This window comes from Thamnophis sirtalis, unplaced genomic scaffold, assembly GCF_051295495.1.
Source record: "Thamnophis sirtalis isolate CommonGarterSnake01/CBP01778 unplaced genomic scaffold, rThaSir2_p1.2 scaffold_7, whole genome shotgun sequence".
NCBI lineage: Eukaryota > Metazoa > Chordata > Lepidosauria > Squamata > Natricidae > Thamnophis > Thamnophis sirtalis.
Window position 1 is genome coordinate 12,965,731 of NW_028261387.1, and position 51,804 is coordinate 13,017,534.

Genomic DNA, 51,804 nt, shown 5'->3' on the forward strand with positions numbered 1-51,804 from the left:
TTGGCTCATACATTGCTACTAAAGCAAAGTTCCTAGGTTAGGTAAACACACTATATTGCCAAAAGTATTTGCTCACCCATCCACATAATCAGACTCAGTTGTGAGCGAATACTTTTGGCAATATAGTGTATTTCTTTTCAAGCCATAATATAATTTGTTGGGTTTCAAGATAAATGATAGGTTAAGACTTTATGTGCTATATGATCCCAGCCCATTGTAGTCTATTTACTAAAACATGGTTAAGTGATGTGTGAACTCAGTCAAGAGGATCTAATATATCACCACAAAAAATACAAAAATATTTACATTGGAGCATTCAAATAATTGATACAACTAATCTAGAGACCTTATCTCTACAACTTGGCTGCAAGATTATGAGAATTGAAGTCTATCATAACTGGAAGAAAGTAGGTTGAGAAAGTTTGACTCCCACAATCGGCATTGAGGCTGACAAATCTCATGCAGCAGCACCCATCACTTACCAATTCTGCACTGAACTCGGCCTCCCCTGGATAGCTGAGTGAAACCGCGTCGCTGACATCATCAACAGGGCGACAACAGCGAGCGCGGAGAAAGAAGGGCGCTTTAAATAGCGCTTTGAAAGCAAGCCGATTCAACTTAAGGTAAAGGTTAGGTTTAGGGTTAGGTTTAGGGTTAGGGTTAGGGTTAGGTTAAGGGTTAGGGTTAGGGTTAGGTTTAGGGTTAGGTTAAGGGTTAGGATTAGGTTTAGGGTTAGGTTAAGGGTTAGGTTTAGGATTAGGTTCAGGGGGGTTAGGTTTAGGTGTTAATTTTAGGTTTAGCATTTACAGCGTGCTTCTGTCTCCGCGCTGTTGTCGCGCTGTTGATGACGTCAGCTACGCGGTTTCGTCGAGCGCGGTTTCGTTGAACGCGGTTTTGTGGTGGAACCGTTGCAAATATGTCTTGTGAAGGCATTATATTTAACCCAACTGACATGATGAATAGTAGACTTGTCTCCAATTTACCAGACAGAAACAGATCAATTTGTTTAAATTGGTCTTAAGAGTGCATATATAAAATTTCCATTATTTTAATATGTTAGATATATCACTTTGGGATGTGCCCTCAAATGGTGAGGGACTTTGATTATTCAGGTGTACTTGCCATCTTTTTTTTTTTTACTTCCTCCAATATCACCAACATGGTTGCAGAGGAAGTGAATTTACAGGAATGCAGATTGGTGTAGTGGGAAAGGCACCAGGCTAGAAACCTGGAGACTGAATTCCCTTCCCATCTTAGGAACAAAGTTAGCTTGGCGACTTTGGGGCAGGCTTTTTTTCTGGGGCCCTAAGAAGGAGGTAAGGAGGAGTTGCCAGGAATCAAAAACTGACTTGAAGTCAGAAAAGAAATTAATTAATATACAGCATTTAGTCATCAGCCGTGGTGGCGCAGTGGTTAGAATGCAGTATTGCAGGCTAATTCTGCCGACTGCCAGGAGTTCAATTCTGGCTGGCTCAAGGTTGACTCAGCCTTCCATACTTCCAAGGTCGGTAAAATGAGGACCTAGATTGTTGGGGGCATTATACTGACTCTATAAAATGCTTAGAGAAGTCTGGAAAGCACTATGAAGCAGTGTATGAATCTAAGTGCTATTGCTATAAGATTTTGCTTTGCTTTACTAAGATTTATCTTGTGACTATGCATTCACCTTAGTGCAAAATGTTCTCTCTCACCCCTTTGCCTTTGTCCACAGGAGAGGTCCTTGTTGCCCTTTTGCCTCACTGTTCATAATAATGAAGCTTTTCTAGTTGCAAAGGTGGGGTTGCAATGTTCAATAGCTGGGTAGGTACAGATCCTAGGTAAGTTTGGAAAATCTACCACTCTCCCACATTCTGAGACTCTTAATTGGGGCAGCAAGCAGGAAATGCTGGGTGATCCAGCCAGGTTCAACAAAGGCAATAAAAAAGAAACAGCTATCGTGTAACAAGCAGAGAACATCTTAAGGAAAAAGAAAACATGTGTTGGATGGACCTATGAAGTAAACTGAAGAATAAATGTTACACAGAGGAGCAATGAGGAAAAAAATCTCTTTATATAGAAGTAGCAATATAGAAGATATAATGGTTCTTGATCATGAATTACCCTGCACTTGATCTCAATCCCAGTACAACTATTGGGGAGAAAGTGGCCTCAAAGCAATTATAAGGCCGATATTGTAATATCTGTAGCACTTTCAAACAGTCCTGGAACCTTCAAATGAGTACAACATATATAGGTTTTTGCTCAATTGCTCAATGGAATTACTGTTTGCTGTCAGATGGGAGAATGATCTTGCAGTTCAGGTCAACTTTTCTAGCAAACAAAAGGTTACATGGTTTGCTGTTTATGGAAAATAAGGCAGGAAGGCAAGCCTCTGGACACAGCTGTGTGTAAAAGATTTGGATACCTGCAGCCATTGCATCTATCAAGAGTCTCCTTACCCTCTTTGCCTGAGGAGGAGATAAAAATAAAGAATTGGAAGGGAGTAACTAAGCTTACTTCTATTGTAGCATTAGGAAAAAAACAGCTATAGACTGATAAAAGGCCACATAACTGTGAAAAGCATATAAACTGAATAAACAATGTCTCCAATACTCAGAAAACTATTCATGATAGGGATTTAGTTAGTTATGTATGTATCAGAGGTGGGTTCCTGCCAGTTCGCACCAGTTTGGTAGAACCGGTTCATCAAATCTACCGAACCGGTTAGAAGAGGTTCCACCAGTAGACCCGGAAAGCAGGCCACACCTACAGAAGAGGTTCTAAAAAAATTTGAAACCTACCACTGACACACACACACACACACACACTCACACAGAGAGAGAAAGAGAAAGAAAGGAAGAAATAAATAAAGAAAAAAGAAAGAAAAAGTGAGAGAGATGAAAGAAAAAAAGGAAAAAGGGACAGAGAGATAAAAGGAAGGAAGGAGAGAGAGAGAGAGAGAGAGAGAAAGAAAGAAAGAAAGAAAGACAGACAGAAAGAAAGAAAGAAAGAAAGAAAGAAAGAAAGAAAGAAAGAAAGAAAGAAAGAAAGAAAGAAAACACATGGCTGGCAAGCCACTCCCACCATGTCACATGGCCGGCAAGCCACTCCCACAAAGGAGGCCACACCCACAGAGTAGGTTCAAAATTTTTTTGAAACCCACCACTGGTATGTATGTATGTAGCCAGCCCATGAGGGATTGGAAGTGTGGACATAAATTATCTATGAATTCTGGCTAACCTTTTGCTGTTATTAGCTACAAATTAGCACTTGACCTGGAATTGTCACTGTAAGTGGTTGGTCAGTTGTTTTATTATAATACCCTGCAAATTGGATGTGTAAATTGGCCGTTTAGAAGGTCAGGCAAATGAAACATAAATCTCTGTGCATAATAGCATGATCTTTTATTACCCCTTTGATTTACTCCCTTCTGTTGAAATTAATTATACAACTAGGATTTTTAAAACATTTGAGAAGTAGATAATTGAGCATCCCCTTAAGTCTGTAAGCAGCTTTTGCATGCCAAATGATTTTTTAAAATCATCTTAAACAGCATTTTATATTACTATAGGGCAGATTCTATTATTTGGGCCTTACAAGGTAGCAACAATGTGAAGGATGTACTTCTGATAATTCTATTAACCAGCTGAACTCACAAATTAGGTTCTCTCCCTGATTGACAGCTATTTCTTTTATCATCATTGCTTAATTAGTTGTTGAAAAAAAAATATTTTGCTTTTCTTTAAATGATTAGTTAGTTGTGTCTTTTTTAAAAAAATATTGTCAGCCTCCAAAAACTGAGAAAGACATCTTGTGATTCTTCCAAATAGATTTATTTCCTGTTCCTTACCTACAGACATACTCTTGCCAAACTAAAGCAAACTACCACTCCCATAAAGCATATTGGGAACTGTTAAGGAGGAGCCATTGTCACCCCTTTTTTTCCTCACACAAGTCTGAACTGAAATTGTCTCTTGCTTCTTTGGAATGCATCCCCTCCTTCTGTGAATCTGGATTAAATGCCATCATAATTATAAATCTAAAATCAAGAAGACAAAGAAAACAAGGATCTCACTCTTTTCACTGTAGCAACTACAGCTTCTCAAGGAAGCTGGAGGATATATAGAAGGTTTTGCTGTGACTTCATCTACTCCTGAACTACAAATGATAACTACAAAAGAAAATACTGTATGTGGAGTTGCTTATCAATTGAAAAGTCATTTTCCATTATTTACAATTGTTTAGAGTGACTGGCATTGCATATTATGCCAGTACTTATACTGCGTACTTGAGAGACCGTCTACTGCCAATTACCTCCACTAGACCAATAAGATCCCATAGATTAGGCCTCCTCCGAATTCCATCAGCCGGCCAATGTCGACTGGCAACTACCCGGAGGAGAGCCTTCTCGGTGGCTGCTCCGACCCTCTGGAACGAACTCCCCGTGGAGATTCGTACCCTCACCACCCTCCAGGCCTTCCGCGTAGCCCTTAAAACCTGGCTGTCCCGACAGGCCTGGGGCTAAAGACTTCAACCCCACTCAATTGGTATGACTGTTGTGTTTTCTTTTAACGGTGTATTGTCTTCATGTTTGTAACTTGTTTGTTCTCCCCTCCCCCTGAATTGTGAGCCGCCCTGAGTCCCCTCAGGGAAAAGGGCGGCATACAAATAAAGTAAAATCATAAATCATAAATCATGTGATCTTTGTGGAACTGAGGCAGAGACTTGATGCTCTCTCTTGGAAAATGGTGAAATTAGAAACCTTGTTCGCTGATTCACACAAGACAAGAATTATTCCGTTTGAAAATTCAGATTGACAATGTCCACCAACGCTGAAATACTGTTGAAAATAAATACAAGTGTAAAGTGAACTATTTACAGAGTCTGTTTCATGGAAATATGAACTATGATATCTAAACATCTCTTACAATGGTATATTGTAAAACTATTCCATCTAAAATTAATACCTTCCCACGGAAATCCTATGAGCTTATACATTGGAGTGCAATTTGATGTATATTTAAGTATTTTTAAATCCTTCACAGCAAGAACATGCTTTTTTTGTTCAATTCCATATTGCATATTTGAATGACCGTTCGATATTTTAATCCTTAGTTAAAAGGATAGATAGGTGTAATACAAATGCTACTGCAATATCAGATTTTGCTCCAGCACAATTAAGTCTAAAAAAAGCGGTCTTGTTTTTCTCATGAAAGGTTTCAAATCAGTGGTGGGTTTCAAAAATTGTTGGAACCTACTCTGTGGGTGTGGCCTCCTTTGTGGGAGTGGCTTGCCACCCATGTGACCGGATAGGATATTATGAATTAGTACTTAGGTCGGTCCAAGTAGCTATTCAGAAACTCTGGCATTGAAGCATGCAAGTCTTAAAGCCGTCAAGTTACAAGATCCTTGCCAGTGGTGGGTTTCAAAAATTTTTGGAACCTCTTCTGTAGGTGTGGCCTGCTTTCCAGGTCCACTGGTGGAACCTCTTCTAACCGGTTCGGTTGATTTGACGAACCGGTTCTACCGAATAGGTGCAAACTGGTAGGAACCCACCTCTGTTTCAAATACATATTTTTTAAAGATCTGCATTCTACAAAACAAATGAGAGTTGAGTTTGAACAATTTTTAATACACAGGCATTTTGCCGACATAATGTTTGTTTGGGAAGTTTTAAGGAATGATTTGTTCCCATGTTATTGTATATACTTCATCAGAAAAGAAAAACAAACAAATCTAGGCGAGACAAACTAGCAGGAAAAGTTAAAGAATTTTTGAATGGATGTGCCAGGCAGCTTAATAAATCGTTTTATGTCTGCTAAATTAGTACAGCATTCCAGCTAAGCACTTCATATAGAATATCCAATGAATTAAATAAAGCAAAGATATTGTCAGAACCTAGATAGACCTGGCAAATTATTGGACTGAAACAACAAAACAAAGTGATATTTGTATATTATTAAGGGTGCTTAGAGAAATAGTATATAATAATATATATTTTTCAAAGTCAATATTTATTTTTAATTTTTTTATAATTGGCTTTACAATATTGAGTAATATCACTGAGGAAGGAATCAATTACTTAAAAAATATATAGTTCTTCTCAAGATTTCACATGACCGAGGTGTTTATTTTTATTTTTACCTCTTCAAACAAATAATACTGTTAATGCTGTTAAAAACAATTTTAAAAAATCCTTATAATTCAGGTAATATGAAACTTATCTTGATTTATTTATATTGTTGAGGAATTATAATGTTGCTTTTTTGGATAACCATTTCCAATTGTAATTTTGAAGGTTGGTAAAGTTTTTGATTTTCACAGCTATCATCTGCCATGCAAGTTCATAAAAATATATCAGGCTTAGATAATATTAAATGACTAACTGATCTTTTAGTTAACCATTCAAAAAACACTGAAACCATAACTTTCCTCATCCACATAATGTTCGTTACAGATTAAGGGAGTTTTAACTTTCTAGGAGCGAGGGAGAGAAAATTAATGAGATGGAGAAAGATAATCATCAGGCATATTTTTGACCTTACATATTTTGACTACTGGTACATTTATTTATAGAATCCAAATGATCAATTCCAAATTCATTCCAGACACAATTAGAAAGCAATTATATGACCCCTCTTATATCATTATTCTAAATAACTCTTTTTGTAATCATAATTCTATCACATTTCCAGCATTAAAAATGGCAAAGCATTTGGAAGATGCTGGGATGGAAGTACAATCCTGAACTTTTTTCACATGGTAAATTTATACTGTGAGACAATCTCAGTTTTAAAAATGCAGAATAAATAATTATTGTTAATACTATCTCTATTTAGACCATTTTATTGCCAATCGAGTTTTCAAACTATTTCAGCTACTGCAAGAAAACTTTGGATAGGCAGTATAAAAATGCAGAATCACCACATACACAACTACAGCAACTTTTGATTTCACAATTTGATCTAGATGAATTAACTGCATCTACAACTCTTAAAATACGAGTTACTGTCATATTATTCATGTTGAAATGCGTCCTGAATGTTTTCCAATTTATAGTATTTTTTAAAAAATTGGCAAATAATATTAATGTGAGTCTTTTCTTCCTTTCTTTCTGCATAGTAAAACAATAAAAATATAAAAAGTAAAGAGCTGTGACCCAATTTGGTTTGGAAAAATTGATATCACTTGGCAAACTCAGGGATCGTACACCTTCTAAAAAGACACCCTAGATTTATTAACCAGCACATAATATAATCTTGTGTTTCCTGTTGAAATGTTTCTGTTGCTCTAGTATTTTTGAAAATCATATTGCACCAAGAAAAAGCAGGCATTTTTTTAAATAAATAATAAGTGATATAGAAAATGAACATTGACTGCAATACAGTATCTGAAATAATAGTGACCTTCCACATAAGTTTCTTTCGATAGCAACTTTGCTTCCCTTTTCTGTTTTCTTTATTTTTGGAGGAGTCTTAATGGTTCACTTTGGATTGTCTTCACTGTTGTGCACATCTTTTCCACTACTTGTTCAGTAAGAACCCCTTTGTTTGTTTGTTTTGTTTTCGCTTTATTTGTATGCCGCCCTTTTCCCTGGGGGGACTCAGGGCGGCTCACAGTTCAAAGGGGGGGGAAGGACAAACAATTTACAACATGAAAACACTACCTCATTTAAGAACACAACAGTCATACAATTCGAGTGGGGTTAGAGTCTTTAACCCCAGGCCAGCCGGGACAGCCAGATTTTAAGAGCGACGCGGAAGGTCTGGAGGGTGGTGAGGGTCCGAATCTCCACGGGGAGTTCGTTCCAGAGGGTCGGAGCAGCCACCGAGAAGGCTCTCCTCCGGGTAGTTGCCAGTCTACACTGGCTGGCTGATGGAATTCGGAGGAGGCCTAATCTATGCGATCTTATCGGTCTAGTGGAGGTAATTGGCAGTAGGCGGTCTCTCAAATACCCAGATCCAATACCATGAAGGGCTTTGTAGGTGACAAGTAGCACCTTGAAGCGCACCCGGAGATCAACAGGCAGCCAGTACAGCTCGCGGAGGATAGGAGTTACATGGGTGAAACGAGGTGCACCCACGATCGCTCGCGCGGCCGCATTCTGGACTAGCTGAAGTCGCCGAATACTCTTCAAGGGCAGCCCCATGTAGAGCATTTCCCCATTTACATGAGCTTCACATAAATGCACCTGCCATCAATCCAGATCTTTCTGTAACAAGTGGGAAGGTGACCTTCCTATTCTTAAGTCAGCACAACACTAGGTCAGCCTAACATTTCCTTATCTCCACGGCCAATTCCTCTCTGTGTCTATCGCATCAGTTCCTAGTCACTGCCAGGAGGATGGTGGCCTGATTTGGCAGAGGGCCACTCTTTTCATGCAAGGTGGTTAGTTTTCTCCTCTCCTTTTCGTGATGTCGCTAGCCAGTGAGGAAGACACCCATCAATCAGGATCCAGGACAATGTCTGGATTCAGCCAATCTTCTTCAGGCTGGTTTGTCTGTACTGCCTCCATTTGGGCATCTTCCAAATTAAAACTGTGCTAAATAAACATATGGAAAAATTACAGAGCAGAAAACCCAGGGAGGAAGGTGATGGTCTCCACCATGATTGCAAGTGCGTCCTGCAGAGCAGCAGAACTGAAACTGGCAAGATGCTGGCAAGCACTTTAAGGGGAAGAAAATGAAAACTGACAAACAAGCAACCATGACTCATGATCAGAGGGCAAAGGATGGATAAAGGCCGCCAAACATTCCCGAAACATGTATCTGATTAACCCACAACAGGTTAGCTCCATGATAAGAGAACCCATGGAATGAGTGCCACAGGTGGCACATGGAGCCATATTTGCTGGCATGCCGGCCATCAGTTCTAGTGTGCATGCGCACACCAGCCAACTGATTTTTCGCCCTTCTGGAGGGACAGGGGAGGTCATTTTTGCCCTCCCCAAGTTTCAGGAAAGCTTTCAGAGGCTGGGGAGGGTGAAAAATGGCCCCAATGAGCCAACCAGAAGTAGCATGCATGCGTGCAATTTTGGCACACCGTAGGAAAAAGGTTCGCCATCACTAGGCTAGCTGATCTCACCTGCCAGATGGAAGATGTTGGAATAAAAGGGTAAAATGCTACTTTTACATGTTCTTCTCATGGGCTGGAGATGACATAAAGGCTACCTCATGGAGAAAGTGAACATTATTCTCAGAGTATGATTGTGCCATCTTCAAGGGCAAATGGGGACAGAGCCTGCATCTAATTTACTGCCTCGTTCCAATGTTAGACACATTATAAAAATGTTTTAGGTACCTGTTCCCCCGAAAATAAGACTTCCCCGGATAATAAGCCCAAGCGAGCTTTTGAGTGCATGTGCTAAAATAAGCCCCCCCCCCAAAAAAAAACATATTGCAACACAGCAGCAGCCATGAAGTGATCATGCTTGCCACCATCTGCATCTCAAAAATAATAAGACCTCCCGGAAAATAAGGCCAAGTGCTTATTTCGGGGGTCAAAAGAAAATAAGACCCTGTCTTATTTTCAGGGAAATACAGTACTGACATGCAATCAGTCAATACTTTCAATAGGAAAAAAATGACATCAGAGAAGAAATACAGTGATAAATGCTCTAAAGCTTCACATTTAACAGAACCAATTTTATTCAGTTTTCCCTCCCTAGTCTTAATTCTGTTCTGTTCCAGATTGGCCTAATTCCATTAAAAGACAATTCTTCCGCACTATTCAATTATCAAATCTTTATAGCATTATATTATCTGGTGGAAACTACCATTCTATAACACTTTTGCTGCATTTGAACTGGATTTAGCTCTGTATTAAAAATACAGAAAGCGGAATTCAAAAGAAAATAATGGTTGCATTTGCTTAAGAATGGTCCATTGGCAATTTTCAAATAACAGCTATGACAGCGATCACCTATTAGCCACCCAAAAGCCATTCTTACATTTACCTAACATCTTTTACCTAACATCTCAATTAAGGGAACTCTTAATTATGGAGTTATTATTTTATGAAAATAAAAAAGGACCTAATTTTATAACAGATACAAATTTTGAAATCTCCAGTAGAGTAATATATTTATGAAGCACTCAAGACTGCCCAAATTGCAATCTTAATCAAAGAGCAAGTGGACAATTTTGATTTGACTCTGAAGTCACGCAGGTTGTCTGTCTGCATAATGGAAATCATAAAATAGTTAAGATGACTACAGATACTCAAATTTGATTCCACCACAACATGGCGATGGCTTCAAATTGTCAAGACTATTGAGATGAAGAAGCAAACAACAGTTGGGATTGACAAGAGCTGTAATGAAACAGGTTTGGAGGGGACTAAGTTAGGAAAGTTTTTCTCCACCTTTCAGAAGATAAGATACCAGAGGCATCATGTTACTACTCAATTACACCTTAATATCTTTGCATTATCTTTCTGTTCTATTTCAGTTAGATCTCATTATTTATTCTCATAATATGGAACTCTTGTTATAAAAATTGCAGTTATATTTAATTAGGATGAGAAAAAGTAATGAATTCCAGATTGTGTTCCTATGCATTAAAGTAAGACATAGCATAATTACTATCATGTTGAACCAATTCTAATACTGCTGAATAATAGGAAGAAAAACTGATTCAGAGTAAATGGACATAATTTGCTGTATTGTTTAAATAGTTGATTATATGCAGATATATGTAATATGATAGTGACTTCTTCATTGATATCATTTGCTGACATGGGTAGCATTTGGAAAAGTTAGCACTTTTGAGCAAGCGTGTTTTTTTTAAAGTATATTTAGATAATATGACTTTGCACAAAAATAATTCTAAACTGAAGCTCAGTAGTCAACTTCCTTAAGCTTATTTCATGAATATTACGCATCACTGTTAAAAATTATACATTTAAAATATTACAGATTTTTTTAAAAAAACAAACCTTAAAGGCACTTGCTATTTGAATTTTTTAAAAAATGCCTGCAATATGCAATACAGTTTTAGAAATGACAAAGGCTTTAAATACATCAAGAGGATTGTTTTAAACAAGCATGCGCTCCTTTGATTACTTGTTTTGAAGGAACCCTTACGGAGATTGTGAGATTTCTCCAGAGAAAACAGCCAAGATCCTGCAGCCTTTTTGAAGTATTTCTCTGAGGAAAGTAGATCTTATGGCCAATTCATGTAAAGAGATGGGTTGCTATCGGTTCTCACCGATTTGGGGGAACCGGTTGTGGAAACTGTGACTGGGTAGGGATGGCAGGCTTGCCACGCCCCCGAACCGGTTCCCTGGTTCCCCATGCCATCGCCTGCATGTTTTTTTGTCATTTTTTTAAAATGTTCTGCGCATGTGCAGAACAATTTAATACAATAGCAGAGTTGGAAGGGACCTTAAAGGTCTTATAGGCAACTGTGCACACACACACACACACACACACAGCAAACCGGCAATAACGCCGGCAACAACCTTCCACTGGTATACAGTATATTCTATATGCACAATGAATCATAAGACACAAACTTCTTCTGGCTCTCACCCTGCAAATACTGGTAGTCCTCAACTTACAACCACAAGTGAGCCCAAAATTTCTGTTGTTAAGTGAGACACTTAAGTGAGTTTTGCCCCATTTTACATCTCTCTTGCCACAGTTGTTAAGTGAATCACTGCAGGTTTTAAATTAGTAAAACGGTTGTTAAGTGAATCTGGCTTCCCCATTGACTTTGCTTGTCAGAAGGTCCCAGAAGGTGATCACATGACCCTGGGGCACTGCAGATGTCATAAATATGAGTCAGTTGCCAAGTATCTAAATGTTGATCCCTTGACCGTGGAGATGCTGCAACGGTCATAAGTGAGAAAAACAGCCACTATTTTCGGTGCCATGGTAACTTTGGTCACTAAATGAATTGTTGTAAATCAAGGACTACCTGTATAGAAAACATATCCCAGCATAAATGCCCAAAGTTTACAATCTCTGATCAGTAATATATAATATTGTAAGCATGAAAGAAATTGCAATTACGGATATGCGTAGATATACGTGTGCCCTTTCATCTTATTACTCTGGATAGGAATAGTGCATACGACATCCTTTCAGCAGATGTTACGTCTTGTGCAATTACAGAAATAGCACCCTCCACATATAGGTGATAAACCACCCCTTGTAGTATGCCCTTGCAGCAAAAGTAGACCTTCACCAGATTATAAGGTTAGGCTGTATCAGTTCTGCTCTTGAGTGTAAGACAAGACTTCAGTTCTACAATAGATCTCTACAGGAAGTCACCAGTTGTACTGACAACTTAAAATAGTTTGTTTATAAGCAACATCAGCACTTTGGTTTATAGAGTAGATTTAAGACTCTGAAAAGAACATTTCTCCTCTTCGTGTCCTGGAAAATGGACTTCTTGTAAGACTCTTTTAGCTTGGGATGTTTCACTTCAACCCTTGACTTGTTTATACTTTTAAGGAAAGAATGAAGATGAGAGACAAATCAAGAGTGTGAGATGCAGTTGGCAGGGTCTGCATTTCGGTCTGCATTTCCCATCTTAGCATAAGGATTTGCCTTAACAATAATGTAGCTTTCCATTAAGTAGAAGTTTATTGTTTAATAGCGTCAAGGCCTGGGATTCCCAGCTTCATACAAAAACACTAGGAAATACTGCATAACCTAGGCTTTAGGCTATTAATTGTAGTTCTAACATAATTGCATTTCAGAGTCTCTAGCAAACATCATTTCTCAAAGTTCATGGCAGTTAAGCCACTATAAAACTGAGAACTGCTTGTAATATAGACAAGTCTTCTGAAAGGAGGAAAAACCTCTTCAAGACTGTTGCTGAAAGATTAAGAAAGAGTTTCTGTTGGTGGAGGTTGTTTCTGTTTTACAACGATGAGATCATCTCTGAACGGAGCGATGTAACCCTAAAGCAGTGTTTTTCAACCTTGGCAACTTGAAGATGTCCGGACTTCAACTCCCAGAATTCCCCAGCCAGCGAATGCTGGCTGGGGAATTCTGGGAGTTGAAGTCCGGACATCTTCAAGTTGCCAAGGTTGAAAAACACTGCCCTAAAGAACCCCAAAGAAGGCTTGAATAATTCAGTGGTTCCGATTCCAACATAAACATGTGCAGAATTGAGCCATGCCAAACAAACATAAATACATAATCAACAAAGTTGGAATGTATCAGTGTGTATTTTTTTTAAGACAATTGATGGAACTGACAATCAAGTGGTACCAATAAGGGGAGGTCAGATAAATTAGAAAATAAATCAGCAAACGTGCCTTGAGTGCCAATTGAAGGGGAACAACGATGGAAGGGCCTTCTGTCCTCCTGCTCTGGTGGTGAGTATACTGAATATCACCCTAGGACAGAGGTCTTCAAACTTGGCAACTTTTAAGACTTGTGGACTGGATAGCTGGCTGGAGAATTCTGGGAGTTGAAGTCCACAAGTCTTAAAAGTTGCCAAGTTTGGGGACTCCTGCCCTAGGAAAAGAACATGGGTGTTGACAGGTCCGATCCTGGAGGCCTCCGCCTTTTAAGAAAAAGAGCACATGAGATTGCAACACGTATAATGTGGAAGCTGTTTTTTTTTAACTAAGTAACTAGTTTTATGAAGATTTCATTTTTTGTCTTAGACCAGATGCTTAGTTTGGTTAATCTACCAAGAAAGACAAATCTAGACACTCGGCAAACACTGAGTGTACTGTTTTCAAGTCAGATTCCTTGTGAAGGTGCTTGTTGAATAGTGGGAGCAGAAACCTTGTTATTGGCTTCACGGGATACAACAAAGCAGGTAGAATCAAGTCCACTCCACACTTAGTTTAGCTATACTTAACATTCATTTGTTCAGTAACCATTTGAAGTTACAACGGATCTGAACAATTTGTGACCTTTTCTCAAAAAGTTTCAACTGTTGTAGTTCCCTCAAGTGAACAAAATTTGGGACCTCATTTTTTATGCGCTCTACATGGGGCAGCCTTTGAAGAGTATTCGGAGACTTCAACTCGTCCAGAATGCAGCCGCGCAAGCGATTGTGGGTGCATCTCGGTACACCCACGTTACACCTATCCTCCACGAGCTGCACTGGTTACCGATCGGCCTCCGGATACGCTTCAAAGTGCTAGTCGTAACTTATAAAGCCCTTCATGGTATTGGACCTGGGTACTTGAGAGACTGCCTGCTGCCAATTACCTCCCAAAGACCCGTCAGATCTCACAGGGTGGGCCTCCTCTGGGTTCTGTCCATCAGCCAATGCCATCTGGCTACTACCCGGGGGAGGGCCTTCTCTGTAGCAGCTCCGGCCCTTTGGAATGAACTCCCCGCGGAGATCCGGACCCTCACCTCTCTCCAGGCCTTCCGGAAAGCCGTCAAAACCTGGCTGTGCCGGCAGGCCTGGGGTTGATGAGTTCCCCTCCCCTCTCGACTGGTATGGCTGTGTGATTTTCGTGTATTTTAATTATGTGTACTGTTGTTTATGTTCCCTTTCCCATTTGAGTTGTTCGCCGCCCTGAGTCCCTCCTGGAGAAGGGCGCCATACAAATAAACCAAATACTAATACTAATACTAATTTATAACCTCATCTGCTGCCACCAGCTTTTCTATCACGCAGCCCTGCCTGCTGCACCATGCCCCACTTCTACATTGGCTGAGAACTTCTTTTGTGCCAGTTCAGCTGGGGCTTCTTCACATGCCACAATCTCCATTCATCTCCTGCCCACGGCCTCTATTTGTATAACAGCCAGGGCCTAAATCTGTGCCTCACACTGGACCTCCATTCCTACCCACCCAGGATATCTATTTGTGCCCTGCCCAAAGCCTCTAGCTGGGTTTTTTTTCATGCGTCAGGCTTTTTTTTAACAACTTTTGGCTATGATGGAAAAGGAGATCAAGGTATATAAATCTGAGTCTATTCTTCTTTCCCATTACAATACACTAAAGACTCACTATGATGCTTGACTGCACACAAGCAATTAGTTGTGAACACCTTGCATACCTCGAATACTAATCCACCCAGCATTTGATGACAGATGTTCAAGTGCAAATTACATCTGTAATGACTACATTCAGGGAAGACTTCTTCCACACGTAGACATCTTTCTGGAATATTCTCTACAGTATAGAGCTCTGTTTACATTTTCTTTGTAACATACTGGAAATAAATCCTTCTGAACTGAATTATTTCTTGCAACCAAGCATGAGGTTGTTGTTTTTTTAAAACTAGAAATTCATTATTTCTTGACTGTTTACTATCATAATTGATTTGCATGCTACATTTTCATGGAAAACCAAGTCCAAAATATTTCAAAACCACACATTTGTCACTTCATAGGAATCCAAGATGCTGTACTTTCTTAACAGTGTGAGAATCAGAGGAAATAATTAATAGAATTTTTAACCCTCCCACTCATTAAATTCCTATAATTCTTTGTGGGAAACCAGGACGAAGGAGAAATCCCTTATTATTAAAACAGCATAAATTTGATCCTTCCCTCTCTTTGTAGATAATTATGAAGGTATTCATGAAAGAAAGATTCATGATAGCAACTACTTCGTGCAAAATTGTATCTGGTTGCAATTTGCAAAGACTTACTAATGTAGATTTAGGAATCAGAGGTAACATACAAAAGGAGAGATGAAAAAAAGAGATTCATAGTGTCAGAACATAATCTCCAGACTCATGTTCTGATTATAACTAAGAATACTAAAGATGGAGTCAAGAGACTCAAAAGAAATTTAAATAAAACTGAATCCTAGCTAAAGTGCGATTTTAATTCAGTCTTCTAAAGAACAAGTTGTATTGCCAGCAATAGCAGCATAAGTTTGAGGAGCACAGAACAGTCACCAGCAAAGACGTCTCTTTTATCAATGATTGGTTGCTGTTTTGATATAAAGAAGTCCTAAGGACAGGGCAATCTGACTTGCAAAAGCCATTACCCGCAACTAGGAAATAAAACAAGATAAAGAACACTTTTTTTTTCAGTTTTAAAGCATTTAGATGATTTTTGAAAAGCAGAATAGAAAGAATCCCAGTTGCTACAGCAACCATATATTATTCTACTTAAATATGTTACCTAAATTATTTATTTTTAAAGATGATTATCTTCGTTTGAGCTAGGGCATTTTTTTAAGGCAGATGTCAGCAATTTCATCTCAACAAAACAGAGTAAAAAGTAGAGACATACAATATAAGGCTGAAATTTAAAAAAGAAATGTAAACATGGAAGTGGGTGGGGTAGAAGAAGAAAGCTTATATAAATATAAATGTTTACATGTAATACATATATTCCAAAATGATCCATATATAAAATGTCAAAATACATCAAAATAAGATAAAGACTTGAAGGCATATTAGTTATGTACAAGGCATTTGGCAGAAAGTTTGCACGGAGTGCTGAGAATATTATTCAGCCTTCATCTGTTCTCTAACATCCAAAGGCAGAGTTTCGAATAAGATGTCTTCAACCACAAGTCCACCCTTTTTAAGAGCTCTGCAGTCACCAAGTTCATGGGGAAGAAACTCCAGGTGATTTCCTTTAATGTCCAAGTAGGATAGCAACACTAGATTTCCAATTTTAGGTGAAAGAATAGACAAGTTGTTTTTCCCAATCTTCAGGGTCTTGATTTTTTTGCAAAAGTATAACTCATCAGGCACACTCTCTATTTTGTTGCAAGAAATGGAGAAATACTGTAAACTTTGTAGAACCCCAATTTCAGGGGGGATGAATCGTATGTCATTGTTAGATAAGTCTAAATATCTAATTTTGTTGCATAGGAAAAGGTGGGATGGGAGAACCTCTATCTTGTTGTGACTAAAAGAAAGCCGTTCTAGACTGGTGAGCTTCTTTATGTGCTCAGGGATGTAGGTTATACTGTTGTGCCATAACTTAAGGATTGTAAGTTTTCTAAGGTGTTGAAAGCTAACAATTTCCTCTATAGATTTCAGATTGTTTTCCTTAAGATCCAGCTCCTGGAGAGCGTTAAGGCTGAAAACAGCATGAGGAATGCGTTCCATATCACAGTGCAACAACTCTAATTCGGTCAAGTTGACCATTTTTTTCAGGTTGTTGAGCATTACTAGTTTAGTGCCATCATTATGAATGCACATTTTTTGAAGGTGACTTGAAACATCAACTACTGACTGTGGGACTTTGGACAGGTTGCTTTTAATGAGCAGAACTTTAAGGTTCTTCAGCTCTCGAAAAGACTCCAAAGTTATATTTTTAGAAATGTCGTGGCATAAAGAACCAATTAAGTTTAATTCTTCTAAATTTCTGAGCCCGTACATCCAAGGTGGAAGTTCTCTGAAGTCATCAAACTTGACATTCAAGACTTTCAGGTTTTCTTTTAGAAATGCCAAGGCTGCACTGTGGATCTTTGCAGAACATTGGTATAGGGAAAGCTCTTGGAGATTGTCAAGTTGCACAATGGTAGCCGGTATCATGACATTATTAATAATTTCAAGTTTCAAGGATTGAAGCTCTGTAATTTCGAAGACTGTATCAGGAAGTCCAGACAGCATAAACAGTTGCAATTCCAAACGGTTATTGGCATTCATTTGCAATCTTTGCCGGAGTTTGTCAGCAGTCCATTCATTGTTTAAATTCAGCTGCTTCAGTTTGTTTTCACTGACCTCTGAAAGAAATACAGCAAATCTCTTCGAGTAAAGAGGATCATACTGATCTATCATGTGGAGCATAAAAGCAAAGTCATTCTTGACATCTGGGATATCATCAATTCCAGTCTCTTGCCGGACGTACTCAAACGAATATTCTTTCAGAGAGCGGTAAAAGAGCCAGTACAACGTATAAAGGCACGTCAGTCCATAAATACTTACAAAACATAAGTAGCAGAACGAGAGTTTAGAAAAAAGATGTGCCATTGTATGATTGCAAGAAAAGTGCTTATATCCTGTCATGTCTTGAATATCAACATTGCAATCCACTGTAAACTGAACTTTTGAAACAAGTGCACTGTTATATGCAATAATAATGAGAAACTTGATCACTTTCAGCACTGTTTGGCGAACATACATAGCATATAGTATGTCACCTTCCTCAACATGGAGACGGAATTTCTTCACCTTCTCAAATAACGCTTTAGCTTGTTCTCCTTCTTTTTTATCCAAAGCCCCCGGAGTTCCTTTATCCACAATGTATTTTTCAGATACGGATTTTAAGGACTGCGTCCTGACCAAATTGCCTTCTGTGGTAGGCTGGACCGTGTTTGACCGGTTGATGTTGTTCTTCCTGTTGTCTTTCTCCTCGGAGTCTTCTCCAGAAACCTCTGACAAAGCCCTTGTGGTCCAAGGAGAGTCAAAACATTTCCCCAGAATGGAAATGAAATGTTCAATTTTTGAGCTGGACCCTGGGAACTTGAACCAAAAGTTGCTACATAGCATGAAGATCAATGTGTGTATAAGGACAAGGTATGGAAAGTACTTTGCATACCAATGCAAGGCACGCTCGTAGCACATTTGATTTATAAAGCTGTACTGCTGGAGGTCTAAGTCAGTCTTTAAGCCCTTCATTTCAACAGTGGCAGGAGGTGTGGATGGCTTGGGTGGAAGGAACTGAGCTGCACTGGAATCCATATCTGACATATTAAGGTGAGATATATTCGGAGAAGGCTGGACTCTCTTGGGAAGGCATATGATCTTATCCTGCATCGCCTGAAATGCACACAAACAAAAATTGCATTTTGAAAACAACATTTTGAGGCAAGTTTCTCTTTTAGCGAAGGAAGAAAAGGTTAGGCACCTACAGACTTTGAAACATTTCTACCTATAAAATTTCTAGATTTGGAATATGAACCATGCCACCTCCCTAATCACCAGATGTTCTGCAGACCTCAGTTGTGTGTAAAAATGATAACTAACTATAGTGCTATTATATTCTTCTGGCCACCAACATTTCAACCCGACCATCTGTTTCAAAGGCTATTTATCCTTTTCACTTGGTGTTGATTGTTGGACTAAATAACTGTACGAACAAAGAAAATCACAGTATTATAGTTTTTATTGCATGTATATATTTGTTAGCCTGTTCCATTCGTGGCAGGTAATAGATGTTTTCCCTCTCTTGCAATATATATATATATATATATATATATATATATATATATATATATATGTATGTATGTATGTATGTATGTATGTATGTATGTATGTATGCATGCATGCATGCATGCATGCATGCATGCATGCATGCATGCATACATACATACATACATACATACATACATACATATATATATATATATATATATATATATATATATATATATATATATATATTCTGAGGTTTTCGCGGGTGTTAGTATGTAGGTCTCTAGTTGTTCGGGTTTTCTCCCGCGTTGAATTGGAGATGTCTTGGCGACGTTTCGACGAAGTCACATTCGTCATCTTCAGACTGCTTCCGACTACTTCAGGCTTGGTGTTTCCAGGAGTCCACTACTCCTGGAAACACCAAGCCTGAAGTAGTCGGAAGCAGCCTGAAGATGACGAATGTGACTTCGTCGAAACGTCGCCAAGACATCTCCAATTCTACGCGGGAGAAAACCTGAACAACTAGAGACATATTGTGGTTCAAATATTGAAACATACAGAAATATAGATGCACCTTTTAGTAAATTTGGCAGATAATCATAGCCTGGGGTTTTAGATTGGAAGCCTGGATGGTTTGAAAGGCATAAGATTTCAAGCCATGGGCAAAAAGTTAATACTTTTTCTCTAAACCAGGTTTTTCTGCCATGAATGATATTTTGGAGCATATTTCCAACTGTATTTCCTAAAACTAGAATCAGTTTGGGAGGGCTGACTAATAGCATAGATCAGGGCTTTTCAAATATTTTATATTCCACTATATTCATGCAGAATAAAAATCCCAAACCATGAGCCTCTGTACTTGGGTGGCATGAGTCTCTCAAAGGTCCCCTTTATAAAGTTTAGAATTTCAAAAGGCAAGCCGTGTTTACTTCCAACGGAAAAATTGGCCACAGATGATTAAATCTTTACAATGAACAGCAGCTTTTCTCCTTTCTCTTATGTAGCTGTATCACTTCCCATCTGGGCATTCCGGCAGCCTGGGAGAAAAAAACGGCATGCAAACTATGTCCTGTAGTTGCTTAGCAACAAGGAGGCAAATCACAGGGCCTTCTCTTTACCATCAAAATGGCCAGATAGGTGTTTCCAGACTTTTGTTATGGGCATCTCTTTAACCACCAACAGGGGCGTGAAAACCCTACATTTATTCAAAGGTGAGCATGAAGCTAACCCTGGCAGCAGAGGTGGGTTCCTACCAGTTCAGTAGAACCGGTTCGTCAAATCTACCGAACTGGTTAGAAGTAGTTCCACCAGAAAGCAGGCCACACCTACAGAAGAGGTTCCAAAAAATTTTGAAACCCACCACTGACACACACACACAAACACACACACACACACACAGACTCACACAGAGAGAGAAAGAGAAAGAAAGGAAGAAAGAAAAAAAGAAAAAAGAAAGAAAAAGTGAGAGAGAGATGAAAGAAAAAAGGAAAAAGTGACAGAGACAAAAGGAAGGAAAGAGAGAGAGAGAGAGAGAGAGAGAGAGAGAGAGAGAGAGAGAAAACACATGGCCAGCAAGCCACTCCCACCAGGTCACATGGCTGGCAAGCCACTCCCACAAAGGAGGCCACACCCACAGAGTAGGTTCGAAAATTTTTTGAAACCCACCACTGCCTGGCAGCTTAAGGCCACCTTAACTTCAACATCTGGAATGGACTGCCAGGCCAACCTATTAAAAGCAGCTGTAATTACACTTTGCTCTATTGCTCTATGCACTCTCAAGCCTCATAAGAGACAGGACAAATGAGGCAATCTTGGAGAGAGAAAGGACAAGGAGCTATTCTCCATCAACTTATAGGAAATATGCAAGTCAAAAGGTCCATATAGTGGCTTTAAATGTTACCAGTTCCAGTTTTAACAAAAGTTTTGTTTTAGGCCACTTGTACCCCTGCAACCCAAAACACTACTACATTTATCAAAAGAAGGATGATTGTGAATTTAAGTTGACTTCCCACCCCAAAAAGAAAGATGAAAAACCAATCTGCTTCTACTATTATATTCTCAATAAAAGATAGCTCTCATATTTTAAGGGGAAAATATTAGGGTGAGGGATGTTTTAGTTTTCTTTTTAGGTAAACAGAGAACAACAATGCCCAAACAAGTGTTTTCAAATTCTTTGTTGTGGACCACAATGCTCTGCAGAAAATAATTCTTTATATTAAACAATTAGTCCCATGCTTAGTAATAAGAATACTGCAAATGACGCATTGGTCTGAATTTCTGATATGATCTGAATAATCACAGTTTTGTGCCAGCAAAGCAGCTCTCTTTGCAGAAGAGGAAATGAGCAGCGGTATAAATTCAAACATTTTGCTTTTTTCCTTGCTATTTTCCGGTGTTTTATTCATTAGCACACTGTAGCTCAGTGGTCCCCAACCTTTCTAGCTCCACGGACTGGTGGCAGGGAAGGAAAGGGGATGGTCTTGCACAAGCATGCCGCTTGCACTAATACAACTTCAAACACACACTTGCCCACTGTTTGCATGGCCCGGTTCTTAATGGGCTCTGGCCTGGTTCCAAGTTATGACCTGGGGTTTGGAGACCCCTCTAGCTTTTCTACTTCACGAGATTGACAAAGCCATAATGGGTGGATTCACCCAAATCACAAAGTTCAAACAAAGCAAATTACACTAAGTCTTGATCTGAAGTATCATCAAGTATCTTATTACCCAATGTGACATGGTGCAATGCTGTTGATGTATTTTCCCTGATATCTTTTAATATTGTACCTGCAATTTGTATCTTGCCATGATAGCCACGTTGAAAGATTGCAGGAGGCAAAACAGTGTATTTTTAGGTAAAGGAGCATGACAGAGTGGCTGTCAGGCACAAGCAACCAATTGTGAACAATCTCAAACAGAAACTTTACTCTCAGTCCCCTATGTTACAAGAATCTTGCCAGACTAATTGCATTCCCTTGGTCAGATAAGGCTTCAGGGATTTCTGCAGTGCAAGGACTCCAAGCTCGCCCCCTCTCTTAGCACCTCCTTCCAGTTTAGCTACAGAATCCACAAGGACAGAAGGAGATATCTGGATCTCTAATTTAGGTACAGGTCATTGGCACCAGGACCTTGTGTTCAGAATTTTTATTTAATAATATTTCTACTTTGGCTGTAATATTATGCCAAACTGGATTATCAAATTCCACCTACTCTCTATATCTATGATGGCGTTCCTGTGGCACGAGTGCCACAGGTAGCACGTGGAGCCATATTTCCTGTATGGCAGCCCTCAGCTCCGGCGCATATGTGCATGCCGGCTAACTGATTTTGGCCGTCCGGAGGGCCGGAGAGGCCATTTTCGTCCTCCCCAGGCTTCAGGAAAGCCTCCGGAGCATGAGGAGGGCAAAAAATAGTCCGAACAGGTCAACCAGAATATTGTTCCCGAACTTCCCAATGGGCCGTTTTTTGTTCTCCCCAGGCTCTTTAGGCTTTCCTAAAGCCTGGGGAGGGCAAAAAACAGTCCAGTGTGCAAACTGGAAGTTTGTTCCTGTTGGGCTATTTGCGCCCTCCCCAGGCTTCAGGAAAGAGCCTGGGGAGGGCAAAAACTCCCCCTGCATGGGGGGATGCACATATGCATGGGGAGGCATACGCATGTGCAGGGTAGGGTCATGCGTGCATGTGCAGATAGGCGGGCACTTGTGCGTGCATACAATTTTGGCACACCTTTAGAAAAAGGTTAGCTACCAATGCTCTATATGCTTGCGGTTTCCACTACTTCCTGCTTCCACAAATAATTTGGTTCGCATCTCGGAAACAATTTACATGGACTCTTGTGATCATGGTAATACATACACAGACTGGGAAAAGTCAGAAGGAAGACATTTAGTTAGCACTAGGCCTCTGGCCAAGAATAATGGCCTTTAGAGTCAATAATTTCAGTCTTGCATATAACTGCTACTGACTGCCAACTGAAGAAAGACAGAATACAGTATGAGTGGAAGGAAAGAGAATAACAACAACTTAATATAGAGCATTTGAATGCTATTCTTATCACAGAAATCAAAAAATTGTTTTCAATAGGGCACTTTTCAATAGGAGAATATATATAATATATATAATCAATTTTATGATCCTCCTTTTGAAAATCTTGCTTCCTTTTAAGTAGCTGATTTCTAGCTGATAGTGTCTATGTATTAAATTTTTTTTGTTGTATTTTATAGAGACAGTGGTAAGCTTTAGTGTTAAAATTGAAGGACAGTGGTAAGCTTCCAAAGGAGTTTCTGAAAGGAAATACAGGCAAAATGATAAATTTGTGGGACAGTATTTGAAGGAATTAAAGATCAAGATTTTTCAATATGTTGTTGTTTCTGGTAGCTTTTAATGAAATGTTTCTTAAGTCGGAATGACAAGGCTTTAAGGATTTGTTTATAGCAATGAGATGATATGGGAAGGGACTTTTGTTGTTGAATTTTTATAGAAAATTATAAATCACTGGATTGATTAGGAAAGGAAATAAGTTGGTTTACTTGTTTAAGATTGTGTGTGTATGTATTAGTAACTGAATGGATTTTTGCTCATTGATTAATGAGTATTATCTGCTAATAGATAAGAGATGAGAATGGATGAAGAATTTTTTGTATAAAATGTTGAAGAAATTAAAACGCTAAACTCTTGTGCCATTATCTTCATATATGTTCCAATCTAAAGTGACTTATAAGAATAACAGTGGAATGTGTTTTTTCTTTGTAAACTCCATCACAATTGCTTATGTTGTAAATCTTTAATACAATCTTTTCTTGTCTTCAAATTTTTTTTCTCATTCTTTAAATTTAAAAGAAGTAGTTATGTTCCCATCCCCTTCCCAAATTAGCACATACCAAGAGCATGAATCTTATTAGACTTGATCTAAACATTTAGATCAAAAGGAAGCTATAGGGACAAACAAAATTGTATTTAAATCAAAACAAAAGTAAATATTTACTACCTATGTATTCATTAAGTAGATGTAATCATGTAGCAAGTTTTAGAGTGGTTGGGGTTGCATACAAAGCCTGGAGCTGCAATCAACTCTGACCTCAAGCCATACACTTGAGAATCTTTCCAATGTACTACAAAAGTGTGGGCGCAGGTTATGAGAACACTCCATTTGGAGACACATATAACTGTGCCAAAGATGCGTCATATGTAGGAGAAGAGCAGGAAAAGCGGGGGGGGGGGGGCAGAGTTACACATGACACCAGTTTAGAGTCCTTGCATCAGTACAAGAGATCCAACTCCACCTTCCTATGAATTCCATTGACCCTTATCTAGTGCCAGTTAGTGCTGACTGTTAGTTGACTAGATTCTTGTGTATAGGCTTCAATAAATTGGTTAATCTGCAATCTACACAATGGTCCTGGTTTTTTGTGCCTGACTTGGATAGGCTCAAGTTTATGGAGATCTATAATTTAAAACAGATACTAACCTGAAACTATCAGCTGTCAAGTGTAGAGTAGGACAACTAGACCTTATATTAATATGATAGCTAAATAAAAAGGATTTTTGTCCAAGCAAGGAATCAGGACCATTCATAAAGTTGCAGCATAGATTTATACAAACCTATGCACAAGAATCTAGTCAACTAATGGTCAGCACTAAATTGATCCTAGATAAGAATTAAAGATTCTAAACTGATGACATGTTTAACTCCACCCACCAGCTCTGCTTGCTTTTCTCCTATATCATATTATTTAAATCAGTGTTTTTCAACCACTGTGCCGCGGCACACTAGTGTGCTGTGACATAGTGTAAGGTGTGCCGTGGGAAAATTACTTTATATATAGTCAATATAGGCACAGAGTTAAATTTTTTTAACATTTTCTAATGGTGGTGTGCCTCGTGATTTTTTTCATGAAAAAAGTGTGCCTTTGCACAAAAAAGGTTGAAAAACACTGATTTAAATGACCACATGTTATTCTGGAGCCCACTACTCCAAAAGCTGAATGACACTATTGCAAATTGGTCTGCTATGTTACTTGAGCAGATGAACAAAAAACTCTTAATATCCATGATCTTAAAATCTTTTTTTTTTTAAAAAACAGCATTTAGAATCTGAGACAAATCACAGTTCTGCTTCTATGGTATTATTCATTTTTAACTTGGAGTCCTATTTATTTACCTGTAATGTGCAACCAAACACACCAACCATCAACATGGCAACAGAAAGGTAGTCTGTAAATACATCCCACCATGGCTTCAAAACACGGAAGGCTGGCTGCTGTTCAGAGAATTGGCGGAATTCAGTGACAGGAATCATTGTTCTGAAAAAGAACAAAAGGGAGAATGTGTGAAATGGTTACTTTTTTAATATGAAAAATGTTACTGTTTTATTCAGTGCAACCCTAACATGCATTCATGCCAGTGGTGGGTTGCAGGAGATACGCCCCGGTATGGGTGTACCGGATCCTGCCCGGAGCACCGGGTACCGTTCTGGTACGGTGCTCCGGAGGGTCCACCCACCCACCCGCCTTATCTGTGCTTTAAGCTTTTGGCACTTACACGCACGGCACATACAGCACCTGCGCGACGCTCTGCTGAGCAGCTGGAGCATTGCGGAGGCTTGTGAAAGCGTCATTTGATGCTACAACGCTTGCACGCGTGTGTGCGCGCGTGCATGTATGTAGATGCCACTGGAGCCATTCCAACCATATCAGTTGGAACGGAATCCGGAACCCACCACTGAAGCATACATGCATACATACATACATGCATACATACAGAGAGAGAGTCAGTCAGTCTAAACATTTTCTAAAACTTGGCATCTTCCAGATGTGTGAATTTCAATTCCCCTGATTCTTAGCAGTGGTGATATTGGGGGATTCTGTGCCTGGAACACTATACAAAAAGAGAGATGCCAGGGTAGGAAACAATAGTCTAGAAGTGATGATGGAATGTGGAAGTATTAATGTTTCCAAAGTTTCTTACTGATCACATGATCTCCTAGAGAATGATTGATTGTTCAAAGCCTCTTAAGGATGGAATTCATCAGACACTGCTTCAAACCTGGATGTTCTTTCCATGACAAGCTAAACAAATCAGTAACCAGAACATCTGTATTCCAATCTGTCTAAGCTTCTATCATCAACCTCTTCTACTTCTTACTTAACTTTTACAAATTAAGCTTCTACCATCAACCTCTTCTACTCCTTACTTAACTTTTACAAATTCAAAATTCTGTTTTTACTCCACTGATCTGCCTGAAGTACCTCATTTCAGAATCAAGTGCCAGCCCAACTTGAAAGACTGCTATTAGATATTTTGGTTGCAAGTCAAAAGTAGAAGTAATAAATGCTACATAGATAAGGATCAACAATAGGGCAGCAAATTTGTTTGCTAGTTGTTTTCTGCCAATTCAAAAATGAGTGAATAGCAATTTAATTCAGCAATAGGAAAGCCCCAGACTCTTCCTGCCAACAGCTATACGGGAAGAAGACACATCAAGAACATACAGGACAGTCAATTAAGTTAGAAAGGAAGGGAGTTTCTAGGAAATATGACTGATGACTTAGCAGGAGCAAAGGGAAGGGAGCCAAGAGAATAAAAGCTTGGGACCCATTCTCTCTCTTTAAACATGAAACCACAATCTGAATAAACTACAACTGTCTGTGATCAGACAGAGAACTAAGTCTTAAATTATGTCTTTGCATTCAAAATGCCAAGCCAATCAGATAAACCACATTGTAGGTTAGACCCCATGTGTGGACATTCAAGAGAAAGGAATTCATATACTCAGAAAGAATTATTCATTTCTTAGTCTCCAATCCCACTTCCCAAAAGTAAATCTTAGACTCCACCCAAGAAATGCAGAAATTATAGTGGTTTATGCTAATCAAGGAACAAACAAGCCTATCATTTCTTCTAGCTTTGTTTTCAGTCTTCCTATATTGCATCCTGAGCTGTTATTTTAAAATCTACCAGCCTAAAAACTTTGGTACAGATAAAATCAATTATATATAAACCGATGTTTTGCCCACTTGTAAATCTCATCATGTCTTCTTCTTATAAGCTATATAGGAAAACAGCAGGATCATTTATAGTACAAATGTTGCTTCTGCCCCAATTAACTTGAATCTTCGTAATTTTTTCCCAAGATGACATTACACTCAAACCTCCAACTGAGTAAACAGAAGCAGAAACATGGTTAATGTTTGGTAATTAAAGGCCTGGAAGTAGGCTTAAGTCAGGACTTATTACTCAAATGGGGATGAGTAATGAGGAAAACAGACACACACACACACACACACACACACCACACCTATCTTGATTCTAAAATAGTTTCATCTTTCAATTGTTTTCCCCTAATTGGTCTTCATCACATAAATAAAGAAAAGCTATGAGGTTGCTAGTACAGATAGCATTCCTTGAATAAGGAATGCCCCAGCTGTGACCAGGGAGGCATTTGCCCAGGTTCGCCTGGTGCACCAGTTGCGTCCCTACCTGAACCGGGAGGCCCTCACAACAGTCACTTGCGCCCTTGTGACCTCTAGACTGGACTACTGCAACGTGCTCTACATGGGGCAGCCCTTGGAGAGCATTCGGAGACTTCAGCTTGTCCAGAATGCAGCCGCGCGAGCGATCGTGGGTGCACCTCGGTTCACCCACGTAACACCTATCCTCCGCGAGCTGCACTGGCTGCCTATTGGTCTCCGGATACGCTTCAAGGCACTAGTCGTCACTTATAAAGCCCTTCATGGTATTGGACCTGGGTACTTGAGAGATCGCCTGCTGCCAATTACCTCCACCAGACCGATTAGATCCCACAGACTAGGCCTCCTCCGAATTCCATCCGCCGGCCAGTGTCAACTGGCGACTACCCGGAGGAGAGCCTTCTCTGTGGCTGCTCCGACCCTCTGGAACGAACTCCCCGTGGAGATTCGCACCCTCACCACCCTCCAGGCCTTCCGCAAAGCCCTTAAAACCTGGCTGTTCCGACAGGCCTGGGGCTAAAGAACCGTTGCCCTATCTTGAATGGTATGATTGTTGCGTGTTTTAAATTATATATTGTTTTGTGTTGTTGTTAATTTGTCTGTATCCCCCTTCCCTGGTTTGAGTTGTGAGCCGCCCTGAGTCCCCCTTCGGGGGAAAAGGGTGGCATACAAATGAAATAAACATTCAAACATTCATTCAAACATAATGAAAGTCTATGCTGAATTTCAAAAGATTGAGAGGGCCTATGCACCAGGATATATTGTAAGTTAATTCATTTACCTACTGCACACTGGCAACTCAGGAGTCACTCCTGGATGAAGGTTTGAGATTCAAATAGGTTGAGTAGCAGTTAAAAAGTTGATCAGGAAGAACACAGAATAAGAGAAAGTGATTGTATTAAAAAAAATATCTAGCAATGGCACTAAATTCAAGTTAAAGCCTATGCATCAGTTTGCTTCAAGATAACCTGCATTATTAATAATTCCTATATATGTATTTTCTTTTTGTGACCACAGTACTGTTATAGAATTCTTTCAAATGAGTCCAAGCTATCAGGCTTAGCAGTAAATCTCAGGTCTCCAGACATTTAATCCTTAATTCAGCTTTCAGATAGATTTGGCAGAAGACTCCCAGACACAATTTAACTAGTCTGGGAGTTTCAGAGTGAAGGCAAGAGTAGCAAACTATAGTTTAGAAAAATTTTAATCAACCAAGATTCCAGTGTTTTTCACATGTATCGCAGTGGTAGTGTGGACAACCCCACAGAAATTTAAATTCATTTTTCGGCAGTTCTAGCCAAAATGGTATAATGTAGTATAAGAGCAGAGGCTGCAGAGGCAGAAACCAGTGGTTTATGGGCTAGAAATCGGCTCTAATATCTCATCCATCTTTTCAAGCCATCAAGCACCTTGCCACTTTAAAAAGGTAGAAAAAGAACCTGAGAGTTTAAATTTGGTGAATAGCTACCTAGATCTCTGACTTCTTTGCACTGCAGTATAATATACTACACAATCTATTGTGGTTGATTTTTGTCCGCAGTAAAGATACTATTCTCATTATATCTGATCTTGCGTGACTGTTGAAATTGGCACAATCTGCCTTTTCTCTTTCTCCTGAGATAACCAGGTTTTCATCAGCTCCAAGTCCTGAAATACTACATCAAGATTTGGAAAGGACTTAGAAGTGGGTTACTTTGCAATCACACCCAATGCAGCTATTGTACAACTAGCGGTAATCCTTGACTTACAACAGTTCATTTACTGACTGTTCAAAGTTACAATGGCACTGAATATTTTTACACTTTTCCACACTTACGACTGTTGCAGTTTCCCCATCATCACATGATCAAAATTCAGGTGCTTGCCAACTGACTTATATTTTTGAAGGCTGCAGTGTCGCAGGTCATGTGATCACCTTTTGCGACCTTCTGACAAGCAAAGTCAATGGGGAAGCCAGGTTTATTTAATAACTTTGTTACTAACTTAACAACTACAGTGATTCACGTAAAGACTGCAAGAAAGGTTGTAAAAATGGGGCAAAACTCACTTAACAAATATCTCATATCAAATATGATCTACCAAGAGGGCTGCAAAATCTCATCAAAAGAGCAATTGCCTCTGGAATTGCACATGGATTGCAAGAGCAGACTGCTCAGTCCTTATCACCAGATCAAGGTGGGAATCCTAGGGCCAGCTCATCCCAAGCTCAGCCTCCATCCAATCCCATGAGCTACCCTACCTCTCCTTCCCTCATTAGTGAAGGTTCAGTAACAGGGGACAGACCCTAGAGAGATCCTGACCTGTCTGAGGATGAGGAGGATGACAAGCCAGAAACTCCGGCATTTACTGGACTATTGCCCCCAAATTTAGTCCAGTCTCTTCTATGCAAAGTGCATGCTACTGCACAGGTAGAAGAGGAGGGGGGGATAGATGGAGCTAGGGAGGGGGCTAAGGAAGGGCGTGCAGCAAAAAGAAGGAGGAGATTCCTGCCCCTCACCGCTTTCTGGAAGTTGTCAAGAAGCAATGTGAAAAGCCCACTGCCTTCCCAAACCCTGGCACTAACAACAGATGTTTTTATAACATTGAGCCAGATTTTTCCCAAGCATTACAGTTACCAGCTGTGGACCCATCTGCTTGACATCGGCACGATAGAACCGGTCCCCTCGGACCAGGTGGGCCATGAGTTCTACTCAAATCTGTTCCTCATGCCGAAAGCTTCAGGAGGTTGGAGAGCTATTCTCAACTTGAAGCTCTTGAACTAACATCCTGTATACTGCAGGTTCAAGATGTCCTCGCTTAAATCCATTCTAGCAGGTATACGGGAGGGAGATTATATGGCTTCTATAGATCTCACGGAGGCTTATCTCCATATTCCCAACCTCCTGCACCACAGGCAGTACCTGTGGTTCTCCTACCTGGGCCGCCACTTCCAATACAGGGCCCTTCCCTTTGGGTTATCCTCTGCACCTAGGTCATTCACCAAGTACTGGTGATGGTGGCAGCCTACCCAAGGGGCTTTCCCATTAGGCTACATTGCTACCTGGATGACATCCTTGTCCAGGGGGCACTCTCGGGTCAGACGGGGGCAGACCTCTGGCAGGTCGTGGACACCCTTCAGGAGCTGGGGTTCTCCGACAACTTTGAAAAGAGTTCCCTCACCCCGTCAACTAGAATTCTCCATTTAGTGGTGGTCATAGACTCCCGTGCAGGAAAGGTTTTTCTCTCCCCAGACCGCAAGTCAGTTTGGTTAAGATGATTAAGCAGGTCCGTAGGGACCGTTGTGTTCCCATAGCCTTTCTATCCAGCTTGTTGGGGAAACTCATATCCTGCATCGAGGTAGTACCGTGGGCACAGTTGCATGCCAGGACTCTGCAGTGGTGACTCCTACCGTTCCAGACAGCCAACACCAGCAGCTCCCCAGCCAAGGTCGAGGCCACCCCTCAGCTATAGATTTCCCTCAAGTGGTGGCTGTCCCCAGCCTTGCTCAAGGGGTGCAAGTTCAGGGACCAGGAGTGCCTCGTTCTCACCACGGATGCCAGCCTGTTTGGATGGGGGGGGCGACCCTGGGGTCCCAGTTGGCACAGGGCCGGTGGTCCTGGCAGGAGCTCCGACACAACAACAACTGGCTGGAGCTCCGGGTGATCCATCTAGCGCTTCGATATTTCCAGACCGCTGTCGAGGGTCATCACGTCCTGCTACTCACCGACAACGTGGCGGCCAAGGCCCACATAAATCGACAGGGTGGCACGCATTCTAGGGCACTGCACACCAAAGTGATGTCGCTAGGCAGCTGGGCAGAGAGACATCTGCGGTCGATCTGGGCGGAGCACATCATGGGGATCGACAACCATCAGGCCGACTGGCTCAGTCGGAGAGTGGTGCCTGTCCCAGGAGCTGTTCCAGAGCATCTGCCGGAGGTTCAGATGGCTAGTAGTGGACCTCTTTGCCACTCCAGCCAACACCCAGCTTCCGCGGTTCTTCTCTCGGTTCCCAGCTTGGGGAATGGAAGGAGTCGACGCCCCTGTACACTTTTCCTCCCCTCCCTCTCCTTTCCGGGGTAGTTCAGAAGCTAGTCAGGGAGCAGGCAGAGCTGATCCTGGTGGCTCCTCACTGGCTGAGGAGACCTGGTTCGCGGACCTCAAGATTCTGTCAGTCCAGCCTCCATGGCGGATACCGGAGGGGGAAACAGAGCTGCACCAAGGGAAGCTGATGCACCCGGAAACACACTGGCTGCCCCACTAGCCGTGTGGAGATTGAGCGGGAGCACCTAAAGGGAGCTCAATTTTCTCTGCGGGTGATTAGAACCATAGAGGCCTCTCGCAGAAATGCCACCTCAAGGATCTATGACTCTACATGGGTGGCTTTCATTTCCTGGTGCCAGGCAAAAGGATTGAGTCCACCAGGGCCTCGGTACCACAGACGGCCTAGACAAGGGTCTCGCCCGGGGGACTGTGCGCAGGTAACTAGCCGCGCTTGCCACTGGGCGAGGGCCCAGTTCCTCTCACCCAACTTCCTGTTGTGAAGAGGTTCCTTCGAGAAGGCTCCAACCTGCACCCCCCAATGGTGCATAAATTCCCCACATGGAATCTTCCCACCGTGCTACGGGCTCTCATGGAGTAGCCCTTTGAGCCGTTGAGAACGGTTAGCCTGAAACACCTAACCCTTAAGGTGGTATTCCTAGTCGCCATCACGTCGGCTAGAAGGGTATCAGAGCTAGGAGGACTTTGCATGTTCCACAACAACAGGGTCATGTTGAGGTTGGACCCAGCCTTCCTTCCTAAGATGAATTCCATATGCCACCGTTCCCAGGAGCTTATTCTCCCCGATTTCTGCCCTAATCCGGCTAGGGAAAAGGAACAGCAATGGCATCGGTTGGATGTCAGATGGGCCCTGTGTATTTACCTGAAGCGGACGGCCTCCTTCCAAAGGTCAGAGGCACTTTTCCTATCTTTCCAACCGTCGTCTCTGGATATGAGGGTAACGCCTTCCACCATTAGCCAGTGGATCCACTTAGCCATATCCCTAGCATACGAATCCCAGAGGTTGCCGGTGCCAGCCGGCATCACGGCACACTTGACGAGGACCGCTGCCACCTCGGTGGCTTGGGCCTCCCAGGTCCCCACAGAGGACATTTGCAGAGCGGCTACATGGGCATCACCATCGCCGTTTATCTGACATTACAGTTGGACGCGTTCCCATCAGCTGATGCAGCATTTGGGTGCAGGGTGCTACAGGAGGTTATTGTAGAGCATGAGTTCTCCGCCCCTGAGATTTAGCTTTGGTAGGTCCCATCCACTGGAGCCTCCTGTCCCTCGCTCCGGAAAATGGCAGTTGGTCTTACCTGAACTGCTATTTTCAGGGCTCGGACAGGAGGCTCCAGTTCCCGCCCTAGGTAGTATGATAGCTGGGGTGGTGAGAGTTCTCCTTTGTGCCTTGTTTTCAGGTCTGAGGGGAGCTCACTTCGATGAAGTGGAGAAGGAAGGGTGAAGAGGCGTGTCTTCAGCTTCATCCCAGTCTCGTGGCCAAATGGGCGTGTCAATACCATCCACTGGAGCCTCCTGTCCGAGACCTGAAGATAGCAGTTCAGATAAGACCAACTGCCATTTTGTACAACACACAGAAAAAAACATAGCATGGGGACATAATACGAACTGTTAATCACTTCATGAGCATTCTGTCAAATTTGTGTACCCAGAGCATAGTACATCATTTGTACATAAAGTCTTATCATGCAAGCTTCCCTAAAGGATCTGCAAAGCCATTACTTCTGGCTTAATGCCTGAATTGATTTGAGAAAATCATTTGGGGATAGTTGCTAATTCGATGAAGTGGAAATTTTTGAATCCACACCAAAGTTATGATTCCACATAATATCAGGAAGGAATAATTAAACCTATAAATGGAGTACTTTGTTCTTTGGGATTCTGACTCCAGGCAGCAAGTGAGGAGATTACATGACAAAATGTTCTTTCTTAACCAAGAAACAGAATGTGAAGGAAAAGCTGAGAGATTTTTATTATCTACTTTTTCTGTCTACTGTGTGTGAATCATGAGAGGTGTGCATAGAAGCAATATGAAATAGTGTGGTCTGGTAATAGAAACACCACATTATTCCTTGTTTCGAAGGACTGGTTGATTATTCTGTGCATTTGAAAGCTAAATGGAGTTAATTACTTTAAGGAGAAATGCAACAACGGCAAATCTTCAACAAATACAAATTTTTTCAACACAGCTGAAGAAGTTTCTTGGATGAGAAGCGAAACATTTTCAAAGAAAAACCAGAAAGTCCAGTTGCCTCTTGAAAAAGCACAATTATGACCTGTATGACTGAGAATCTCCATAGACATATTTTGGGATGAACATGGTTAAAACATTTATTCTTTTTAGTTTACAATACATATAAAAGATAGGTAGGACATGCTCCAGCAAAAATAAAATGCCGCTGGAATTTCTGGATTTGCCATTTGTGTTAAAACTGTACGGGAAAGTATTTGTGGCAGTTTGCTGCCCAAACACACTTTTAATTGCCTATTCCCAACTCTGCCTTCCCTAATCAAATAATCTCTAACCGTTTTAGCATTGCAATCAATCTTACTTTTGAACAGATACATTAATAATCACATTGTTGGCTAACACAAAGGTCATTTCCACACTAGGGATTTAGAGTGTCTCCTACAATTGTTCACAATTGTGCCAAAACAACAACAGTGAAGCCAGGCTTTATATCACTTCAATGTTTGGGTGGTGCTGTGAAAACATTATAAATCACTAGTGTGGAAATGAGCTACATTTCTTAGAAACTTATAGAATCAGATGCTAAAAGACACCTTGCTAGATTACAACTTGAAGTAAACATCTAAGTTGCTTCTTGCAATGTAAGTTTTATTTTCCACTCAGATCACCGTTGTTCCTCTCTAGGTTTATTTTTAAGACAAAGAAGAACCATTCGCTGTAATAAGCAAGAAAAGTGATGTTCTGTAAAAAAATGTTCATTAAATACAAATACAAATCTTAATTTGTATCAGCATCTGGTTTATTTTTCAGAAGTTGCATGTCAAATCAAATGTTTGCATTTCTTTCAGGATGCCTTTCAAATGCTATACAATGCTAAGACGTCAGGTATAGTACCAATTTTGCAAGTGCAACAATAAACCAGACAACATAATTATTATTACACCACAGTACTCCCCTATTTTTTAATTAATACAAAACAAGCTCACTTTACTGCAATGTGCATATTGATTTATAATTCACAGTGTCATCTGGAAAAGTCACTAGGAGTAGAACTCAGAATGGCTTCCTGTATTACTCTTAACAATCATTTGTCTTAATTATGGAATCCAGAGTCTTGTTTTAAAATTTATGGATTTGATCTACTATACAGTAAAACATGTATGACAGCCAAGGATTACAATGTTTCAAGTAAATTTACAGTGGTAGCACCAATAGCTAATGAGATGACGTATAAATCAGGGCTGAGCATTGTAACCTTGTAAATTGTATTATTTACTAACTCCAAATAACTACTAGTTATTTATTTGTTAACTATTTTGGCTGGAAAAAAATAAGACCACTATTTCTTGCTTGGAATTACTGTTTACTTCTTGTTTTTAATTGCAATTTCCTTCTGTTGTTAACTATTAATCCAATACAATTTAATTTCTGGATCTGCTTAATTTAGCAAAATGGTTGTTATTCTTTTCACTCTTTAGAAATTCTGGCTTCTTTTACAGTAGGGACAAATAATGCTATCTACTATTATGATTGAAGGAACTCTGTGGGATGATGAATATAAGAAACAGTGTTAGGTTTTGCAAGTACTTTCTGTTCAGAGCAGGATGATAAACGCTGGCAAGGCCAGCTTGTTTTACAGATTTGTATGTTTTTTGCCAACTTGTCACATATTTGATGAGCCACCCATTTTTGTTGATCATAACTAGAACATTCCAGAGTTCAAAAACATCAACATTAAATGACAGAGACTATAAATGCTTAAAATATAAAAAATTGTTGGAGAAACTAGAAAGCTTAAAAAAATGTTTAAAGATCAGCTTAATACCTCAAATTATTCACTTTTAAGCCAACAGGCCAAATTTCCCCCCTCAGAACACCAAAAAGAAACATCTCTAATCTCCGTAGCATCTGAATACTGCAAAGGCTCATGGTACATCACATTTGGCCCGCAGAGCAAAGCATTCCCCAAGGATTCTAGAATATTCCAATGACATCACATGTTATTTTCACATCAAGTGTTTGAACAATTTTTCAACCAGATCATACCATCAGGGCAATTTGTTAATCTGGATATTTCCTTTTAAACATGAAGTATTGCCTTACACAATACAAACATTAGAGAAACCTTGCAAATAAAAAAAATTGGTATGAAAGGCAGAAACATTTAAATACTTGTCAATATTTTGTTTCATTCTCTGCATTAGCCAATGGCATATTCAGGATGCCAGAAATTACAAAGAATCATTTTAGATGATCAAGACTCATGGAGAAACATATTAAAAAGAAAACAGAACTAGACTAGAATTAAGGAATCCCAGATTCAAATTTGCATTTAAAATCAGACAGGGCATCATCACCTCTCAAAGCTATTATGAACTATTATGAGCTATTACGAGGCAATGGATGTAACATACCATGTATATATTTATTGCCCCTCTGCAATTTCATATAGGTAATTCTAGGTAGCCCAGAGAGATTATAGATAGATAGATAGATAGATAGATAGATAGATAGATAGATAGATAGATAGATAGATAGATAGATAGATAGTTAGATAGATAGATGATATAAAATACAAATGAAAATAAACATAGTAGGGAAATGAAAGAGAAAGATGAAGAAAGGAAAAGTGTAGGGGAAATGGAAAAAAATATTAATTTCCATCTTTTTTCAGCTCAATAGAATACAAAGTAAAATTATAGCCTCTACGTTTTACTTTTGCATATTTAGTAAATATTGGCCATTTCCATAGCAACAAACTAATCTAAACAGCAAATCCCAAAATCAAGATTTCATTTTTTTCCCCTGTCTTGAGTACACATATTGCCCAGCTCCCAGATTACGTTGTCACTGCCACAAGATAAAAACTAGGTCCAAAGTGTGATACTTCCCCCAAGTCATTTGTTAGGACACAGGTAACTTTGGGTCAGTTGCATGCTACTCATGAACTCCTCTGAGGAGACACTACTTTGTGTCACACATCCAGGGTCACTAAATAAAATTTCTATCGGCCAAGAGTAATATACTGATTTCTCCAACTGAAGTCCTTAAAATTATATCATAATGCTTGCTCATGACAACAAACACCCTAATTAGTTGCAAGCAATGAACTGAATTGGAAATTAAACAGACTATACATCTAGCTGATTTGTCCAAACACTATTCTCTAAATATGCAATTTAACTGCCATATTTCAAAATCAAAAGGTCTTCTGATCAAGACCTTTCCTTGTAAGAAACGTTAGTTTAAGATTACAGGGAGCTAAGGAGGGGTATGATTGATTTCCTGAAATATGGGTTGTTATATAAAGGATACATTCTAACTTACCTCTGCCCTTTTACAACTTGCCGGTAGCATTTTTCAAAAGCCCTTTAACACACATGGATTAATAAAATATTTCTTCAGGCATCTAATGCATCTTAAGCATTTATTTTCTTAAAAAGAAATTTGGACTCCAGAGTGTGATCCTATTTGTGCTCAGAAGTAAGTCCAACTGAGTTAGAATGAACTCATGCCTAGAAAATGCATAAAGTTGTAGCGAGCATCGTGTTTGTTATGATTTCAGCTTTACAATAACAAATCTAGGAAGCAACTGAGGTGAAAGATGGTAATAGGCTCGAGGTTGTTTGGTAAATTCCCATAGTTAAGTAGGAATTGAACCTTGGTCTCCTCATTTAATATCTTACCTTCTACACCCAATTTGCTGCTCTCCAAATAAGTTTAAATTACAATGTCTGCAATTATTTACAAGCACTGAAAATTCTAGGACCGTAGTCGCAACCAAACTGCAGATACCAGGCTGGGACAAGAAACCATGGATGGAAACTAATCAAGGAGAGAAGCAAGCTGGAATTAAGGAGAAACTACCTAACAGTGGGGACAATTAATCAGTGGAACAGCTTGCCTTCACAAGTTGTGGGTGCTTCAGCACTGGAGGTTTTTAAGAAAAGACTGGACAGTCACTTGTATGAAATGGTATAGGGTCTCTTGCTTGAGCAAGGGGTTGGACTAGAAGACCTCCAAGGTCCCTTCCAGCTCTATTCTGATTGATTGGGGGGGGGACACTTCTAAATAGACAAACCCAATCATAGGGCTTCTAATTTAACATTTTTAAGGCACCTTTCTCCAAATGTATTAAGAGGACAACTTTCCCAGTGAGCATGACATATTTTGGGATAGACTGTTCAAAAAAGCCATCCAATGTAGCAACCGTGCATAGAATTGCTATTTTTTTCCCCACAAATAAACCATCCTTTAATAAAAGCAATTGCCACAATTTTCTCATTCATCTCTTGCTTGCAACTGACATGAGAGTCTCTGTCCTGTTTCATCTGTGGATCTGCACTGGAAATCGTTTTTGATTCCTCGTGTTTTAACTCTGCAGTGCTCCACCTTCTAAGAGTTAAGATAGAGAAACTGAATGAGAGGGGAGATCAAACATACATTCCTCATCTGTTGGTTGGATTTTCGCATATCTTGTTCTTTAAAGCCTGTTATTGTGGTTGTAAACAATGGTTTATGGCTCACCATGAATCCAGACAATTGTAGCTTGTTACTCAAACCATGGTAAATATACTCCACAGTTACATGGCACAAAGACCTTGTAATATACTATTTGAAATACAAAGCTATAAAATATTATGAAATATGGAGAAACAAACAATATTGTTATGAAGTTAGTGCTAAGTACCTTCAACCTACTACTTTTCTACAATTCAGTATGCAACATCTCATTAAGTTGTACATAATTAAAACACATACTGGGAATATCTCAAACCATGCCCAAAGTTATGTTTTATTCTTTTTAATATTATGTATTGTTTTCAATAGGTTTATAGGATGTTTTTGTTTTAATATTTTAAACACTAAAACAGAGTGAAAACAAATGCAGGGATAGACCAGGATTTTTAAAAAAAAAATACACAAAAAAATTAAGAAGACTGAAGTTTAGCATACTGCTATAATTTAAAATAGTTTTCTAGCAAGTTGATGGAAAAAGTTAATGTATATAAACATCATCTTGTTCTGGACACTCTGCCAAGACCAACTGTGTCAAAAGGGCCACAGCTGTCAGAAAAAGATGAAGCCTCATTTGCTAAGCAGAATAACCTATTGTATCAGTGCTACTGGTTAGCAAAACACCCTTATTGACTGCACTCCTAAAATGCATTTCCCACAATATGATTTCTTAATAGAGTAGCTTACATTTGATTTGGTGGGATTTACTTCCCAGCCCATATAGATAGGAGCGTATTTTTTTTAAAATTGCTTTAAAAGAAACAGAAAATGAAAACAAAGCAGAAAGATAGCTATAATGCAAATATTAAAACCATACATAAAAAGGTGCTTAAAAATGAAAAAAAGCAAATAATATATATTTATAGCAATTGACAGTTAATAATATATACTTATCCAATATCAATATTATCCAAGTAGATAGATATTAATTTCCAATACATTTATATAGCTATCTTTCTTTTTTTTTTAGCCTATCGGACTTAGTATAAATGAGTTCCAAATTTCATTATACCTGTCCATGCAAAATATGTATCTATAGCCAATTCACTCATAGATTGCAATTGTAATCAGGTCTTCAATCCATTAAGTGATTGGAGTTATAGATAGGGTTGTATTGTTACAAGGTTATAAGGTTTTTCTCATCATGAAAGAGTGCATCACTTCAAGAATTTGAAGCTCAAACCCAGAGAAGTTTCCCTCTGTCCTGAGAGAATGCCTCACTGAACCAGTAATAGAGGGCATGTTTCATAGTTACTTATTGCATAGTTACTTTTCGCTGTTAAATGTCTTTTGTAACCTCTGCTTTCAACTTAAACATGCCTTCATCAGGGGTGGGCTTCAGAAACTGCAGCAACGGGTTCAATGCCATGTTGCTGGGTGAGCATGGCCTAGTCCACAGTGGGGGGGACATTTTTCACTCTCCCCAGGCTCCCAAGGCTTTCCTCAAGCCTCCGGGAGGGCGAAAACTGCTTCCCCGGTCTGAGGAAGCCTTCCAGAGGCAGAAAACAGGCATATTTCCTGACTTCCGGAAGTCCTGGTAGGCCCATTTTTTGCCCTCCCCAGGCTCCGGAGGTTTTCTTAGAGCCTCTAGGAGGGCAAAAGTGGCTTCCCCCATTTACGGACTTCGGGTAGGCCCGTTTTTAGCCATCCCAAAACCTCCGCGCAGGCCCTCCACTTATCTGGCATGATAAATAGGCCATGTGGAGACTCCTGGGAGGGGCAGGGTGGGTGTGGCCAGCCAGGGTGGCATTTGGGGATTCATCGAACTGGGCAGAATCCTAGCTAGAGGATCACCCATGCAACCCATGCAAACCTCTAGCAGCCCACCCCTGGCTTCCATTCCAAGCATCTCACATAACGTAATTCAACAAACAGAAACAGAATGTGGCATACAATCAAGACTGCTCTAACTAAGTAGAGGTGTCAGCGTTCCAAATACCATGTAGAATCAAATCAGAATCGAAGGCAAAACTATGCTTAAAGTTCCAATTTAATAAAACAGGCATGTTGGCACATAGCTGTAGGGATCCCAACTCTGGAAGTTACATCAGAATCCCACCCAGTTAAAAGTTCATGATCTTGTCTCCACACCCACAGTCCATCACATGGTCCAATTTTCTCCTTCCACGCTGGCGTCCATGCCCAGCTTCTTCCGGTCAGGTGTGAAAGTGCGGAGACAAAGGATGACCTTGACTTCTAGCAAAGAATGAAAAACAATACATTCCAAAATCCTACTCCTTCTAATCCCCCCTCCCATTGACTATACTTGAAGAAACAGCATAATGAAATAAGAGAAAGTGTGGCAGGCCAAAATTCTAAAAGGAATATAAATGCAGGCCTGACAAGAGGATGAAAACAATATCAATTTAAGCTATTCTTTCCAAAGAAGATAGTCAAAAGTAATTACTTATGCTGACTGCAAACAGTCTTAAATAGAATTGAAATAGTAAGGTACAAAGGTAGTTAATGCTAGATACTGTCTCTGGTAAAATATTTAACTATGGAAAATATTCCAAGTAACATTGACTCATTATTTAATAAAATGTATGCATATTACACAGACACATACGCCAAACCTAATTTACTTAAATATTACTGAGGAGTTCAGCCCCATTTTATTAATTCTATTTACATACATTTCAAAACATCATCTGTTACTCGAGATACTTGGCTAAGGGATAGAAATGAACCTCACTCTCCAAGTCTCTTATGTGTATTTTACTCAGAAGCAACTCACACTGTTCTTTGTATTCTCAGATACATGTACAGATAGTCCTCAACTTACAACCACAATTGGTGCCTAAAATTTCTGTTGCTAAGTGAGGGATTTGTTAAGTGAGTTTTGCCCAATCTTACCTTTCTTGCCACAGTTGTTACATGAATCACGTAATCATTGTTAAATTGATAAACAGTTGTTAAATGAAACTGGCTTCCCCATTGAATTTGCTTGTCAGAAGATTGCAAAAGGTGATCGCAGGACCATGGGACACTGTAACTATCATAAATATGATTCAGTTGCTAAGGTCTGAATTTTGATCACAGGACAATGGGGATGCTGCAACGGTCGTAAGTATGAAAACCGGTCATAAGTCACTTTTTCAGTGCTGTTGTAACTTTGAACCGTCACTAAACAAACTGTTATAAGTCAAGCACTACCTCGATTTACAACAGAATTATACTTCTACCTTTTCTCTGCTTTTTTGTGGAAAGTAAAATGTTTTTTTGATCAAGAATAAGAAGCCAGTCAAAATGTAAGGCTTAACCCTCCCACCTCACAACACAGAGAGAAGATTGTCATCCCCACATCCTAATATTGGACTGCTTCCTGTAACAATTTATCTTTATCATGTACCCTTTTGTCTAAAATTAAGCTGCTGAAATTCTTGACTTAAAATGATTCACTTTTGTCATTATATGCAGACTTACCACACTAACAAACTCACAAAAGAAGTGGCAATCAATGCCCTTCCGGAATATTATATTACCAGAAGTCATAACCAAAAGCTAAAGATAAGCTGCAGAAAGAAGCCTTTAGATGTATCATCATGTACACTTCCAGTGAGAGAAAATTTGATTCCCTGTCTGTTCAGCAAAAACCCAAAATAGTTACTCATACTTGTGATTCAAGTGGAATACTTTGAACTAGAAGTAGTCCTTGACTTTCGACTGGTTGCTTAGGTCCAATGGACCCCAAAAAAGGTACTTACAACCTATATTTGAAGTTCTGATGGCCACCTCCCCCCATGCAGTCACATGGTTGAATTTTGGATGTTCAGAAACCAGCCTGCATTTATAAACATGGTTGCGTGCCTAGAAATGAGGAGGAACTTTCTGACAGTGAGAACCATCAGTCCATGGAACAGAAGTTGCCCTCAGAAGTTGTGGGAGCTTCATCACTGGAGGCTTTCAAGAAGAGATTGGATTGCCATTTGTCAGAAATGGTGTAAGGTCTCCTGCTTAAGTGGAGATGACCTATAAGGTCCCTTCCAACTCTTAATCTGTTCTGATTTCCAGCAAGAAACATCCATTGCAGACAATGGGTTCACTTAACAACCATGGTGTTTGCTTTACAACTGCCACAAAAATGTCATAAAATTGGGTCAGTCAGAGTGCCTTGTCTTATGATAGTCATGACATATGATGAAAATTCTGGACTCCACTGCTATTTTAAGTTAAAGACTATCTGCATTTAGGCCAATTCAAATGGTCCATAGTATCTCCATTCATAGTTCCAACCTAGTTGGCACAATATACTTCTATTATTGGCAGAGGTTACATACAGAATGGTCTGTGAAAGCAGCGAAGCTTTATGTGCACATGTGCAGCAGTGATGGGATTCAATTTTTTTACTACCAGTTCTGTGGGCGTGTCTTGGTGGGCATGTCATGTCTTGGTGGGCGTGTCTTGGTGGGCATGGCAGGGGAAGGATACTGTAAAATCCCCATTCCCTCCTGATCAGCTGGGACTCGGGAGGCAGATAATAGATGGGGTGGGGCCAGTCAGAGGTGGTATTTACTGGTTCTCCGAACTACTCAAAATTTCCGCTACCGGTTCTCCAGAACTGGTCAGAACCTGCTGAATACCACTTCTGATATGCGGGGTCTAGGTTTCATATGAAATCATTTTCCTCCTCCTCCCTTCATCCCCAGTCTGTGGGGAAGACAATTTTTCTTCCAAAATCAGTCCCTGGCACCAGAAAGGTCACTGTCTTAGACAGCCTCGATGGGGTAAAATGTACATATTTGCCTCTACATTTATGAGATGGGGGTGAAACTAGCTATTATCTTTATAGCTTTTGATATCACTGTTGGTAACACCTCATTTCCTTTCAGAGTTCCTTTAAAAAAATTATCCTGGCAATAAACATATAGATAGCCACAGTTACAGACTCTAATTGGAACTGTTGTGCGATTGTAAAGAGAAAGTCTTGTGACTTTCAACTACAATGTCACACGCAACTACAATGTCAGTTCTGCTGTGGTTATTAAGCAAATCACCCATGGACATTAAGTGCAATGTCATGTGACTGCAATTTGTGACTTCTTGCTGTATTCCCTGTAGTTTTTGCTTTTTTGGGAAGCCAGTTGTGAAGGCCTCAAATGGCGATCATGTGAATATAGGATGCTGTGACCAACGTAAAATGTGTCACTTCTCTTGTAGGATGTAAGAGTTATCCAAAATTCAGCTAATGAGACACTCCCTCCAAATCTGGAGCTCACTAAAATTCAACTAATATTTATTCATGGAGCTAGCAGCAAAAGCTACACTAGAATCACACTTTCACACCAGTTTTCTCCCCACCCAAGCATAAATAGGAATAACTTGCAGAAATTCATAGATATCAGGCCACAGCAATAATTTTTCCTCTAAGAATTAAAAATGCTGCCTTGAAATTTTCACAGAAAGGCAACTGATGAAACATGGAGAGAATAATAAGCACTGAAGTCTACAAAGTTTAAGGATCTACTTCTTTTTATAGGCGTGTTTAAACCCTGGATTTCTTTCTTGCAAGTTTGTTGAAAAGACACATAGCTACTCTTGGGAATGGGTGGGGGGGGTTTTCTGTTTGAACATTATTTATAAAACATCTCTGTTCCAAGACATCCTATTTCCTGCTTTGACAGCTTCCTCCGTGACAATAAGATATTCTTTTTGTGTTTCTGTGTTTCTGTGTTTGTGTTTATGTGCCATAAAACCTTGTCAAACCCCACAGAGGTGAACAAGACTAAGATTGCACAGAATTTTGCACAGCTAGTCCTCAAGTTACAACCAATTGCTTAATGACCATTTGAAGTCACTAAACAATTGGTTGTAAATTAAGGATTAACTGTACAAAGGATACTTATCACCCGATTTCAAAGTTCCAACATAACACATGGCCACAATTTGGGTGCTTGGCAAACAGCTTAGATTTACAGCCATTTGCAGCATCCCACATTCACTTAATGACCATCACAAAAATAGTTGTAAAATTGGGTTGGTTATATAGTGATTCACTTTACAACCATCACAACATACGACCATAATTGCCAGGATCCATTATTGTCATAAGTCAAGAAAGATATTCTGTAAAATATCTTGTGGCAAGTACAGAATCTTGAAAACTGTTAATAACAATTTCTCAGCCTCATGTACACTGAATTACCATATTTTCCCATCTATAAGATGCACTTTCCCCACCAAAAATGGGGCCTCCGTGCATCCTGTTTTTGGCTTGTTCCAGGTGGCAGGGATCCCCTCTGCCACTGATGTTCACTGCTGGCGGCGGCGATCGCTGGTGATCCCCACTGCCTGAAATGAGCAAAAAATGGGGCACACGGAGGCCAAAAACAGGACATGCACAGGCCAAAAACAGGACACACAGAGGTGGCAATAGGCAGCAGCAATCCCTACAGCCTGCAACAGCTGATCAACGGTATTCTGGGAGGCCAATCCAACTGCAAATCAGCTGCTCGTGCTAAATCAGGCTGTGACAACATGCTGCACCTGTGCAGACTGATTGCTGTTTTCTGCAAGGATGCTAGCCAGGTGAATACTGATAGATGCTGCGAGGCAGATTTTTTTTCTTGTTTCCCCCCCAAAAGCTAAGTGCGTCTTATGGTCCAGAGAGCCTTATAGAGTGAAAAATACAGTAATTGCAGTAGAGACTTTTTGCATCTTTTCAGCAGCATCTTCCCAGATGTCTCTTCACCTGGGGTGAGTTGTAGTTTATGAGAGAAGCTGTCAATTGAAGCCTGGGTGGCTATGCCTTCCCTTCCTTTCTTAGCTTCCCCACAATCTCTCTTACACCTGTAAGAAAGAACCCCATTTCAGGACAGCGTACTATGCAACTGATTCAACTGCTGGCATTTCTGCCTAAAGTTGAAAAAGATCTATCTGAAACCAAGGACTTCAAGGGCAATTAACACTAACTGAAATGTGAACCAGTTGGATCTAGTAGTTAAGGCACCAGGCTGGAAACCAAGAGACTGAATCCTTCTCATTCTGCCTTAGGCATGAAAGCTGGCCGGGTGATTTTGGGCCAATCATTCTCTCTCAGCCCAACCCATCTCACGTGATAGCTGTGGGGAACTTAGAAGAGGGGAAGAGTGTTCACTGAGTTATTTATTAAAATATTAATAAAGGCAGGATAAAGATAAATAAAAGTTAGTTTTCATATAAGACGATCACTTTGCTCTACCTTGAGTAGAAAAATAATTGTGCACGAGCTACAATACACTGAATGGAGAAGCAGGAAGAAACATCAGTGTGTTCCGACTGATTAAAAACAACAGGGGAAAAAAAGGAAATGATTCACAAACCACAGGTGCTTAAAAGAGCTATGTTTCCAATCCTAAATAGGCACACAAACTATTTTTTAAAACCAAATATAGCTCCATCTTCCAGCTCTGGCTGTGTCAATACAAATGAATGTATTGTGAAAGACTGATAGTAAATAAGATGAATGACCAGTGTTAGTCTATAAAGAGAATACTGCAAGTTTTCCAGGAGCTGAAGCATGGGGAGCCTAATCAATGTCACCAAATGTCAGCTTCTTTCCATAAACTTCCTTACGTTGCATGAGACACTATGATTCATGTGTTGTTATAGGAGAAAGAATGGCAGAACCTGGTGGCAAGGTGAAAAGAGGAATCAGCCTAGAATCCCTATGTAGCCACAAGCAAACTAGGTTTGTCCACCTTAAGTGCCTGTAACTCTTATCTAACTCTAACCAGGTGCCAATTGTTAAATAAGATTTCGGTCAAAAGGCTTTTAGTAATAAATCAGCTTCATTGGATTGTCACTTGTGAACCTGGTCTTTCACACCTTAACGTTTGCTTAATTGCAAACTGATGCTGCCACTGAGGAAGTATGAAATCAAACCGTGCCCTTGATGCACAATGAAACAGCAATAAGAAAACTAAATGGGAGTTCCATGATATACACTGCGATCAGACCAAACATCTCTCTTGGTGCCTACCTACTAAGTACTATGCTAAGCAAAAAAATGGGATTTATTTTAATTTTAATAATTTTTAAATAATTTTTCACAGGGCTCAGAAGCAACATAGGAAATCATTGTGATAGGTAGATAAGAGTCCATTGCTATATTTAGAAGAGGTTGAAAAAAGAAAGGAAGAAAGGAGAGGAGGATCTACGATCTACTCCCTGAAATCCGGACCCTCCCCACTCTCTCGGCCTTCCGAAAGTCTATTAAGACCTGGCTGTTCCGGCAGGCCTGGGGCTGCTGATCTTGATTGATCTTCAGCCCCACTAAGATCGAGTGCATGCTGTGTTTTGTATTAATTTGTTCTGTCTTATATTTTAAATTTTTAATATCTTCTTTTTTTAAACTGTTTTTATGTAAGCCGCCCGGAGTCCCCCCGCGATTGGGCGGCATACAAATCCATTAAAATTGAATTGAAAAAAAATTGAGGGGAGGGGAGGTCAGGAGAGGAGAGAGAAAAGATTAAAAGGGAGCTGGGAGTTTGTTGGAAAGGCAGATAGGATGGTTAGAGTGTGTCCAGTGTTAACAAATGCAAAAGAAGTTTTTATGGTGACATAAGAGGAAAAGCCAGTGTAGGAAGATGAGGCCAGAATTCCCATGCAGGCAAATCTAACCCAAGGTATCAGACCTGAGTAGAGTCTTGTACTAGTTCACAGAACAGTTACAGAATCAAAAAGAGCAGACAATCAGGAAGCCAAGTCCAAAGCTGGAAAATTACTTACCTACATCAATCTGACTCTCAAAAAAGCCTTCGTTTTATAGTATGTGTCAATTTCCCTGTATCATGCCTCTTTCTTCATTAAGCCAATGAGATTGTTCTTGGCTCACTGAACAACTACGCCCTCTCCTCATTTAGTGTCTTTAATCTGTTCTAACAATTTGGTCATTAAGCAAAATGGTCACTATATGAATACATGTCTCACATGTCTGAGAGAGAGGGGGTGAGGGAGGGAGAGAGAGAGAGAGACAGAGAGGGAGAGGCAGAAGGAGAGAGAGAGAGAGACAGAGAGAGGGAGAGAAAGAGAGAGAGAAAGAAAAGATAACTGGTTGCTGCGGTCTCATTCATACAAAGTTATCTCATAGAGTATCCTGTACCCTGTTTTTGTCCCCTTGCAGGGCAGAGAGATGACTGCTTAGACAAACTATCTCTTCCTGAGCTGCTTTTCTCCCACAGCTTTCCTAAAAAGTGTTAATTGCAAGCTAACCAACTCATGTCCCTGACCTTAATTCGTTGAGTAGAACCCTCTCCTGGCTGGTGCTGCAGCCTGAATCAGTTTTATACTGAAGGCTTTTGTTGTCAAGCCCAACAAAATTTGGCCCCAAATGAATGCATTGGTCAGAATGGATTTTCTTTCCTTATTACCATCATATTTGCGAATACCTGCTGCTAAATGAGGAGTGGCTGCACTCACCTGACCTTTCTACATGTGTGGGAATCTTTTTGAGTTCAGGGTCCACTTCAGGTGACTCAGTCGACTGCTGTGCTTCTGCAAGTGGGGGGTGGGGGTGGGGGTTACTTGGCTGTTCCAGAATTTCAGGCTCATCCTTCAAAAGGCTCTTCTTCCTGAACTTCATCTGGGGACTCTACTGGCTCCTGAGCTGCAAGGTGAAAACTCAGCAGTCCCTGTTCCTCCAATTCTGGATCTTACAATCAGGCAGATCCATACAGAATAAGGGGAAAAACTGATAATTGCGATGGGCTGTGTTCATCCAGGGTGTTATTTGGTGGTCATACCAGCTCCCTGGAGGAACATCCCACCAGTTTTTTTCTTTGTAACAATTTGAAAAAAAAATATCCAAATGTCTTCACGTTGTTGTTGTTAATTACAAAGTCACATCCAGCCCATCACAACCCCATGGACAACGCTCCTCCAGGCCTTCCCGTCCTCTATCATCCCCCCGGACTCCATTTAAGCTCACGCCTACAGCTTCGGTGACTCCATCCAGCCACCTCATTCTCTGTCGTCCCCTTCTTCTTTTGCCCTCAATCGTTCCCAGCATTAGGCTCTTCTCCAGTGAGTTCCTCACTATCCTCCCAAAACAGGTAAAAGTACCCGTACAATGCTGCCCTTTTCTATTGCGTTCCAGTGAGTTATAAAAACTGCAACCGACCAATAAGCCTATCAAAAAACATATAGGCAGTCCTAAATTGAAAATTCAGAATCTTCTCTTTTACAACATGAAGTAAGCTTGCCTTCTTCCAAAGGGAATAAACCATTAGCATTGGAGCTTTTACGGTACACTCAGTTTCCTTAATGGAATTACAAACGATCAAGAAAAGTGGCAGCCAACACCCATCTCATATCAACAGGAATAAAAACAAAACTCCATTACACAACTCAAGAAAGTATTTTTAAGTGAAAGGAAAACAATCAGACCTCAAGGCTTTTCATTCTGTCAGTCACATCCATCTATTCATTAGGGTTTGTTATTTCTCACAAATTAGGAAACCGCATAAATAAAGTGATGGCATATCTCTTTAGATGCGGTTATCTTAGTCTGTAAGCAACAGTTAAAAGACTGCAAATGAAATGTGTTCCAAAAGCACAATCCTTTGTATGCATCTTCAAAATAGATACTTAATTAGTCTTATTACCAGATAACTGTAAGATTAGAATTTTAAATGAAGAAGGCATGTCAGTTGCACAGTAAATTTTCCACCACTTCTGAAGTCCCACTTTATCATAATTTTCACTACATCCTTGGGAGAAACAAGAAGCATATAAGGACTCTGCGATGTTACTGGACTTAAGTTCCCATAAACTCCAAACATTAGCTGAGGATGAGGAAAAATAGAATCCAAAGGTTTTTCATTGTCAAGTTAATATTTCCCTATTTCTGCCTCATTGCAGTTGCTGTAGTGAGGGATGCAGTGGCTCAGTGGCTAAGATGCTGAGCTTGTCTGTCAGAAAAGTCGGCAGTTTGGTGGTTCGAATCCCTAGCACCACATAATGGAGTGAGCTCCCGTTACTTGTCCCAGCTTCTGCCAACCTAGCACTTCGAAAGCATGTAAAAACGCAGGTAGAAAAATAGGAACCACCTTTGGTGGGAAGGTAACAGCGTTCTGTGCGCCTTTAGTCATGCCGGCCACATGACCACGGAGACGTCTTCGGGCAGCGCTGGCTCTTCAGCTTTGAAACGGAAATGAGCGCCGCCCCCTAGAGTCGGGACGAGTAGCACATATGTGTGAGGGGAACCTTTACCTTTATAGTCGCTGGAAATGTGAGAGCTATTTAACATTGCCCTAATAATTCCATTTTCCTCCTTTTCCCATTCCCAGGAATGACAATAACTATTCAAAATGAGTTGGGAGCATGTCTATTTTCATCTTTTAACAGATACTCATCTTTAACAGATCTCCTCTATTTCCCAGGAAGAGATGTGGGTGGAATACATCAAGGGTGCCTTACTCATAGCTCTCTTAGATCCTGTGTAACCCATCTGACATTCTCAGACGTTGGAGTACCTCTCCCATCATCCCCAGCCAGAGGCATAGAAGCGAGATTAGGAAGGCGTCATATTGAGCCGAGTACAAATCAGCCCGTCCGAAACTGAAGCTAGGCATTGCAACTTTTCCACTCCTTCCTATCCCCTTCAAGCTACTGCGCGGTAGAAACCGGCACTTTTCGGCTTCGGCTTCTGCCTCCGTTGTTTCTGCCTGTAAAGACGCTCGTCGGCAGCGGCGGGAAACGTCCCTCCTCGCGGGCCTCAGCCAAAGAGGTGGCCGCCACCCTCGTCCTCCTCCTCCCTCCCTCCGCCGTTTCCTTCCCTCGCTGAAAGCGGAGCCTAGGGGGGGGGAAAGTTAACTGGTCGTTGTTGAAAGTTTTCCTCCGGGGAGCCACGGAGTCCGCCCAAACGGAGCCACAACGCACAAGCGGAGAGATGCATTTCTCCAGGGAGAAACTAACGGGCCGCTGGTATTGCACGTCAGGAGGGGAGACCAGCGGCACGGCTGAGGCGATGAAGGGGGGACGGCTTTCCCGACTCCCAAAAACAGCCAAGGTTGAGGATGGGGGGGGGGAAAGGCTGCCCAGAGGAGACAGGTTTCCTCCGGCCGGCCACCCCCCCTCCACCTCCCCGCCGCCGCCGCCGCCTTGAGAAAGAGAGGAAACGCAAGCAGCCAAAAGCCAAAGAAAAATAAATGTCCTTTAATCTTTGAAGAAAAGAGGGGGGGGGGACTCAGGATGGCATGCATAAAAGACCCCGAATGCGGGGGGCATTGAGATGTTTTCTCAGCGCGAGACACTGATTAATAACTCCCCCCGCCGCCCCAATTGATTTTCGAGGAGAGCCTCCTCTCCCGCTCCCCCGCCCCTTCCAAGGTCCCCCCATCCGGAGTTGCCGCGTCCCGGCTCCCGAGTCGCCAAAGGGGCCGCGGACAAGGGGCTCTCTCCATCTCCCGCCCGCCCACCTTCCCTCCACGAACGGTGGACTCACCTCGCTGAAAAGAGCGCCCCGCGCGCGCGCGCGCTAGGAGGGGAAAGGGGGAAACAATCACGGGCAGCGACGGTCCTGGAAGCCGAGGCGGGCTCCGGCGCCCTCCATAGCAGCCCAATGCGGCGTCCGGCTGATGCTCCGTGTGCGCGGAGAGCGGTGTGACTCGAGGCCGCGGTCCCCCCGGTCCCTCCTCTCTCCGCCTCCCGCCTCCTCTGCCGGCCGCCACCTCCGGGCCACTCCCTACTTCGACGCTGAGGCGCACGTGGCTTCTGGAGGCTGCTACTGCGCAGGGAGGGGGGGGCGCGGGTGGTTTCCGCCCTTTACCCTGGCCCGACGTGGAACCGGTGGAGAGTAGATGCGGTGCCCCGGTTTCATCGCAACAAGGGGAGGCTGTAGTTTTCGGGAATGCCCGCTCACTCGCGGTTGTCTCGACTGGAAAGAACTTATGCCCAAATATGCATAGGCAAGGTTGCAGCGGAGCTATGCAAACCTATTGGGGGGTCTATTCGGAAATGAACCTCACCGACCTCGTTGATACTCCATCTTCAACCATCATCGTTCTAGCCATTGTCTACCCGCTGCAGGCCTCTTTATGGCCTCTTCCGCAAGTTCCCAACCAATGTGGTCCTGAGTTTTCCTTTGCCAATTGAGCCCGCAGTGATCCGTCTTACATCTTGTTTTAGGGCTCTTTCGTGGATGGTTTGGATCAAGTGGTCTGCCACAAAGAAAAGAGGGAGTCCAACTGTTCTCCAAAGCACCTAATGGCAGGACAAGAAGCAATGGATGGAAACTAATCAAGGAGAGAAGCAATCTAGAACTAAGGAGGAATTTCCTGACAGAACAGTCAATCAGTGGAACAACTTGCCTCAGGGGTGGGTTCCTGCCAGCTCTAACCTCTTCTATAGAAGAAGTTTCACAAATCTACAGTTCCAGCTCCCTCCCCCTGCCCGTCTGCACAACATCAAGATGAAGAGCGAGAGGAGGAATTCTGGGAGTTGAAGTCCACAAGTCTTAAAGCTGTCAAGTTTGAACATCCCTGGGTTTTTTTTTTCCTAAAGGGTTAGGGGTGCAAGGGTCTTGTAACTTGACAGCTTTAAGACTCCCGTGCTTCAAATGCCAGAGTTTCTGAGCCAACATTTTGGTTGCTAAGCAAG

At 40.9% G+C, this 51,804-nt stretch overlaps 1 protein-coding gene across 1 annotated transcript; it reads right to left on the minus strand.

The window, feature by feature from the left end:
• Positions 1–15,717: 15,717 nt before the first annotated feature.
• LRRC8C (leucine rich repeat containing 8 VRAC subunit C) lies at positions 15,718–50,785 on the minus strand. The gene is made up of 3 exons (XM_014062842.2): positions 50,651–50,785; positions 25,167–25,308; positions 15,718–18,635 (listed from the first exon to the last, which is right to left on the minus strand). Exons 2-3 carry the CDS (start codon positions 25,302–25,304, stop codon positions 16,368–16,370), a joined length of 2,406 nt encoding a protein of 801 aa, XP_013918317.2. The 5' UTR covers positions 25,305–25,308; positions 50,651–50,785; the 3' UTR covers positions 15,718–16,367.
• Positions 50,786–51,804: the final 1,019 nt, after the last annotated feature.

Excerpts from the sequence above, each read along its gene's own strand:
- LRRC8C (XM_014062842.2), bottom strand. The coding sequence starts at position 25,304 with ATGATTCCTGTCACTGAATTCCGCCAATTCTCTGAACAGCAGCCAGCC. Across the intron at positions 18,636-25,166 it reads TGTTTGGTTGCACATTACAG|GCGATGCAGGATAAGATCAT; the intron begins GTAAATAAATAG and ends TGTGCATTTCAG.